At 32.0% G+C, this 72,089-nt stretch overlaps 5 protein-coding genes, 1 long non-coding RNA gene and 1 pseudogene across 8 annotated transcripts; 2 read left to right on the forward strand and 5 right to left on the reverse strand.

Annotated features, from left to right (window-relative positions):
• The first annotated feature begins 5,100 nt into the window (after positions 1-5,100).
• On the forward strand, positions 5,101-8,199 carry LOC131174489 (18.1 kDa class I heat shock protein-like; annotated as a pseudogene).
• Positions 8,200-10,577: 2,378 nt separating this feature from the next.
• LOC110645467 (cleavage stimulating factor 64) lies at positions 10,578-20,528 on the reverse strand. Its single transcript, XM_021798655.2, has 10 exons — positions 20,011-20,528; positions 19,722-19,800; positions 18,390-18,564; positions 16,232-16,265; positions 15,894-16,138; positions 15,723-15,800; positions 15,261-15,296; positions 14,656-15,174; positions 13,107-13,442; positions 10,578-11,148 (listed from the first exon to the last, which is right to left on the reverse strand). Exons 1-10 carry the CDS (start codon positions 20,042-20,044, stop codon positions 11,005-11,007), a joined length of 1,680 nt encoding a protein of 559 aa, XP_021654347.2. The 5' UTR covers positions 20,045-20,528; the 3' UTR covers positions 10,578-11,004.
• Positions 20,529-21,813: 1,285 nt separating this feature from the next.
• On the reverse strand, positions 21,814-26,357 carry LOC110645465 (NAC domain-containing protein 17). Its single transcript, XM_021798651.2, has 5 exons — positions 25,759-26,357; positions 24,541-24,818; positions 24,149-24,457; positions 22,915-23,506; positions 21,814-22,633 (listed from the first exon to the last, which is right to left on the reverse strand). The coding sequence occupies exons 1-5, from the start codon at positions 25,952-25,954 to the stop codon at positions 22,254-22,256; spliced, it is 1,755 nt and encodes a 584-aa protein (XP_021654343.1). The 5' UTR covers positions 25,955-26,357; the 3' UTR covers positions 21,814-22,253.
• A 910-nt stretch (positions 26,358-27,267) lies between these two features.
• LOC110645466 (NAC domain-containing protein 17) lies at positions 27,268-31,633 on the reverse strand. The gene is made up of 5 exons (XM_058137810.1): positions 31,080-31,633; positions 29,869-30,146; positions 29,489-29,791; positions 28,311-28,902; positions 27,268-28,022 (listed from the first exon to the last, which is right to left on the reverse strand). The coding sequence occupies exons 1-5, from the start codon at positions 31,279-31,281 to the stop codon at positions 27,640-27,642; spliced, it is 1,758 nt and encodes a 585-aa protein (XP_057993793.1). The 5' UTR covers positions 31,282-31,633; the 3' UTR covers positions 27,268-27,639.
• Positions 31,634-35,358: 3,725 nt separating this feature from the next.
• LOC110645471 (uncharacterized) lies at positions 35,359-44,987 on the reverse strand. 3 transcript variants are annotated; one of them, XR_009144751.1, is made up of 6 exons: positions 44,741-44,987; positions 44,537-44,638; positions 38,322-38,533; positions 37,244-37,559; positions 36,188-37,166; positions 35,359-35,623 (listed from the first exon to the last, which is right to left on the reverse strand). It is a non-coding gene; the product is annotated as an uncharacterized LOC110645471 (long non-coding RNA). The 3 variants fall into 3 exon arrangements; XR_002493001.2 differs by lacking the exon at positions 35,359-35,623 and having other exon boundaries at positions 36,030-37,166; positions 37,244-37,505; XR_009144750.1 differs by lacking the exon at positions 35,359-35,623 and having other exon boundaries at positions 36,030-37,166.
• Positions 44,988-59,361: 14,374 nt separating this feature from the next.
• LOC110645469 (very-long-chain aldehyde decarbonylase GL1-9) lies at positions 59,362-66,711 on the forward strand. Its single transcript, XM_021798659.2, has 3 exons — positions 59,362-59,570; positions 59,922-60,284; positions 65,871-66,711. The coding sequence occupies exons 2-3, from the start codon at positions 60,054-60,056 to the stop codon at positions 66,411-66,413; spliced, it is 774 nt and encodes a 257-aa protein (XP_021654351.2). The 5' UTR covers positions 59,362-59,570; positions 59,922-60,053; the 3' UTR covers positions 66,414-66,711.
• A 729-nt stretch (positions 66,712-67,440) lies between these two features.
• On the reverse strand, positions 67,441-69,410 carry LOC110645468 (pentatricopeptide repeat-containing protein At1g34160). Its single transcript, XM_021798658.2, has one exon. It carries the CDS (start codon positions 69,192-69,194, stop codon positions 67,476-67,478), a length of 1,719 nt encoding a protein of 572 aa, XP_021654350.2. The 5' UTR covers positions 69,195-69,410; the 3' UTR covers positions 67,441-67,475.
• Positions 69,411-72,089: the final 2,679 nt, after the last annotated feature.

The raw sequence follows: 72,089 nt of genomic DNA on the forward strand, positions 1-72,089 counted from the left end.
AAATAAATGGGAGCTCAGCTCCCTCATCCAATCCATCAAACATGCGTATCATTATACGTTTATAGGTCCAACATGATAATAATATTACAGACCATAATCAAATAAATACTTCTAACACATGCGGAAATTCTAGGAGTAAATAAAATTACACAAATATCGATAATCAACCTGCGAAGGAGAAAAGCAGGTTAACCAAAATAAAATCCTCCTGTAGCCTAAAAAAAATATTGAACAGGAGTGAGCATTTGACTCAGAGAGTAAAATATCAATTTTAACCATAATCTCTATAACTATCTAAAACTAATGCACCCTGTAGAGTGAAATGCAACATCAACATCATTTTAACATCATAACATCAAAAAGGTAATTTGGAGCACTCACGCACCCTGTAGCATCAATCATAACATATGGGAGCTGATCCCCTATACAGCTCTCTTAAATCCAACCTGGTGCCAGCGAAGAACTCAAGCCGGATTTTCGCTTAATAAACCAAATCGAGGGTCCCAGCGAAGAACTCAAGCCGTGACTACCCCTCGAAGGATCGGGTCCCAGCGAATTACTCAAGCCGTGACTACCCCGTCCTATCCATAGTCCACACCACATCACACGCACGCCAACGCACGCACACTGCTCCAAATTACCACAACAACATCCATGGCACATCAACAGTTATGAATGCAACATAAATCGTGCCTAGAGTTTAACTACATAAATATATGCATATAAGTGATGCATGGGCATGCTTGAACATATAATAATATCGAAATTACAATTAAAATTAATATTCTACTCACAGACTTGACGACAATCACTGTGGCGGCTGGACGGAGGAAGAAGGCTGTCCTGGCTCACCTGACAATTATATTACAATTATTTAATACAAATGACCCAATACAAATCAAGAAAAGACCCAATACGTCCTAAGTCGTGCCGAAAATCCGACAGAGTCTCCCCTATACATAGGACCTACCCAACCTGCAAAAGGGCTCAAAATACACTTCTATACTCACAATCCATATATCCACAACTCAATCACATCACACAGCCCCTCCTGGGCCCATCAAATCAATCATCCATCACAATATGTAAAATTTCAATTTAGTCCCTATAATTGACCATTTTTGCAAAAACTGCCCAAATAAGCTCTAAAAATTATAAAACTCTGCCCCGCGGTCCTTAGAAATATTACTAAGCTATTGCAAAAAGAATCGTAATTTTCTAAGCTACCACGAATATTTTATGGATTTTCAATCCTATTTAAGCACTAGAAAATTACGAAAAAGCAAGGTTCGGGTTTACCTTTGCCGATTCCGACTTCGGGAACGCGCTCGGGATGCCTGACAATGGTGGGGTAGCCAAAACCTCGATCCAATTCGGAGACTTTTCCGATGGTCTGTTCATGCCTGAAATTCACGATCCAGGACAATCGTCAATTTCCGCGAATTGAGGATACCTACACGAAGCCCAATAATAATATATATAAAAAATCAGGGGTGTTACAGTTCTATTGGGTGAATATGCATTTCAATTATATATATTTATTAAGGTCTTTAATTTTATAATTATACAATAAACAAGCTTATAAGCTTCACAGCATTTTTATCAAACTTATAATTTAATTAAACTGGCTGCTGATTTTGATCAACTACTTTCTAACACTAGTTCATGACTTGTTAACAAGCTGAAGCTGGTAATTAATTAAGCTATTGAATTCATCAATTATTTAGATTCCGTTTATTTCGTAGAAAATAATTTTTATAAAAATTATATTTTTTCTAAAAATGATTCTTTTTTAAAAATAGAAATAATTAAAAAAAAAATCAAATATTTAAAAATTTTTAAAATATAATTATTGTATATATAATAAATTTATTGTCTTTTTCATTAATTTATGTTTATATTTTATATTTATTAATTAATTATCTTATAGAATGAATTGACAAAGTTGTCCTTACATATATTATTTAACATTTAACATATAATATATTTATTCAATTTAATATTTTAAATTATACATATTCTCAGATATATATAACCATATATTAAAATAAAATAAAAGATCAATTAATTATAAATAATAAAAGAATACTAAAATTAGAAAATTGTTTTCTTTTAAATTAATACATTTTTAATTAGATCATAATTTGCAGTATGATATATAATATACTGATTTTAGAATTTGGTTTGCATTTTAACTAAAAAATTATTATAAAATAAATCCATAGTGCATTTTACGTACTATTTAGTCCTACAAAACTATTTTAGCAGTATTTATTATGGAAGTTTAATTTATCTCATTTTTATTTTTTTTTTTATCTAAATTAGTCTAAGAATTTCAATTTAATGTAAAAATTAAAATTTATGACCTAAATTTCTTGATTTAAATAAAAAAATAAAGAAATTTAATTTTTTAATTTCAAGAATAAATTTTTTAATTTAATCCCAAAAACTAAAAAGCTCAACTTAATTTTTTTATTTTTGAATTAAATTAAACTTAAATTAAAATTTCTCAACTAACTTAAATAAAAAATTAAAAATGAACTAAATTAAACTTCTCTTACACTTTGTAATTAAGCCTTAAACCAAACTATTTTTTTAATGTAATGGAGATCATATAAATATCTTTAATTAGAGTTTTTATCTTAAAATAATCTAATATGATTTTTTTAAAAAAGATGAAATATATTTTTATAATTGAATTTACTTTTTATTTTGTTTTACTATGTTTAATCATATATAAATGCGCATGTTTTTAATGATTAATGTAATTAAAAATGGATGCCCATGCGCTTTTGGAAATCTCATAATTGGGATGTTGTGGACCCTGATGATGCCGAATGGGTGCTAGGCAAAGTAAAGTTGGCATATGAGGCCGGAGGAATTATTAGGTGCACCCGATGCATATCATAATCATGTGAGACTCACCCCCTATATAATAAGAAGAATCCACTTTCTGTGAGAGAGGGAGCACTATTTTTTAGTGCTCCTAGTATATCTAATAATTAGCCATGAGCTCGTGGCTTATTACGCCCGTTACGAGCTAAAGCGCTCTCAGCAAAAATTTTCATCATTTATAAAGATCGAATGCTGTTTGATGGAATAGAGTCTTTCAACAACACTCGCACCAATCCATTGGTTCTGTGTAGGTTGTTTGGTACTGAGTATCGAAGGATATGTTTCTTTGGCCAGCGGAATTTCCAGTCTTTACCCACCAAGAAGTGGTCGACCCTTCAAGAATATAGGAGCTTTACGTCGTCTGACCTTCTCGTACCTCCATGGTTCTGTGCTTAATATGGTTCGCGAAGGAGCTCATGATTTGGCTTGCCTCTACTCAGGGTTGCCTTCTTTGAGGCTCTCATGTCTTGCATGGCCTTTGTTCTTTTCGATGTCTTTAGAGCCCAGCATTTTGGCAGCAGATGGTGACGATGGCGAAAGGTTAGAAGCTGCTCATTCCCTGCGTAAAATTTAAAGTAAATGTTTAAAAACCAAACGTTCAAGAATATAAAATATTAAAACAATCAATTTATAATTCTTCTTACATAAAATATAATTAAATTTTCACTTGCATATGTGTATCTTTTTAGTATAGATTTTTCTTTTCATTATATATTCAGAGTTTTTAAAATTAAAGATTTTTTTTTTAATAGGAATTAGGGGAACAAGGATTTAGACTTGAATTTGCCTAATGAGTTATATATATATATATATATATATATATATATATATATATTACTAAAAACACTCTTCATTATTTATATTATTTATAATTATTTTTTTAATTTAAATTAATTTTAAACTTCATATAAACTTAAAATTTTTAATATTATTTTTGCTTAAATTCTATTTAATTATTTTTTAATATTTGCTAAAATTTAATGTAAAAAAATAGTTAAACATAACAAAAAATAAAAGACTGCTCAATGCGTAAAAGAATAATACAAATTAAGTTAAATTTTATATATTTACATTAGTTTTTTATTTTGTTGCATGAGAGAAAATCAAAATATATGAAATTAAAATTACTAAATAAGAAATATTTTTCTCTCATTTATATATACATAAAAAGAGAAAAATTTGTCAAGCAAAAATTCTATAAAATTAATTTTAAAAAATTAATCAAGAAAATATAAAATTAAAATTAAAATAAAAAATTTTCATTTGGTTGAATTTGATTTTAATTTTTCCATTTTTATTATTGAGTTATTTTAATTCGATTTGAATTCGAATTAAACCATTGCATATCCTTTTGGTTAATGCATTGTAATTACGTGTCAGTAAATAATAACTACGTGGCACCATCTAGTGAACCCGTCACCAGAGTATCCTACGTGCCTGCGAAGAACACGGGAAATTGACCGTACAAGGGTAATTTAAAAAATAATATACTGAAATGGGTTAGAAAGTTGGGTATTTACCGGAACGGGGTGAAAAAATACAAAAACATTGATAAAAATAGCGTCCCAACAGAAAAACGCTATTTTAAATAGCGTCCCAAAGAAAACGCTATTCAAAATAGCGTCCTAATACCAAAACGCTATTCAAAATAGCGTTTTGAGGTGAGGACGCTATTTTGAATAACGCTATTTTGAATAGCGTCCCCACGAGCAGCACCACCCCACTGGTGTCCCAGCGAGCAGGACGCTACTATAAGTAGCGTCCCAGTCCCCTCCGCCATGCAGAGACGGAGATATGGGGGGTGGGAACATAGGACGCTAATAAAAATAGCGTCCCGCTTCACTGGAGATTCGGCTGCAGACGCCAGGAACAAAGATGCTAATTATATTAGCGCCCGGAGCTACAAGACGCTAATATAATTAGCATCCGGAGCACAGGACGCTAATAAAACTAGCGTCCCGCGGTGACAGATGGGACGTTGCAGGTCGCGTGCAATGGGATGCTAATATGAATAGCGTCCGGAGTTCAGACGCTATTTTGAACAGCGTCTGAAGTTCGGGCGCTATTTTGAATAGCGTCCAAGGCGCTGACCACTGACACTCACCCCTTCTTCGTAATTTTTGGATTTGTTACCCATTTCATTATTTTTTGTTTCCTATTCACCCTATTACGGTCATTCACCCGAAGAACACTGACGTTCGCATGCTCAAACAAACAGAGCTAAAGCTCGAGATTTTTTCTATGGCCAACTATAAAGGAAAGCAAAGCAATCTTCTTCAGTAGACAAATCCACTCTTTTGGCTTCTAGTAGAGTAAAAAGCAGAAGAAAGATGTCACTGGGGCCGTGGTTCGGTTGGAGGCGTGGAGGGTACTCGTCGTCCACCGATACGTGGTGGTGGATGGGGTTGGATCGACCACCGTGGACAACGGGGTGGCGACATCGAGGAAACCAGTTCCTTGACTCATGTTAATGTTGACTGGCGTGAGACTGATAATGCTCATATCTTTCGTGCTGATCTTCCCGGTTAGCCAACCCCTTCATCTCCCTTGTTATATCTATATAATTTCATATTCGGTGCATTCTGTATAATCTTTCAGAGGATTTCAACACTCTAATCTCATAACTTTTTATATTAAATCAGCATAGTCCTGCGATTACAGTAGCATCGAAACATTTGCTCATTGTTTGAAGACATAAAATCTTGTTCATGAGAGAAAAAGAAGCGGTTAGTTGTTGTGATACAACATGTGAAATGGTGCGTTTGTCAAGTAAAATGAATGTACAACAGTTGTTGAAGAGTTGTTATGGGTGTCGGGTATTCTGTTAGTTCAGTGGCAAGTTGCAAGGGTAGTTGTTATAGAAGAGTTGTTTTGAGGCTGTTAGATATGATCAGATAAAAAGTTATAACTAACTATATACAGATTCATTCTTGATTCTTAATAAAAACTGACTGATTGTTGAGTTTCATTCTTCGTATTTTGTTCTTCCTATTTTCTGTCACAACATTGGTATCAGAGCGGTGATCCACGGCCATAGCAGGGGTAAGCTGAGCATAGGCAAGAGGCAAGATTACAAGAGATGTTGGCAGGCCAAGAAGCCAAGTTTCAGGGAATAATGGATGAATTGAAGTCTTTAATCGCTGGGTTGAATTGTCAGGATGTGGAGACAGCGGAAAGAAGGCATTGGGATGAACAAGTGCCAATTGCAAATAATACTGCAAGTGCTAATTCTTGGAATAGTTTTGCTAAATTGGAATTTCCCCATTTTGGTGGAGAGGGTTTGGAGGGTTGGTTATTAAGAGCAGAATATTTCTTTGAAGTGGGTAGGATTGAGTATGAGAAGAGAGTTAAGGTTGTTGCTTTACATCTAGAAGGGCGAGCTATTAAATGGCACCAAGAGTTTGTGAAAGGTAACAAAGTGAATGTGAATTGGGATGAATATTTTAGTGCATTGGAGGCTAGCTTTGGGAATTATGTTGAAGAGGATAAACAGATTCAAGATACAGATGATGAAGAAGATATTGATGTTAAAGAGAATCAAAAGAAGTTTGAGACAGTTATAGAACAAGACCAACAAGGAATAAAAGAGTTTAATCAACAGATAAATGTAAGATTTCAAAGATTTGATAACACAGTTCCAGAAAAATGTTTTTGCCATTGATGCCATTGAAGAAGAGGTTCAACAAGTGTGCTGCCATTTTTTGGAACCTTTCAAATGGAAAGAAGGTAGTGCAGATGTTGTAGGGCTGTCATGTCATTCACTGAAATCTTGGATAAGTGCAAGATTATGGAAGATGAAGCTTTTCAAGAAGGCAATGACATTACAGATACTCTACTTCTTGCAATTGAGAAAAATCTTTCAAGAACGCAAATTATTGTTGCTATTAAGGACAAAAGATTGGGTCCTGTAATTAAAGAAAAGATCTTCCTACATGAATTAGCTTCTCAATTCATTTTTCATGGTGCAGACACATGGTTCCTTTTTAGCTTGGAATTGGACAAGTATTATTTGGGAAGGATTCAGTGTAAAATGAAGAAACAGAAGGACAAGGGGGTGGGTTTAACTGGTAAGGGACAAGGACATTTGAGAAGAATTCGATGTAAAATGAATATTGCAGGAGATTGTTGTTGGTCTTCTAATGGGAGCTTGCTTTTGCTGTCATTTAAGTTGGTGTTAGTTGCTTTTGCTTTTGTTGGTGTTCAAGCTTTTTTTTTTTTTTTTTGGATAAGAGGATTGTTAAAAGAAAAAATAATAAGGCAGCAAAGTTGATTCAACGGAGAGCTTCTCCAGCAGATTGAACTTGGGTCTTTGCTCATGAAATTCAAACTAGATTTCCATCGAGGGTTGGGTATTGTTGTGATACAATATGTGAAATGGTGTGTTTGTCAAGTAAAACGAATGTCCAACAGTTGTTGAAGAGTTGTTATGGGTGTCGGGTATTCTGTTAGTTCACTGGCAAGTTGCAAGGGTAGTTTGTTATAGAAGAGTTGTTTTGAGGTTGTTAGATATGATCAGATATAAAGTTGTAACTAACTATATACAGATTCATTCTTGATTCTTAATGAAAACTGACTGATTGTTGAGTTTCATTCTCCGTATTCTGTTCTTCCTATTTTCTGTCACAACATTAGTATAGGTTATGCAGTAGGGCTATGTGCGCTATTGTCGCCTGGGTTCGAACTAGCGAGTACTATACTGTCTAACCTGGATAGGTTGTTTAATGGACGTAGAGGTGAGGAAAGAGGAGGTGAAGGTGCAGGTGGAAGATGAAAACATCCTGCAAATAAGTGGAGAGAAAGGTGAAGGAACAGGAAGAGAAGAACGACAAATGGCACCGGGTAGAGAGTCGGCGAGGCAGCTTCTTCAGGCAGTTCAGGATCCCAGATAATGCAAACGCAGATGAGATCAAGTGCCGCCTTGAAGATGGAGTGTTGACGGTGACTGTGCCTAAGAAACAGGGTGAGCAAATCCAGCGGAATGCTAGGCACATCGATGTGGCTTAGATTTTCTTGAAATTCTTGTCAAGACCTGTCCATTATTGTCAGTTCTAGGCAAGTTCTGTGCATACATAAATAAGGGTCGCTGTTGTATTTTACTCACTCTGGCTAATATCGAAAAAAGTGATTAAAGTTTCTGTATCGAATATGGGATTATTATATATGCAAAGGTGAGTGTTGTGTATTCTTCTTGTAGGGATTGGGGAGTTAAAAGGGCTGCGAGTTTGTGACAATAAACGTATGGGACATTGTAAAGATTGGGTCTTCGTTATTTATTTATTTTACTTTTTATACATATATTTTTATTAATTTTAGTTATTTATAATTTTATAATAAATTAAAAAAATTCATAATAGGTTTCCTTTCATGTTTAAATTTAAATATGGAATTAAATAGCTTATATAATTGGTTGCATAGTGTTTATATCATATTTAATAGCTCATATTAGATTCAGAGAGAATATTAGGGTTATTAGTGTTAATAAGATATTATTATTCAATATAATAGTTATTAATTTAGATTTTTTTTTTTGAATACTTTGATTAATTATATAAATAATTAATTATTAATCGTTAATATTTAACTGTTTTTATATAATAATAACAAAATATTTTAAAATGATTAGGAAATATTTAAAAATGAGTAAGGATGAGAGTTTTACTAAAAATTTATTGTTAAGCACGTCCTTCACTGTTAATAGGAATTTTTAGGATGAAGACTTTTATATATTTAATTAAATCTAATAATGATAATGCTATCAATTCTTAATTAAACTTATCTCAATAATTATCATTATAAAAATTTCAACAAGTTATAAATTTCTCATTGTGTTTTTAACAATAATTAAATAAGATATCATGTGTCATAAGAAATAATAAAAAATATACAACTATTAAGCTTAAAAAATTTTGCTTTAATTAATTAGTCGGATCAGCCAGTTTACACCAAATCAATGAAGATTAAAACATGTCACATTGACTCACTTTCCTGCTCAATCAGATTATAAACCTAAATCGATTTATGATTCAGATCACCGATTCCGATCAACTTATCCAATTTGAATTATTAAGAATTAGGTATTTCACTAATTGCTACTAAATTTCTTTCATATCAAAAAGATGTTGACAAAAACTCCTGTGTATCTAACTATTTTTCTTTTAGAGAAAAGTTAAAAAAAAATGTAGTTATAATAATGTCTCTTCTAATTTGTCATATGGCTTCTAATTATCTTATAATTTGATGAATTAAGTCGTCTATAATGAAGATGACTGAAAAAGACATATGAGCTAATATACAAAGTTTAGAATTTAAATAAAATGCAGCATGCTGAAGTCCCATAAGATTTTCTTTAGAGACCAATTAATTGTTCATTTAAATTTTTTTTTTTTTAAGAAAAAGTTGTTGATGTAATTGATATGACAAAAAAAAATTGATATATGAATATATTTTACAAAAATTACTGAAATGTAGGCAGCTAAGATCCCATATAAAGATTGGTTTAATTAAAAAGTTTGAACTTTTCACACTTTGGTAATTTAGTTTAAATCTTAACAAAATAGTCAAATTTTTAAAAATATTAAATTTTTATCCAATTTTTGTCAATTAAATTCTGAATTTCATTTTATTTTTATTATAATAGGGATGAGGTTTATTGGTAGTGAGAAAAGAGAACACATAACTAAAGCTATCCAAATTAACTAAGGTTAATATAAGGTAATCAATTATATAATGCAATCAAAATTATAATGTAATATAATATTATTGTCATTATATTTCTCTATTTTGTTACAAAATAAAAATATTAATATAATGTAATGATAATTTTTATTTTTATTTTTATTTATAATATTAATAATAAGTAGTAATAATTGCAATGATCGACAATGGTAGCTAGGTGGTGGCAACCGCGGTACTTAGATGGTAGTTGTGGTGGTGGCAAAATGAAGTAGTAGTGATGATAGTAGCTAGGTAGTGATAGAAATGACAATAACTAAATGATGATAACGGTTATCAAATGATAGTAATAAGATGATGATAGTGATAGAATAAAAATAATGGTAGTAATAATAGTAGTGACTTAGTAGTGATACTGTGATAGTATTGATTATAAATAAACAAATCAAAACAAGTAATTATGATTACATCCACTTTTATATATAATAATCATTATATTATTTTAAGTATAATTAATTACGTTACGTAATTATCATTCAAATTTCTTTTTATTAACAAACATATTTATTAACAAACATAATTAAATATGTAATATAATTATGATTCCATTAATAAATATCAAATTGTAATGACAAAGTTGGATAAATAAAGTAATATTATATATATATATATATATATATATATATATATATATATATATATATATATATAAAGTTATATCAAGTTTTCAAAATTTAGAAAATTTTAGATAAATTTTTTATAAAATTTGAAAATCTAATCAATTATGTTAAGATCCAAGTGTTTGAATTAGATTGAAAAACACAAAAAGATTTAGCCATCTTTGCCACTAGGCCATAAGTTATCAAGCACTCTTGTTTACTTTTGGTCCCTGGTTGAAGATGCCTTTTTTTTTTTTTTTTTCCCCCTGTTTTTAACCCATTTAATACTAAATCAAAGGGGAATCAAAGGATTATTCATATAATGATAAACGTTAAATCACAAAACAGAAGTAAACAAACCCAAATGAAGGGTGATTATATTAAACAAAGTAGCATCTATAGTCACGCTCATTAGTGAAATACTGTCAAATAAGTGAAGCAAGGACAAGTTGGCAAAGCCAGAAGGGAGAAAATGTTCAAGGTTACGAAAAAATTTGAACTGTTATAACTAAAAAATAAAGGCTACAAAAAATTTGTTTTCCTTTTCTAATAAATTATTGTTTCGCATATGCTAATCACAGGCAAATCAATGTTACATGGATGGTACAATGCTTGTGCATTTCACATCCAGAACAGGACGTTACGTGAACTACCATTTTACACGCTAGGAGAATTAGATCAATCAATAGCAGGCATTTTTCTTTCAACTAGGAAGGATCCTGCAATGACAAACAACATAGGCATCAGAGAGTTCCTGTCTCACCTCCTGCCATGCCTGCTACGATGGCTGTATCTGATCTTGCCGAAGTGCTTGTTGGAGCTGAATAACTTGTTGACGCTGTTCTAGTGGCAATGAATTCAACTGCTCTGGTGTGAGGTTCAGCACTTGCTGCAGTAATGCAGACTCCACATCTGGTGGAAGCTGCAATTGAGCGAGGGAAACAATTTTAGTCAAAAGCATTTTTAGATTAAACGTTATTTTGGATCAACCATATCAATATATATCGTAGAAAGCATAAAAAAGACAGCGCAAGTATAATGATTATCACTCCTCCAGATTGAGATGCATACAATGCTTGTAGACAGGCAAGATACTAACAATTGTAACATCTTAACACAGTACAGCAGAAATCCTCTCATTCTGTGGAGATGTAGCACTCGTCATTCTCCATTTGCACTCCACTTACTCCACTTACAATTAGTCAGGAACTCAGGATAAGCACGATTTCATCTCCAAAGCACCAAAACATTTCATATTAATTAGCTGACCACAAGACAAATTTTTCAGAACCCAAACACCTAGCATGGCAGACACTCTAATAAGAACGTAATGCATAAAAATCTTCCACTGTTACTCTTTTTCTAGAAGAAACATTAAATCTGCTCATGATATCAATATTTTAGATATGAGGACAGTCTTTAGGAGTTGAACCCATGTAATTGCACTTATTTCAATTATGATAGCTATAGTAATTAACTGTGCAGCAAAAAGCTTTTACATCTGACTACTTTTAGGACATGTTTGCCATTGCTATTGCACATAGCTACCAAATGTGTATGAAAAGAATTTGAACACTTAGAAAAGTTTACCAATGCAATTCAACAGTGATTTGCAAAAGCTTCAAACTTTAACTTTTTCCAAAATTAGCTTTTGACGTGTGAAAATCAATTGTAAAATTCTATTGTCTACTACTAAAGACAATTCATTCTAACATTTATTTAAAAGTAGCCATTAGCAATAACATGCTCTCAAGATCTTAATATCTGAAGAGTCTATTTCACTAAAATCCAAGTAATCAATGTTAAACACTCCAGATTGAATACTCCTATCATGATCCCACTACATCACTTCTCTATGCCTAAACTAAGTAAATATACTGAGAGAGAGAGAGAGAGAGAGAGAGAGAGAGAGAAACCGAAACATTCATTGCTGTTACCATCTCTCTCCTGTAAATTCCAAGTCCCAACACAAAAGTCTCCCATGTGACTGCCAAATAAAAGATATAATGCATAAATGCAGATGAAGAATATCTATTTGAGGATGGCAATACTGTATGCAGTGGTTGCATGGGGAAATGATGGTATTGGTGGAGTTAGTATTGTCAAGAGGAACACAGGGTATTGGCTAGGAAGATCCTTAAGAATCTTCCATCAGGAATCAATTAAGAGCTGCACTTGTTGTAACCCTCCTGCACTATTCTTTTCCTTCACTACCATTACTTCTTTTTTCTTTCAATATACACTTCACTCTATTGCGAGACTTATTAGAAACAAATAAATCATTCTTTTATGGCTTAAATTTATTTGGAAATTTTAATCCAATTTATCTGCATAAACGGTGATTTTTTCCCCTTTTAGTGTCTGAGAAATCTCTTTGCCTCGAATTTTTATTTTACCAACATGGTGAGGGCAGCAAAGGGCAAAAATCATTCTCAGTCTAAATCATGTTTTTATCCGATTAGCTAGGTTGATGTTGCAACAGGTAGGTTCTCTCTCTCTCTCTCTCTCTCTCTCTCTCACACACACACACATTTTTCAAAGATTGTCTCATCTGAATAGAAAATCCAACAAACTAGTCCCAAGTTGATGTCTTTATGACTGCAATTTATAAAATTTAAAGAACTGGCAACAAAAATGCCTTAAGACTTCAAGGCTTTTGACACCAGCACACTGAAAAACTTCCAATCAACATTTTAGAATCAGAAATAAAAGACTTCAGAACATATGCATATGCTCTACAGAGAAATTCACGATGCCCATCATATTCACCAGAATAGTGCATCATGGTACCTTAGAAAAAGACCATTTGCTATTTGGGAATTGGGAGGACCCAAATGTCAATGCATACTGAAAAGCAAAAGTAAATGATAGTGATATTACCTGAGGAACTTGTTTTTCAGAATTTTGCAACTCTTCTGGCTTAGGAAGTGGATCTGCAGGCACTGAACTGACTGGAAATGCTTGGGATGGTCCTGATACAGTGGCATTAGACACACCCAAAGGCCCTGATGAGCTAGACATGCTCCTTCCATCATTCAATTTTAGCAGCTTCGAAGGGTGAGTAATTGGTTCTTTAGAATCATTAACCACATTTGTTTGCATGTTCAAATATGCATTGCTTCTGCGGACCAGAGCTGTAGCATCTGGAGCATGCATAGATCTACCAATACCATTTCCAATTGCATCTGAAATGCCTGATGATATTGGGGGGCCAGGCTGTTATCATAAAGTACATTAGATATCGATAGAAATAACTGTAACCAAAATTTAAAATATGTGTGTTCTTATGTATAATACAAAAGAAAATTCAAGAGAGGGGAGATAATTTTCCATATGAAGAAATTCTAATAAAGGCAAATGAGTAATTTCCATCGTTTTCACCTCACTTTCTTCAGAGAGATTGATTTATGGTGTAAAATTTCTCTATATTTTCTATCCATCCACTTCCTGTTCATTATCCTAAACAAAGTACAAACCTTTCCCCCTTTATTTTCCTTTGTTCCTTCCTTCCATCCATTCCCCCCTCCCAAACATAGTGCAAATGTTTCACTACACATGAACATAACAAATATACAAGAGAGAATTGCCTTGGCTTTTTTTTTTTTTTTTTGTGATCGCAAGATGAGATGCGAGAAGAAGTTAATAGAAAGCTAGAGCTTTGGAGAAGCACTCTAGAGTCAAAGGGCTTTAAGTTAAGTAAAACGAAGATAGAATACATACGTTGCAAGTTCAGTGAAGTATCTCGGTTCAGTCTTTCAAGTAGATGGGGGATGTGAGGAGGATGTTAGTCATAAGATTAAATCCGGATTGTTGAAGTGAAGACGTGCTACGGGAGTTTTATGTGATCGCAAGATTCCCAATAAGTTGAAAGGAAAATTTTACCGTACAGCCATACGACCGGTTAGTCATGTGAAGCGTAGACATACGGAGGCTCCAGTTAGACAAGTAGAGCACATTAGGTTAGAGGATAGAAAGAAAAGAAGGGGTAGACCTAAACTGACTTAGAGGAGAGTAATACAACATGACCTAGAAACATTACACATTTCTGAGGATTTAACCCAAAATCGTTTAAAGTGGAGAAAGAGAATCCATATAGCTGATCCCAAATTTTTGGGATAAAGGCTTAGCTGAGCTGAGTTGAGTTGAGTTTGTGAAATAGAAAATGATTATTTCTCAATTTGAGAATATTTCTACATATGAAGCAAAATAAATTGGAATGAGCAATTGTTAGGCATTCAGTATAACTCATGTACCTGCTTCTTTCTTTTATCCTTTTCCTAATCCAAGGTTGGGATGCAACCAGGAGTACTTTCATCATACAAAACCAGACTCTAACAGAGAGAAGGGGGGAGTTACGTCCTACCAACACATTCACATCTGATCCTTCTTTCAATAATGGATAATAAGAGGTGCTAGCAAATTTTCGTACCTGGAATGCAGCATCTGATGGGGAAGGATGAGATACAACAGATGATTGTATTGATGCATTTGGAAGGACCATCTGAGAGGTATGCCTAAAACTTGCAGTTCCAACCCGTTGTCCTGAGTGTTTTAGCAATGAGGGTGGTATTTGCTTGTTCAAAGATGATGAATTCGCCATCTGAATTTGTGGTCTAATAGAGGAATGTACAGGTGGAAGTGGTGGAACTCCAGGCTGGCCTGGTAATGAGACTTGTTGAGGAACATTGCTACTGGCATGTTGTGGAATCTGAGTTCGAGGCTGCATGGGTTGTGAGGATGCAGAAAATTGGTTTTGAAGCAAAGAATTCTGTGGCACAGCAGAGAATTGGCCTTCTTGAATTTTGGACACCAAGCCAGCGTGCGACCTCTGTGCAAGGGGAGGCAACCCAGGAAGAGTTTGAATTGATGACTGCTTAACCTGCTGAGTATCTTGTAAGGAATGGAGTGCAGGTTGACCTGGAGGTTGCCGAATATTTGGCATCTGCAACTGCACAATCCATAAGCATTTCTTAGGAGGCATACTTGCTAAGAAGCAATAACAAAATTAAATTATTCTGAGTTATCGAAACAAACCACTTGTGGCGTCACCATTCCCAGCATTATCTGTGCCTGTAAAAATGTTAGACAAAGATTCATCATACCAGGCAGTATATAATCATCACAATCAAATTACAAAAGCAATAAATAATATCCAAATCAAATTATAAGCATATCAGGTTATTGATACATAATTGCATACACAAATAAACTCAACACAGAGAATATGGGGACAAATGACTCTGTGCAAAGGTCAAGATTTTTTTTTTTTTTTGAAAAAAAATAAATTTACAGCAATTCAAACTGCAGTCTTCTATTACGATAAAATATAGCACAGAGAAAACCCCTTAATTCCAATAAAAAAAAATGTGCCAGAATAAACAGCTTTAAGGACTAGGCAAACTATAATGTACTTTAGTTAATACACAGTTCTGTAAAGAAATATGTATAATGATAGGAACTCTAAGCATATAAGAACAGACAATAATGAATGAATACCTGAAAAAGAGCTTTTGGCAACTGTGGTCTTGCAAGCAATAACTGGCGAGCTTGCTCCTTGTTTTGTGTGGCCATTACCTTAGAAGAAAAGAAATGAAAAACATATCACCATTCACCAATTGATGCAATCAAGGAAAATAGATCAATTGTGAGTTTTATTTAAATGCATACCTTCAGCTCCAACATGATATCAGTCAATTGACTCCTAGACATTTTGGCCAAATGAAGAGTTAAGGGATCACTCGCTAATGCTGACTGACTCTGTAAACCATTTTGATTTGACTGCATGCCAGTCTGAGCACCACCTAAAGTTCCTGCCATGACAGTTGCAGCAGTTATAGCTATATGGAGACCAATTGGTTGATGCTGAGCAGATTCCCCAAGGATTGCTGGGCCCCCTACTTGTTTCTGAGGGTCTGTGATGTATAAATTGGACAAGTTACTTGATTTATTTACGTGAAAAGATAACTCAGAATAAGAAATTTGGAAAGAAATAAAAAGAGACTAACCAACACTTGCAGCTAGTCCAGGTCCCCCACGACCCTGCAAGATAAGTAAATGTAATCCTTATCCTTAGTATTTTAATCTTACAATGAAATCTGGCATTTGAAACAACCACAAGGACTCAAAGCTGAAAAACAATGATATGGCACAAGAGATAAAGCATATCCAGGAATTGTAGTAATTATGTAGCATATATACAAGTGTCACCAAATAAAGGGGGGAAATACTAATTTCATCAATTCTGCTTGCTCAATCTGCCTTTAAGCCAGCATTTAACATCAACCTGCCTCCAGCATAACTCCAGACAAATCTACACTAACCTTAAGATCACTGACAGAGCTAGCAACCTATACTTATTTACATATCAACAATCAAAGTATCAAGCATTTGAGTGATCTGCCGTATTGTGGCATAATTACTTCATATTTATTTGTTGTTGAAATTAATTCCAGATGATCATGATGCATCTGTAGCCTCCACTGGTGCATCAGTTCAGGACCATGATGGCACCACACTCTAATCCCAAATTTCATATTTTCTTCCACAAAGTACATTAACATTTGATAGAAGAAGGGACATGTTACTTCATATTCATTTGTTGCAATGAATTCCTAATAATCTATGAAATTAGTAGCACACCTTCTTATCATCATTCATTATTAAGTCAAGTCACTGGAGCCAGTAAGGACAATGTGGGATAGCATGTATAAAAAATGATAAAAAAATCGTAGCTCTGACTTGATCAGAAATTTCAGAAGTCCAAACATAAAGACAGAAAAATTTGGCCTATATACAGCGAATGAAACATTTGAATTTTGAAGAATAAATCAATCCTCAAAAAGTATGTAAATTAAAGCAAACGGTTGTGCATGGTACATGTGTAATTGTGTATTCCACTAGAACAAACTAGGTCATATTACCCTAATTTAGTCACCTTATTGGTACGCAAGTGTGTGCATGTAACCAGCATAAGCTGGTCATCCACTGAATGGAATCATTAATAAATTCTTCAATAACTAACTCTGGTTTTCCATTAAAGGTTAAAAAGCTCATTTAGCAAAGTCAGAATTTATACTTCAGCCATGTGATGTACACCTGCAAGACAATTCGTAATCTATCATAATATAAATCTAAACAATCCATCTCATTAGACTCCACCTGTATCTCATTCATATCCTTCATCATCTGCTAGCAATCTTGCACACATTTATTGCATAAAATGTTGTGAATACATTAATTTAAACTTGCACAAGCCTCTAACTCATTACTGTTAACGTTTCTAAGATAGCAGAATTTCAAAAACTTGTCTAGCATAATTTCTTGTTTTGATTACAGTAAGTTTACTTCCAGATCATATAAAAGGGGAAGTAAGTGAATTGTGAAAACAACCAAATTAACCTATGTTACAAAAAAATTCAAATTTAATATGTGAACACGTATCTCAACCAAGCACAAAAGCAAGCAATCATTACCAAGATAATTGGGGCTTTGTTGGGACCACATCACAACCCTCAATCTGTATTTCAGTATACACTGGCCCACTTCTAAAATAATTCTTTCAGCAGATCAAGATAATATCTTTCATGAAAGTACTACAAGCAACAAATGCATAGAAATGCTGTATCCTCAAAAGAATAAAGACCACAAATAATTACTACTTAGCTAACAGCAGAAACACAATTTCCAGAAAGTCAAAAAAAAGAGCCATGCTAAGTGACAGCATACTTTTTATCGTTCCACACAGGCCAAGGACTAAGATAAACTAATGGATTTATAAACAACATGGTTAACTTAGGCAAATAGATCTACTAACATTCAACCAAGTCTCTTCTCACAAAGGTAGTATGGTAATTGCTATTGTTTGTGTCTGCAAACAACTCAGGTAGTGCAATGGGTCATAGCATTAATTGATGTCTATGTTGTGAGCCAGTAACTTAGCAAGTATAATTCAACTTTCAATATTAGAATAATCAGGTAAAAGTATCTCAATGACTTCAAGAAAATTGAAAACCTCATTAACTAGGCCTTAAAATTACTAGCTGAGGTTGGCTTAGTTGATCCTCCTGAGATAATTCCAAGTAGAGGTCAACGGCTAAACCCTAGACCCTTCCACTGAGAACCACCAAAAGGAAAAAAGAATAGGCCTTAAAAATATAACTTTACCTGCTCTCGATTTCTGTCAGCATTTTTGTCATTTTCAGCAAAATCAACCCGTAACTGCCTGCCATTGATCTCATAACCCTGGAGATTACGACGAGCGCTTAGAGCTGTCTCTTCATCCTTATATTCACAGAACCCATAACCTTTTGGTTTCCCAGTTTCTCTATCAATGACTAGCCTGAAATAAAAAGGCATATAAATAACTATTTAAAAAAATTATTGCCATGGGAAGAAAAAATAAATTAAAAGTACAAAACAGGTCAGTTCTCTCAAAGGCAAACCACCCATTCTACTGGATAATTAAAAAACCAAAGATTTTGTTGAATTATCATATGTATCTTATAAGCCTTGCATAAGACTATTTAAAAACTAGCAATGCTTTAAATAATTAACATTAGGCTGCTCCCCAGCTATCCCTCTTTGCTGTATTGAATTGTGAGTTTGTAACTTTATTTCTTGATCTTACGTAGATATTAGAGAGTCTCATCTGAAAAGGCAGTTCCATCATTGCTAGCACACATTCACCAATTCAACAATTTTATTATAGTAAAGCACTGTCTGCGCCTACTGGTTCAATAATAGCTAATCAACCCCATACTCATTTCCCCAGTAACTTTACTAGCACAGCAAAATCTTGGTTTTGGCCAAGCCTAATGGTGGACAAATAAACACTGCCAAGTAGCTTCATTTGCTGCTAAAATACATGGTAGTCACCAAAACTTTCACATTAAGCACCTACCAGGGACTTTAGCCAACCCCACTGCAAGAAAACCCCTGTCCCAGAAATATTGCTCACAGGCATTCATAAGCATGCTGCTGCTTGAGTATAATCAGTGAATGAATATACTCTATTGCATGCCGACATAATATTCACATCCTATGCATTTTTTTCTAACTTAACAATAGTTACTTACTCGTCCTAGTTTAACAATTAATGCTAATTCAGAAACAGCATATTTGTATTCCATAGTTTTCCTCTCAATATGATTTCCTTTCTCTCCCCTTCATCTTCTTCTTAATTACTTGTACAAAACAAAATGTCCACCAAAGTAGAACCAGCATAATAAATAATTTCATAAGAGAATTCCTATTGAGTTTGCATGTTTGGTGAAAAAAATACAGCTAACTTTAAGTTGCCTAACAATTGAATTGCATGATAAAGTACAAACCACCAAAAAAGATAAAAACTTTTCAAATATCTGCCATTGTTCATTCACAGGACAAAAACGCAAAAATTGAATTTGATTTTCAGCGGCCAAATCTAGGGCAAGCAGGCAACTTGGAAATAATAGCTATGTTATTTGATATTGTAGATTGAAAATAAAAATCCCTGACCTGAAAGACACTACAGGTCCAACCTCTCTGCAGATATCAATGAGCTGTTCCTCAGTAGCATCATACGGTATATTCCCAACTGTCACAAAATACAAAACCAAAAATCAAAATCTCAAGTTTCAGCTATAGTTCTCAAAAACACAGTATTTTAACCCAAAAAAAATGAAAAAAAAAACTTTGAATCTCTGAAATCAATTCGGAATTCAATTCGCAGCTACAATATTTTCGATTCGAAGCAAATAATTCAAAGCAGAAGAAGCGTAAGAGAGCTAAAGAGAATAAAAAGTACCAAAAACGCAGCGATGCTGAGAAGAGGAAGCCATGAATTCTAACAAGAGAAGAACAACAAGGTGAAGCACAGCTTCAACTTCTTCCTTCTCCACATAACTATTCTTATAGTAATCAAAACGGTGCCGTATTAATGGATTTCTTTCTAATGTACACAAGTTTGTGTGCGCACATCCTGACTATGAATTGGAGATTTTGATTTTCCTACAGCGAATGCAAGAGAAAAGAAACGAATGGAATCAATCTCTGCGTGTGTTGTGCTATGAATTGAAGGCAGAGGCAGAGTGGGAGATTCTTTGTTCGATCCCGAATGAATGAATGTTGAAGGAGAATGCAAAGGCAGCTTCGCTTTGCTATGGTTGAAGTTTTACCTAGAATGGAAATTTGTGATTCAAAAAGTTCACTTGTGTGAGTATTATTTCAATTTTTCCCCAGTGTTTGACCGTTCATATGCAAAGAAATTAACAAAGGGGAAAAATTATTGAGATTTTTTTTTTTTTGATGTAATAAATCTCAAATCGCCTATGAACTTTTGGGCAAGGTTCAATTAAACTCAAAAATGTTTTTTTATTCAATCATTTATGAGCTAAAATCACACCTATCAAACAAAAATTATAAGAAGCCAAGTAATTTTTATAATTTATCCTGAAATTAGTTTTATATTTTATTTATATCTTACAACTTTAATTTGTTGTTGAAAAAATCTTAAATTTTAATTTTATTTAAAATTTTAATTTATAATATTAAAATTTTAAATTAAAAAATAACTCGAAATTACAGTATGATATTTATAAATATAATTTTAATATTTTTTTAGAGAAATTAAATTTTTCTCTTTTTTCAAAAACTATATTAGCACGATGACATTTATATATTTTTGTGGTAAGTTTAAAAGTCCTTGATATTTTTTAGGAAAAGAATTAAAAGATAATTTTATTATATTTTTGACTTGTAAACTCAGGTTATAAAGGTTTTTTTGTAAAGTTTAAAAATTTTTTAATAATAAATTATAAGATAAAAGTGAAATACAATAAATTATAAAAATAATCTCCATAAGCCTAATTTGACTTTATTTGTTAGCTAAAAACTTATCACTCATCTAAGACTAACAAGTGCGAGTCCCACTCTTGTAAAAAAAAAAAAAGCGCAAATATATTAAATAATTTCTTTTAATTTATCTCACGTACTTATCGTTAGCCTTAAAAAAATTTACAATCAAACAAGTACTCCATGTTTTAATTTCACCTAAATAAATTCTATATATTTAAATTTTAGATTAATTTTATCCAATTTCTATCATTTCTATAATTCCCAGTTTCTTTCTTCTTTCTTATAGCAGAGCGGAGATTTTTTTCAACCCACCAAAACTTACACTTGAAACGAGAGAGGCTTCATACCTCTCATTACCTCGTTTTAATTTATTTTAAGAAAATCTCCATATACTTCAAAATACAAAACTAATTAACAACTCTAGAAGTCTTCAATTTTGTAGAAAACAATCAACCTATGTTGCAAAGGTAGATTTCAAAAAAATTCAATAAATGGATCTAGTTGTTCAACACAAAAATCTTTAAATTAGATGGCATAAGTTTACTTAACTTCACAACGTTCTTGATCCTTTGTAAAATTCTATTTGACTAATTTATAATGTTGCAAATGGCAGAAACAATTATAAGAGGCAAAGGAAAAATGCAACATACTTGGGTTCATATTTCAAAAAGAAAAAGTTTTCAAGTTCATAATTTTAAAATTATGATATTAAAAAAAATTCTTAAACTGAAACGGAACATATCAATAGAATTCGTTAAAGCCATCAGTCGAAAATTTTAATTATGATATAATCATGAAGAAACCACCAGAACTCTTTAACACCCTCCCTTTTTCATACGTACACAACCAAGAGACACTAGAACCTGAGCTCAATCTATTTAAAACATAGATCCACCCAACGCCAGCCCAGGCGAACCGTAGCTAGCAAGGACTACTGTACAGAAGAACCTTCCAATAAGTAATGGAATATCAGGTCAGACATAATATATAAGAGAAATACTGAGCCTCCTATTGCTATCTGAAGCACTCCCTCCCCCACCACCCCTCCCCCTATCGGCTAAAACTTCGCCTTTACATTTCAAAATTTATGTTTGCAAATTGGAATCCTTGAAACTAAACAATGGATTTAGCTTCTATTCTCAAGTCCCCTACACATGTGCTCCATAAGAACAAAAAGTTCCCATATACATAGTTTCAGAAGAAGATAGCTCTCCCCAACACTCTAGCTCCAACCAAAAACCACAAGATGGCACATAATGCTCCAAGAATAGATAAGAAAAGAATACCCCTACTAGTTCCAACTTTAGTTGAATTTGCAGTTTGATTACTACCAACAAGATTATCAGTATTGATATTGTTATTTTTGATATTCAGTCTGATCCTGCTGAAGCTAGACATTCGCTCAAAAGCCTTATTCACCAAAGGAGTCTCGGCAGCTGATGCAGGAGTAGTAGGTATTGACTCCAAAAATTCCCACAAAGCAGAGGAGAACCAACCAGTAGCACCACCATCCTCTCCACCACTTTGATTCTCATTAGCTCCAGTAGGAGCATTGGAAGATTCATATGCGACACCTGAACGTGACCAAAATGGCCAAAGATTTAGACTACATTAATTCTAATAGTTGATTTCAATATAATACAAAGGAAATACTTGTACTAGAAGAGCTCTTGAATTTGGCTCAAAGTCCCACTTCACGTAGGCTTTATGCCTTGAGGAACATCCAGATCAAGAGCTCTGAATGGAAGGGCTACCATGACAGCAACTTCGTCCAAAACAGAGACAACTCAGTGAAATAGTACACCAAGTGAAAAATAAGAACAAAGTTGACGCTGAAATTCTGACTAATTTATACCTGGAGTTGGTTGAGAAAGAGTCCCATGAATTGTTTCTGAAGTAGCATGGGCATTGCTTCTCTGATCATCCACCCATAGCTGAGCTGCACCAAATGCTTGTGGCTGCAAGTAATCCACATCATTTACTGCTGAATGTGGCTGCAATTGGTAGTCCACCTGATTTGCCATTGAATGGAACTGCAACGGGTAACCAACTCCGTTTACATGTGAAACTGTGTCTTGAGCAACAGGCCCAATTTCACTCAAAAACAGGTCAGCATCATGGTACAGATCAAGCTCGCTAAGTCCAAAATTGTCAAACCCCAAGTTCTCTGCAGCCTTCTCAGTGTTCAAGGAAGTAGGTTCTGGACCAATGAGATCATCCATTTCCAGGAAATCATCTTCACAAAGTTGCAGTGCCCCAGCAGAGCTATGCGGACCAGATGCGACTTTGGGTACCTCAAGTGACTGAAATGCAGCGGTAGCTGACCCGTTGACGTCCAAGCTTTCCTGCTGGACACTTGTAGGCGAAAGAGAGATTGGCTCAGGAAAGATAACTTCTCTCAAGGATGGATCTACCAATGTACTTTGGGTCTCATCTTCACCAGCAACCTATGAGATTTTATATAAATCAATAAAACATATATTACAAAAGAAAAAAATGTAAAATAAATGAGACAGTAATAGTATAATGTTACTTTGTTAATTCGCTATTGAAGCAATTTCATCTCACCAACTAGTATTTTTATTCAGGTACAAAATCAATTCAGCCTTTTTTGCCAAGCTTAGATGACAAATATACATACATACATATATATATATATATATATATATATATATATATATATATATATATATATATATAAAATTAGTTGCAGCAGGTCTTGCAGGGCAGTTACTTGCCATGTCAACATCAGATGCACATGTTATGTGGTCACAACCAAAAGGAAGAACAGAGGAAAAGAAGAAATAGAAGAAAGGGGAGAAGGAGAAAAAGAAGAAGCAAAGAAGAGAAGAGAGAGAGAGAGAGAGAGAGAGAGAGAGAGAGAGAGAGGGAGAGAGAGAGAATTTGCTGTTGCTTAATCTTGAATGATTAAATTAAAACACAAATCTATATTGAAACTAGAATCTCACTCATGTAACTAACTGGCACAGGCATAACATCACACTGACTAAATACACAACAAGAATGTTTAAATTAGTTCAGGGATAAAATAAAGTAAATCAATACAAGAAAAACAATATGCAACTGACCTGTACTAGCCCACTAGTATAATCATAATCACTAATTTGGGCCTGGTAAAGTGGATGTTCATCAGCAATTTGTTTCATGAAGTCCTCAAGATCAAAATCATTTAATGGTTGCTCCATCTGAGCAACAGTCTTTATGGTATCAACAGATGGAATGACTGCATTAGGCTGCTTAACAGGAGTATCAGAGTTATTCACAACAGCATAATCATCGTCAGCCCAGTCTTCTTCCTTAAATGGTGCTCCATACTGCTCACCATTCTTAGGACCAGATCCACTTTTCTTGTAAACCTTGTAGAGTGCATAATAATCCTGCCATGTAATCCAGTTTTAATTAGCATGAATATGCAGTCGATATTAATAAGCAAAACACAGTAAGACATTCAGCTGTGTACCTGGACATTTTGGCATCTTTTGAGTTCCTCTTCATCCAAAGTGTATTCATGCATCACCCAGTCAGTTCTCTCACCATTAGGAGCCCGGCCTCTATAGAAAACTAGGGTCTTCTTCACTCCAGCATTCCTTGAATTGTAAGTGATATTCCGGTCTTTTCCTGTAGCCTTCCAATACCCTTGTCTGGTCGCCCTATTTGACCTTGCTCCATTAGGATACTTCCTATCCCTTGGACTGAAGAAGAACCATTGCCTATCCCCTGTCTTCCATATGGATTGCCCTGAAAATATTGTTCATTTGTTAGTGACATGTAATTACTAGAAACATTTGAAAATCAAAATTATTTTCACAATTCTTACATGAAGAAAACAAAATCGGTTGTATCATCAAAACCAATCATCACATTGAAAACACAAAACCAACTAATAGAACAAATTTCTTCACAGACCCAAAACCAGTAGGCAAAGCAAAACTGCTTTATCAACATCATTCATTCAACCCAAATATTAAGTCAATGTTAGTAGTTAGTACAATGCATACCAAAGTCATCACAAACGGAAAAATACATCAACATTGCAGCAGCATCACTTAAATATTCAATACAACACCCAAAAAAAAATATTTTTATGTCAAAACCAGAACCCAAGGCTTACTAAACCCTTCAATGATATGAAAAAATAAAGCAAACCCACCCAAATCCCAAATGAACAGATAGCACAATTCAACACGTTATTGCTCTAGAATCTCTATAAAATGACACAGACATTCACGTAAACCCACCAAAGATATAAAAGAATAAAGCAAACCCACCAAAAACCCAAATGAACGCATAGCACAATTCAACTATGTTATTGCACTAGAATCTCTAGAAAATAAAGCAAAAAAAAATTTCCCCCCCCCCCCCCCCCCCAACAGAATTAACCATGGAGAGCTCAATATCCAATCAAATTAAAAAAAAAAAAAATTGGAGAATCACATCTAACCATTAAAGTCAACGCACTTAATTCCCTATCACTCTTACCCTAAGTGGGGAGAAAATCATTTTTGGATAGAACATAACCTAAGATCTATTACTATCTGATCAAATCAATACCAAACCAAACAAGAAAACGAAACAAACCACGATGAAAAGGCTATATAATTCAAACAGGAAAAAACCAAGTCAACGAACACCAAAAAAGGGCAAAAATCAAATTTGCGAAACAGATTATAGTATATACCAGGTAATTCTTCAGGATCCCACTTGTAGACATCAACCTCGCGGATGACATCGACCCGTAGCCGTCTCCTACAGATTTTCCTCTTCAAGTAATAAAGAACAAGCTCCTCATCCGTTGGGTGGAATCTAAACCCTGGTGGCCACACCTTATCATTCCCTTCGTCACGACGCAAACAGGAAGCCGCCGTCACCGTCATCGATGATCACTCACTGCTGTCAGAGTTAACAAACCCAAATCTTAAAAATGGGAAAAAGAAAACCCAAAAAGCAAAAAAACCAGAAAGACCCAATTCGTTTTTCGATCAAGAAAAGAGATAACTACATGATTCGATTTGATATTGTGGGGTTTCTAGCGAGATTGAGATAATGAAAAGGAAAAAAAAAATTAAGAGGAAACTTTTCTTTTCTTTTTCCTTTTGGCGGTGATTGTTGGTCAAGCAACAAAACACAGAAGACTGAAAAGAGGATAAAATAGAGGAGTGTTTGTGATTGGCTTCGGCCTACGGTGGAAATAGTGAGACTTTTCCAAAGCAGCCACATGGGCTGATGGCGAAGGTTCTCAGAAGTTTGTTCGTGGTGTTGGTTAGGCTTAGGCCTATATTCGTGAAATATGAAATTGAGTTTTTTTATTTTATTGAGTTTAAATTGTTAAAAATATAATTATGTATAAATTATTTATTAAATAAATATCTTATTATTTCATTTTTAAATTTTTATTTTTTTATTATATAAAAAATTATAAATTTCATGACGATGTATAAACATATAAATAAACTTTTTTAAGATAAATTTGTTAAACGTTAGTATTAAATTTATATTATTTTTCTTCTTTAATTTTTTAAAATTATTTTCAAATAATAAATTGATGAAAACTTAAAAATTATTTAACAATTTTTAACCATTTTTTTTGTTTCAAAATCCAAAAATAAATAAATAAATAAATATATTTATTTATTTAAATTTCTATGATAATTAAATATGATAAAAAAAATAATGGATATTGAGCACATTTTTAAAATTTTTGTTTAAGTTTTGTTAATTATATATCTTTATTTTAAAATTGATAAATATATTGAAATTATTTTCAATTTGTGACATTAAATTTAATATTAAAATTTAATTAATAAAAAAATACATCTCTTATAAATTTTTTTTCAATTTTTTATTATTTTCAATTAATTTTTTACTTTTATTAATTTAATCTTTAAATTTTTATATTAATTTTAATTTTAGTAATTAATTTAATCGGATAATCTAATTAACAAAAAATAATTAAAAAATTTGCGTATACCATCAACGTCAAATTAAAAATCAAATAAAATTAGCTTAAGTATCTAGCACATTAATTTTATTTTAAAATCATAATCTTACTCGTTTTATTAATTTAAATTTTCATTTTATATAATCAAAAAATTCGCTACAGGTCATAATATATAAATTATTACAAAAGCATCTTTATTTTAACTTAGTGGAAGGTATCATATGAAGAAAATTCGCTAGTCAGTCACCATTCAAGAAAATTTTAATCATAATATAACCACAAGGACAACAAAATCCTAACACCCCACCCTTTTTATATATGTACACAACCCAGAGACACTAGAACCTGAACTGAATCAATAGCGAACGTGGACAATTGTACAAAGAACACACAAATAAGCAGCTACGCATCAAGATTGACATACAATATAAAGGAAATATGTAGCCTCCTGTTGCTATCTGGAGCACTTACCCCTCCCTAATGACAAAAACTTCGTCTTTGCATTTCAAAATTTACGTTTGAATATTGGAATCCTTGAAACTAAATAATGGATTAGCTTCTATTCTCAATTTCCCCAACACCAGTGCCCCAGACAAACAAAAACTTCCCATATATATAATTTCAGGAGAAGATAGCTCTCCCCAGCATTCTAGCTCCGGCCAAAACCCACATGATGGCACATAATGCTCCAAGAATAGATAAGATAAGAAAACCCCTACTAGTTCCACTAGCTTTCCTTGAATTTGCAGCACGATCACTACCAACAAGATTATCAGTATTGATATTATTGTTTTTGACGGTCAGTCTCATTCTGCTGAAGCTAGACATTCGCTCGAAAGCCTTACTAACCAAAGGATTCTCGGAAGCTGATGCAGGATTAGTAGGTATTGACTCCACAAATGTCCACAAAGCAGAGGAGAACCAACCAGTAGTACCATCATCCTCTCCACCACTTTGATTTTCATTAGCTCCGGTAGGATTATTGGAAGATTCATATGTGACACCTGAACATGACCAAAATGGCCAAAGATTTAGACTACATTAATTCTAATAGTCGATTTCAATATTATATAAAGGAAATACTTGTGCTAGAAGAGCTCTTGAATTTGGCTCAAAGTCCCACTTTCACATAGGCTTTATGCCTTGAGGACCATCCATCTGATCAAGAGCTCTGAATGGAAGGGCTACCATGACAGCAACTTCGTCCAAAACAGAGACAACTCAGTGAAAGAGTACACCAAGTGAAAAATGGGAACAAATTCATTGATGCTGAAATTGTATCTCATTCATACCTGGAGTTGGTTGAGAAAGAGTCCCATGAATTGTTTCTCTAGTATGGACATCGCTTCTCTGATCATCCACCCATAGCTGAGCTGCACCAAATGCTAGTGGCTGCAAGTAATCCACATTATTTACTGCTGAATGTGGCTGTAATTGGCAGTCCACCTGATTTGCCATTGAATGGGACTGCAAGTGGAAACCAACTTCGTTTACATTTGAAACTGTGTCCTGACCAACAGGCCCAATTTCACTCCAAAAGAGGGCAGCATCATGGTACAGATCAAGCTCGCTCAGTCCATCAAAATTATCAAGCCCCAAGTTCTCTGCAGTTTTCTCGGTGTTCAATGAAGTAGGTTCTGGACCAATGAGATCATCAATTTCCAGGAAATCATCTTCACAAAGTTGCTGTGCCCCTTCAGAGCTATGAGGACCAGATGCAACTTCGGGCACCTCAAGCAACTGAAATGTCGAGGTAGCTGACCCGTTGAAGTCCAAGCTTTCCTGCTGGACACTTGTAGGTGACAGAGAGATTGGCTCAGGAAAGATAACTTCTCTGAAGGATGGATCCACCAATGTACTTTGCGTCTCATCTTCACCAGCAACCTATGAGATTTTATATAAATCAATAAAACATACATTAAAAAAGCAAAAAAGAAAAATAATGTAAAATAAATGAGGAGACAGTAATAGTATAATGTTACTTTGTTCATGCACTATTGAAGCAGTATTATCTTACCAACAAGTATTTTCATTCAGGTACATAATCACTTTAGCCATTTTTGCCAAGCTTAGATGACAAATATATAAATACACTATTTAGACAAAAACAAATTAGTTGCAGCAGGACTTGTAGGGCAGTTACTTGCAATGATAACAGAAGATGCACATGTTATGTGGTCACAACCAAAAGGAAGAACAAAGGAAAGGGAGAAGGAGAAAAAGAAGAAATAGAGAATAGAAGATCGAGAAAGAAAGAGAGAGAGAGAATTTAGGAACAGAGAATTTGCCTTGATTAATCTTGAATGATTGAATTACAACTCAAATTCAATATTGATACTAGCATCTCACTCATGTAACCAACTGACACAGGCATAACATCACACTGACTAAATATACAACAAGTATGTTTTAAATTAGTTCAGGGATAAAATAAAGTAAATCCATACAAGAGAAACAATATGCAACTGACCTGTAGTAGTCCACTAGTATAATCATAATCACTGATTTGGGGCTGGTGGAGTGGATTTTCATCAGCAATTTGTTTCATCAAGTCCTCAAGATCATTTAATGGTTGCTCCACTTGAGCAACAGCCTTTATGGTATCAACTGGTGCAATGACAACAATAGGCTGCTTAACAGGAGTATCAGAGTTATTCACAACCGCATATTCATCATCAGCCCAGTCTTCTTCCTTAAATGGTGCTCCATACTGCTCACCATTCTTAGGACCAGGTCCACTTTTCTTGTAAACCTTGTAGAGTGCATAATAATCCTGCTATGTAATCCAGTTTTAGTTAGCACAAATATGCAGTCAATAAGCAAAAAACATCAAGAAATTCAGCTGTGTACCTGGACATTTTGGCATCTTTTGAGTTCCTCTTCATCCAAAGTATATTCATGCATCACCCAGTCAGTTCTCTCACCATTAGGAGCCCGGCCTCCATAAAAAACTAGGGTCTTCTTCACTCCAACATTCCTAGAGTTGCAAGAGATGTTTCGGTCCTTACCTGTAGCTTTCCAATACCCTTGTCTAGTTGCCCTATTTGACCTTGCTCCATTAGGATACTTCCTATCCCTTGGACTGAAGAAGAACCATTGCCTATCTCCTGTCTTCAATATGGATTGTCCTGAAAGTATTGTTCATCTGTTAGTGAAATATAATAACTAGAAACATTTGAAAATCGTAATTAATTTCATAATTCTTACATTACGAAAACAAAATCCAATAGATCATCAAAATCAATCATCACATTGAATACACAAAACCAACTACTAGAGGAAATTTCTACACATACCAGCAGGCAAAGCAAAACTGCTTTATCAACATCATTCATTCAACCCACATATTTAGTCAATGCTAGTAGTTAGCACAATGCATACCGAAGTCATCACAAACCAAAAATACATCAACATTGCAGCAGCATCACTTAAAAATTGAATACAGCACCCAAAAAAAACATTTTTTATGTCAAAGCCAGAACCCAAGGCCTCCTAAACCCTTCAATGATATTATCAAATAAAGCAAACCCACCAAAACCCCAAATGAACAGATAGCACAATTCAACACGTTATCGCATTAGAATCTTTAGAAAATGGCACACAGACAAATTCATGTGAACCCATCAACGATATAAAATAAATAAATAAATAAAGCAAACCCACCAAAAACCCGAATGAACGGATTGCACAATTCAACTAAGAGCCATGTTATTGCACTAGAATTTCTAGAAAATAGAGCAAAGACACATTTTTCACCCCCCAGAACTAACCACGAGGAGCTCAATATCCAATCAAATAGAAAAAAATGGAGAATCATATCTAACCATTAAAGTCAACGCACTTAATTCCCGATCATTCATAACCCAAATGGGGAAAAACCCATTTTTGGGTAAAACACAACCTAAGATCTTACCGTCTGATCTAATCAATACCAAACCCAACAAGGAAACGAAACAAACCACAATGAAAAGGCTATATAACTCGAACAGGAAAAAACCAAGTCGACGCACACCAAAAAAAAGGCAAAAATAAATATTTGCGAAACAGATTATAGTATATACCAGGTAATTCCTCGGGATCCCACTTGTAGACATCAACCTCACGGATGACATCGAGCCGTAGCCGTCTCCTACAGATTTTCCTCTTCAAGTAATAAAGAACAAGCTCCTCATCCGTTGGGTGGAATCTAAACCCTGGTGGCCACACCTTATCATCCCCTTCATCAGGACCCAAACAGGAAGCCGCCATCGCCGTCACCGTCATCGATTATAACTCACTAGTGTCCGAGTTAAACAAAACCAAATATTAAAGAACGGGAAAAGAAAACCAAGAAAAAAACAGAGACCCAATTCGTTTTTCGATCAAGAAATGATATAATTACATGATTCGATTTGATTTTGTGGGGTTTTGAGCGATACTGAAATGATAAGAGAGGAAAAAAAAAATAAAGAGGAAACAATTTTTTCTTTTGTTTCCTTTTTTACGGTGGATTGTTGATCAAGCAAGAAACACAGAAGACAAATAAAATAAAGCAGAGTCTGTGACGGGCTTTGGCCTATGGTGATAATAGTCAGACTCTTACAAGGCAGCTGATGGGCGGATAGCGAAGGTTCTCAGAAGTTTGTGGTTTTCTATTTATTTTTTTTAACGAAAAATAATATTTGATTGATAAAGCATAGGATTACAAAGCTCAAGCTCACTTATAGAAGCCTATCTATAAGTCACGACGCCTAGGCCCATAAATCACTGAGCCCAAATCTTAGGAAAATTGAACCCTAACATTGACCGGGTAAAAGACTCGAACCCACATTATTTGCAACCAAAAAGAAGAGGTGATGCCTAACGCCACGAGAAATTATATTGTATAGTTGATTTCATTTCAGTATTTAATATGAGATGATAAATTATTTATAAAAAAATAATTAAATATAAAATAATAGTTATATTTGAAAAAAAAAAAGCTTTTAACATATAATCAAAGTTGAATTTAGTGAGATCTAAAATAATTTAATTGTTATTTTATAATTGATTTGTAATTTTATATATGCTTATCTAATTGTTACTCTATAATTGATTTATGATTTCATATATATTTATTGGTTCGATTTTATATTATAAAAATTTTGATTATTTCGATTCGATTTAATTTTGAAGAAAAAAATCGATTAAATCGAACCGAACTAAATAGTAATTTTATATATTCAAATCGAATTGAATCGTACCGAATCGATTTTTGAATTGATTTATTTTTATGGAAAATTTATGAATTATATGTAATTATATATATATATAAATTATTTAATTTCATTGATTAATATTTATTAAGTTCAAATCAAAGTCAAAATTAGATCAATTAACTTAAAAATTAAGTCTAAATTTAAAAATCAAAACCAATCAGTTTGAACCGAACTGAACCGAAATAGAACGATTCAATTTGATTCAATTTTTCATCTATTTCGATTCAGTTTGGTTTCTACAATATATAATTTAATTTTTATAATTTAATTCAATTCGATTCGATTCAATTTGAACCAAATACTCACCCTATCTAAATCTCCCCACATCAGTCAACCAATAAGTATGGGCGAGATAGGCAATGAAACTGTCAACTTGGCGAGATTGAAAGCAAAGGGATTGCTGAAGAATTGGAAAAATCATGGTGGCAGATCTCATTCTTTTAAGATATGTTTGATATTACTGTTAAAATTATTATTAAGAAAATTATTATTTTAAATATATTAATTAGATAATATTAAAAAATAATTTAAATTAAATTTAATAAATTTTTAATTATAATAATATTATAATAATAAAATAATCTTTTTAAATTATTTTTTTAACAATATTTAAAATAATATTTTTATTCACAATTTGGATTCAAATTCACTGCCATACCGGCATCCGGTCATATAGCCGATATGGATTGGTGACCTTACCTACGTTACATCAGTATCCTCTCAACCATTGAGTTGCCGACAAGCATAAACAAGCTCCTAGAAATAGATTTATCGACCTTCAAACAAGCAGATTCGTGAAAGCTCCTCACCATGAACCACGAAATCTGCCAAAGCAACAACAGACACCACTCCAAAACTACGCACAACACAAAATCAAAGAGGAATGAAGAGGATACCACCTTCGATTTGGGGAAGGGAGGAGCCTTCCCTACCCAAAAAGCCAGGGGATGGCAATAGATTGGCTACTGAAACTAGGGACCAAGCAGGGAGAAGAAAGAAATCTTTCTCACTGAAAGACAGGCTCTCACGAGTTTTTTTATTTTATTTTATTGAGCTTAAATTTTATATTTTTATTGTTAAAAATATAATTATGCATAAAATATTTATTAAATAAATATCTTATTATTTTATTTTTAAATTTATATATTTTTATTATATATGAAATTATAAACTTTATGATGATATGTAAACATATAAATAAACCCTTTTAAGATTAATTTGTTAAACTTTAATATTACATTTATATTATTTTTATTGTTTAATTTTTAAATTTTTTTAAAATAAAAAATTAATGGAAACAAAAAAATTATTTTATCATTTTTTAATAATTTTTATTTTTCAAAATCCTAAAACTATAAAAATAAATATATTTTATTTATTTAAATTTCTTTGATAATTAAATGTGATAAAAAAATAATGGATATTGAGCACATTATTAATTTTTTTATTTAATTTTAGTTAATTATGTATCTTTCTTTTAAAATTAATAAATATGTTGAAATTATTTTAAATTTGTGATATTAAACTTAATATTAAATTTTGATTAATAAAAAAATACATCTTTTATAATTTTTTTTTTCACTTTTTTATTATTTTCAATCCCTTTTCTTATGTTTGACTGTTCATATGTAAAGAAATTAACAAGGGGGAAAATTATTGAGTTTTCTTCATGTAACAAAGCTCAAATCCCCCATAATTAAAGTTTAAATGAGTTTTTTTACTCAATTAAGCTCACCTATCAAACATTAATACAATAGATTTTTCTTTAATTTTAATAGGCAAAATCCTTTAAAAAAAAATTCAAATCTTCATGAGCTTTTTGGATTTTCATTAAATTTTTTAATTTTATTAATTTAATCCTTAGACTTTTAAATTAATTTCAATTTTTACAATTAATTTTATTAAATAATTTAATTGATAAAAATAAATTAAATATTTATTTATATTATCAATATTAGTCAATTTTTTAACTTTTTATCAATTATATGCAATGCAAGAAAGTCTAATAGCCCTCTTGCAAAATTTATGTCTGAGATAACCGGCTTAGAGGAAATTATTAGAAGCTCCTGAGACAAGTTTAATTAAATTGGCCGAGATATGCCGAGAGACTGAGACTAAGACTATGGCTGGGGGTTAGGGTAAAATGTTTAATTTAGTCTCTATATTTATTGAAAAAATTTAATTTAATTTATTTTTAATTTTTTATTTAATTTAATTTAAAAATTTCAATTTAATCCTAAAAATTAAAACGATAGCATAGATTTCTTGAAGTTTAATTTCTCAATATTAAGATTAAATTTTTTAATTTTTTTAATTTAAATTCAAAAATTAAAAAATTTAATTTCTTAATTTTTTTTATTTTTAAATTAAATTAAACTTAAATTAAATAAAAAAATTAAAAATAGGCTAAATTCAACTTTTCTAATATACTGAGTTATATAAAACTTTAAGCCAAATTTTTAATAGCATTTCGTGTGGGGATATCTAATGTTCGTACATTTTAAAAAATTTGTTATTGTTGTTTAAAAAATTATAATATCAGTAAAGAAATAAATATAAATGAAATTATAAAGACTCTTTTGTTTAAAAATTTTTAAATATTAATAAATAATTATTTCTTTTTTATTATTAAATATGCATGCAATGAAATGTAATGAAATGAGAGAGTAACAATGTCCATAATTATTTAAGCGATTCCTTAAATTAGAGACATTCTAATTATATTATATCAATACTTTAATTTTTTTATTTTTGAGATATTTTATTTTTAGTTATTAAATATAATACAATAATCTAATTAATCAGAAAAAAATTTATTTTATTAAAGTAAAATAAATGAGGAGACAGTAATAGTATAATGCTACTTTGTTAATGCACTATTGAAGCAATTTTATCTCTCCAACTTGTGAGTTTTATTCAGCAACAAAATCAGTTTAGCCATTTTAGCCAAGCTTAGATGACAAAAATATATATAATATTTAAAAAAATTTTGAACTTTTAACACTTATAATCTATTATTTTGTATATTTTTATTTAATTTTAATAATTTTAGAAGTTTAATAGATAAACAGGTTATTTTAATAATTAAAATAGAAAATAAAAATAAAATTTAATAACGAATTTCATTCTTAGAAAAATAATTAAAATAACTAAAAAGTTTATTTTAAAGAAGTAAGTTAGAGATTAAAAAAATTTAATAATAAAACAATATTCAATTGTAATACAGCTGACACATGACAGCAGTTGATCTTCTTCTCCGCTCCTTATTCTTCTCCTTGCTCTATCTATCCTCCTTGAATCTTTGCCATCTTTCTATGTAATTTTTGCTGATTTATGATTTGCTCATTTTCATGACCCAGATCGTGTACCTAGCGATTTGGGATGCAAACGTCCCGCAAATTAGATCGCAGAATTTAGGGGGTTGTAGTGAATCTAGTAACTAAGATCTTGCATGGCAGCTACTTGCCATGTCAACATAAGATGCATATGTTATCCGGTCGCAACCAAATGGAAAAATAGATGAAGAGGAGGAAGAAATAGAAGAAAGGGAAGAAGGAGAAAAAGAAGAAGCAGACAAGAGAAGATTGAGAGAGAGAGAGAGAGAGAGAGAGAGAGAGAGAATTTGTCACTGATTAATCGTGAATGATTGAATTACAACTCAAATTCTATATTTATATGAAAAAGAAGCAGACAATAGAAGATTGAGAGGGGGGAGAGAGAGAGAGAGAGAGAGAGAGAGAGAGAGAGAATTTGTCACTGATTAATCGTGAATGATTGAATTACAACTCAAATTCTATATTTATACTAGCATCTCACTCATGTAACTGACACAGGCATAACAACACACAGACTAAATATACAGTAGGTATGTTTTAAATTAGTTCAAGAATAAAATAAAGGAAATCAATAAAAGAAAAAAATATGCAACTGACCTGTTGTAGCCCATTAGTATAATCATAATCACTGATTTGGGGTTGGTGAAATGGATTTTCATCAACAATTTGTTTATTTAACTCCTCAAGATCAATTAATGGTTGCTCAACCTGAGCAACAACCTTTATGGTATCAATAGGTGGAATGATTGCATTAGGCTGCTTAAAAAGAGTGTTAAGAGTTATTCACAACTGCACATTCATCATCAGCCCAGTCTTCTTCCTCAAATGGCACTACCTAAAAACAAACTAAAAGTATATGGCATCACCCTTCTCTCTTCCATGTCTTCCTAATTCACAACTGCTTATTCATCATCAGCCCAGTCCTCTTCCTTAAATGGCAAGACCCTAAAAACAAACTAAAAGTACATGCCACCACCCTTCTCTCTTTCATGTCTCCTCTCCTCATCAACTCCTCTACCCCCTGACCATCACCGACTGAGACTCAGACCACTTTGCGATGCTGGTGAAGCAACTAATCAATCCAGCAAGTTCAGACATGAAATAAGATGGGATTAACGGTGGCTTTAAGCAGCTTCACGATGGGTTCTACGGGGAGGATTAACAAACGCCAATAGCAAGCTAAAAGCCATCTCCGGCCGTCGGAAATGCGATTCCATCTTTTGATTTTTTTGGACACGGCCTTGAAACGTGTCATGGGCGCTTCATACCATTTCCGTCTTGTAAACGTTTCCAAAACGGGGAAGTGCTAGTGATTGGAGTTTTTGTAATTCATAGTGGATTTTCATTAACAATTTATATATTGAACTCCTGAAGATCAATTAATGGTTGCTCCACCTGAGCAACAGCCTTTATGGTAACAACAGATGGAATGACTGCATTAGGCTGCTTATCAAGAGTGTTAGTTATTCACAACTGCATATTCATCATCAACCCAGTCTTCTTCCTTAAATCGTGCTCCATACAGCTCACCATTCTTTGGACCAGGTCCACTTTTCTTGTAAAGTGCACAATAATCCTGCCATGTAATCCAGTTTTAATTAGCATGAATATGTAGTTAATAAGCAAAACACATTGAGACATTCAGCTGTGTACCTGAACATTTTGGCATCTTTTGAGTTCCTCTTCATCCAAAGTGTACTCATGTATCACCCAGTCAGTTCTCTCACCATTAGGAGCTCAGCCTATATAGAAAACTAAGGTCTTCTTCACTCCAACATTCCTTGAATTGTAAGTGATATTTCGATTCTTTCCTGTAGCTTTCCAATACCCATGTCTGGTCGCCCTATTTGACCTTTGCCCTATTAGGATACTTCCTATCCCTTGGACAGAAGAAGAACTATTGTCTATCTCTTGTCTTCAATATGGATTGCCCAGAAAATACAATTCATTTTTTAGTGACATATGATTACTAGAAACAATTGAACATGAAAATTATTTCCATAATTCTTACATGAAAACAAAATCCGTTGTAACATCAAAACCAATCATCACATTGAATGCACAAAACCAATTAATAAAGCAAATCTCTGCACATACCCAAAACCAGCAGGCTAAGCGAAACTGTTTTATTAACATTATTCATTCAACCCAAATACTAAGTCAATGTTAGTAGTTAGTACAACACATACCCAGGTCATCACAAACCAAAAATACATTAACAATACAGCAACATCACTTAAATATTCAATACAACAACCAAACAAACATTTTTATGATAAAACTAGAATCCAGGGTGCCTGAACCCATCAATGATATGAACAAATAAAGTAAATCCACCAAAAACCCAAATGAATGGATAGCACAATTCAACTAAGAGCTATGTTATTGCACTAGAGTCTTTGTGAAATAAAGCAAAAACATGGCTTTTTTCCCTACAGAAATGACCACAAAGAGCTTAATATCCAATCAAATAAAAAAAATGATAATCATATCTAGCAATTGAAGTCAACACAATTAATTACTAATTATTCATGCTCCATGTGGGGGAAAAACAATTTTGGTTGAGAACATAAATCAATTACTATCTGGTCAAATCAATACCATACCAAACAAGAAAACGAAACAAACCAGAATGAAAAGGCTACATAACTCAAACAGGGAAAAAACCAAATCAACTTACACCATAAAAAGGGAAAAATCAATATTAGCCAAAAACATTAAAGTACTATACCAGGTAATTCCTCAGGATCCCTCTAGTAGACATCAACCGCACGGATGATATCTTTCAGTAGCCATTTCTCGCAGATTTTCCTCTTCAAGTATAAAAGAACCAGCTCCTCATCCCTTGGGTGGAATCTAAACCCTGGTGTGCACACTTCGTCATACTCTTTGTCAAGACCCAAACAGGAAGCCTCAGTCATTGTCATCGATGATCACTCACTACTGTCCAAGTTAAACAATCCCAAATCTTAAAATGCACGAAAAGGAAACAAATTTAATAGTAATTTTTTTTTTTTTTTTGCAAAAGGCCTTAGCCCTTAAATTTTATCTTCAAATAGTTTTTATTTACAAAATATTATGCAATTAGCAAAAAATAAATATATTTTTTAATAAAAAATGTCAAAATTTTAATTTATTAAACTTTATTTTGAAATGAAATGTACAATATTCAATTATATTATTCACTATATTTTATAAAAAAATTGATAAAAAATAATTAAATATTTATTTTATATATTTTTAATTATGCATTAAATATGAATATTAGTAATCAACTATTAATCAATTAAAATATATATTTAATTTATTCATATTATATGAATTTCTTTTATATATACTTTAGCTCATCGACTATAATTAGATAATCGTTAAATGTAAAAATCTCATTAAAGATTTTCAAGTTATTTCTTTAGTAAATAATTAAATAATTACTAAACTTTAATATATTATAATCAAATTTTGACTCTTATATATCAAATCTTATATAGACTAGGGGGAATTTTTCAATAGAAACATTGAATAAAATTCAGTAGGGATATTAAGAAAAAAAAAAAAAATATATATATATATATATATATATATATATATATATATATTATAAAAAGAATTCCAACAGAAACTATTAATATTAAAAAAAAAGTTTCAGTGGGGTCAATTGACCCCATTAGTGGAGCTATAACTCCACTCTTACCAACAGTCATGGAAATCCTTAAAGTATTTCAGGGTCTAATTAAATCTTTCAACTTTTTAAACAAGTTCTTCAAATTTTAATAATAGATCATGTAAGCCTTTTTACTGTTTTGAAGACAAATAAGCCCTTTAATTTTTAAAAATGGATAAAAAATATTAAACTATAATTTGTCTATGATATAAATCCAGCTAAGGCTATGTATAAAAATTTTCTAATGCATAAGGTCCTCATCAGCAATCATATGTATTTGATTTGCAAGATCCTGGTAAATATATGTTGAAATTTATAAATTGTTATTTGCCAAATGATTCAATAAGTTTATCTATGAGTTAATCATCTTTGTCATAGTTTCTATAGAAAAATTTCTTGAACCATGTGGTAAAGAACAGCCTATTAATCTACTCCAGGATACATCGAATATCCATCGTGAGGTTGCAAATCAAATCAGATATGAATGATTGCTGATGAGAACTTTCTGCACTAGAATATCTTCGTGTACGGCCTATAGTTCTGTCTTTTCTATCTATTTTTAAAATTAAAGAGCTTATTTTATCTATTTTTAAAATTTAAAACACTTATTTGATTTTTTTTTAAGTTAAAGGAATTAATTAGACCTCAAAATATTTTAAAGACTTATATAACTATTTGACATAATTTTAAGAGCCTAAACAAACCTTTTGTTTTTTTCTTTTTGTTATAGATCGTTGGTTAAGCAAAAGACACAGAAGACTAAATAGAAGATAAATTAGAGGAGTGTTTGTGTGGGCTTGGGCCTATGGTAATTGTGAGACTTTTGTAAGGCTGCTGATGGGATACCAAAGGTTCTCATAAGTTTGTAGTTACATATTTATTTTTAAAATTTCTAAAAATGTAATAGATGAGATATTTGTTGAAATTTTAAAATAAAATGAAATTATTTTTTTTAAAATATTAGGTTCCATTAACTTATAAGTGTAGTGTTGATAAGCACCAAAATGAATAATTGTTTCACAACTTAGTTTTTTTAGTTTATAAATTCAAAAAAATTCCTAAATAAATAGGTCAATTTATTTTATTAGTCTGATCAGTTTATAAATTAAAACAAATAACTTTTTAATTAAGCCTAATATATTCATGAAATAATAAATTGGATTCTTTTATTTTATTTTATTTATTTTATAGTGTTTATAATTTGTATATTTATCAATTACATTGCTAAAAATTTAATTATGTATTAACCATTTACTAAATAAATATTTCTTATCTTTATATTTTATTTTAGTGTTTTAAACTTTATTATATATGAAAATTATAGATTTTATCATGATACATAAACATATAAATAAACTTTTTAAGACTAGTTTTTTTTTTTTCATGCATTGCATATTGTCTAGATTTCTTATATGTACTCATAATTCAAATTTTTTTTATATGCAATTTTATAAAATTTTCACACAAATTAATAAACCTTAAAATTAATAGAAAGGTTCTTTTAAAGTAGGTATAATAATATAACAAAAGTAAGAAAACTAAATTAATGATCTAAATTAAAATTATGAAAACATTTAAAATATACTTTCATTATATTCTAGTTGTTTGTATTTAAGCAAATAAAATGTATTTAAATTTATTAATAATATCTTTTATTTTATCTAAACATGATTCAAAATATCCGTCTTATTATGTATAATACTTTCTACTCCTAAGTTTTTTTTTTATTATTATTATTTACATTTTTATAAAAAAATTTAAATTAATCCAAATAATAAAAAATTTAAAGTTTTTCAACTTTTTGCTATTACAGCCATTTCTTTAACTTTTGGGAATCTTACTTTGATTAAATAATTGCTGATTTTAGTCAACAATGAAAATTGAATAGATTGATGGTAAAATTTATGATATGTCAATTAGCTTAAAGAATGATCAATAGTTAAAAATACATTATATTAGCTGATTTAAATCAATTTTTACTATAAGTTAAAAAAAAAATTCAAATCAAGCAAAAATTGCCCCCAAAAAAATGAACTGACAAAAAAACCCTTAACATAATTAGCAATCACTGTTACTTAATTATTTATTCAAATAAATGATTCAATTTTACTCTTTACACTAATTTATTAAAATTAATGTATAAATTTTCAACTATATTCAACTAAAACAACTTTAGTCATAATAAGTAACAATTTTATAGCCGATTTTCTTTATAATATCTTTAAAAATGTGCTAGACTTACTATATATTCTGTCTCATTTATATATTTATATTTCTCTCCTTATTCCTCAGTAATATAAGCTATAAAATTCTAAATATAATGAAATGCACATTACGAAATGAAATACTTACTAAGACTCAAATATACATCTATCTTTCTGTAATTACATTGCCTTTTACTACTGTCTCTTTTATATTTGCCACCTTATTCAATAGTAATATGAGCTATAAATTCCAAATATAATGAAATGTTCATTATGAAATGAAATACTTATTATGACTCAAATCTATATCTATGTATCTATCTGTAATGAATATATATTCCAGTTGAATCTGGCTTGTAATATGAGCTAAATGCACATTATCAAATGAAATACTTATTAGAATTCTATAGCTCATATTACACGCCAGATTCAACAGTAATATATATATATATATATATATATATATATATATATATATTACAGATAGATATACAGATATACAGATATACAGATATAGACTTCAGTCATAATAAACATTTTATTTCATAATGAGCATTCATTATATTTAGAATTTATAGCTCTTATTCCTGCTGAATAACGTGAGAAATATAAAAGAGACAATAATAAAAGGCAATATAATTACAGAAAGATAAATGTATATTTGAGTTATAGTAAGCATTTCATTTAATAATATGCATTTCATTATATTTAGAATTTTATAGCTCATATTGCTATCGATTAAGGTGAGAAATATGTTAATTGCAGGTAAGTAGATAAATATTAGAGTCAAAATAAGTATTTCATTTTATAATGTGCATTTTATTATATTTAGAATTCTATAGCTCAAATTCAATCAAGACACAACCTATCATAGCCTGCACAAATATTTCATACTAACTTCTTCTCCATACCAATATCAATCAAAACATCCAATTTGGGTTCTAAGTTAGTCCTGAGTCATTGTAATTTAATAGAAAAGAAAGCACAAGTTACCTTATAGTTTTATAGGTAGATCAATTCAATTGTAAAAAAACTAATCAATCAAGATGTAGCATCACATAAGTAATTATTAAGCCTATCATTGTAAAATAGACCATCAATTATTGCCTAAAGAGTCTAATTAGCTAATAGGTATCCCCTTAACCAACTTGAGTCCTAAAGAGTCTATTTAGCTAATAGGGATCCCCTTAACCAACTTAAGTCCCACCATTAACAATAATCAACAAACAGTTAAAAATTCTTATTAATTTAATTTATTAAGAGAAAAGAGAATTATTAGTAATAAAAATGAAACTCAATAATTAAAATGATAAATTAAATTAATAGGGATCTCAATTTAATTTATCCCAAATTATTGGTCCATCAATTAAAATACATATTAATTTTGTTTTATTGAAAAAAAAGAGGAAATCATTTGTAATAAAATAAAATAATTTGATTGATTGATTAAATTGATAAATTAAATTAATAAGAATCTTAATTTAACCTATCTCGAGGTAGTGGCCTAATTCAATGTAGACTATCCATTATTGTCTAGAGAGTCTAATTGATTAATGAGTGGCCCCTTTAACCAACTCGAGTCTCATCATTAACAATAATCAATGAACAATTAAAATCTATATTAATTTGGTTTAAAAAGGGAAAGAAAAATGAGTCTATTAGTAATCAAAACCCAATAATTAAATTGATAAATTAAATCAAAATTGACAAAATTAAATTACTAGGGCTTTCAATTGAATCTATCCCAAATTAGTGGCCTAATTTAAGATAGACCATCAATTAAAATCCATGTTAATTTAATTAATTGAAAGAAAAGGAAATTAACAAAATAAAACTTAACAATTAAATTGACAAATTAAATCTAAATTAGTAAATTAATAGAGATCTCAATTCAATCTATCCCAAATTAGTGGCCTAATTTAAGATAGATTATAAATTAAAACCAATATTAATTTATTTTATATAAAAATTATTTTAATTCTAGGTAGCCTAAGGGAACCCTCTTTTACAATATTGATTAAATAAGGAGCATTCTACCCAAAAGCCAAGAATAAACTGCTTGACATTATTGAATCCAGTGAAAGATTGGGGAATAAGGTAACCTCACCACTTATAAAAATGGAATGCAATATAACTCAGCCATCAAGGCAATACCAAAACCGTGCAACAAAACACATTTTAACAAAATGATTTGCAAAGAATAACACAAAAGTAGATTCAAGTATTGACCATGACAAACCTTGTAGGAAATTGGTAGAAGAAAGTGAGGGGTTGTAGGGTATTAACGAATCTGAATTACCTACACATTATCACCATTACTCAAATAGATTCTCTCAACAATAGCAATATACACATTTTCCGAAGCAATTTTCTCAAGGATCAATAATATATTATTACTTGCAGCATCCATTTTATCAGTATTAGATACTAAGGCAAATAAAAGATTAACAAGGAAACATGAGTATCAAGAGAAGAAAAGGACAATCATGCTACTGCGTAATCTCCAAATAGTGAGCGGATATGATGATATATCCAAATTTCTACAAACACACATACATTCTCATATTCTTATTTTATATCTACAGACCTAAAACTTTTCTCTACCCAAAACTCACACCAAGATAACTGATTCCCCATATGATAGCCAAAAGACCAGATCTTGAATGTTATAATCACATAATTACACTCAACAAAAACTTATGCACAAACAGAAACCAAACAGAACTGGAAATATGGATCCTGATACAGCTTATACTTTCACAACATATTGTAAATCCCATTCTTGTACTAAGATTTGCTGTATGGATTTTTAAATAGCTTAGGACTGATTCCATGAATCGAACCCACTACAAGTCTCTCCATAATGGAGATTGAACACAGCCTTCATGAATCTTATCTTTAACTTACGCAGGTATATCAAAACAAGACTGACTAATATAAATTAAGCATCAAGTATACTTTAAAACTGAAGACCATCCATTTCACAGAACAAAACAGCAAACGCAAAAGGAAAATTAATTTATGAAGGGATCTAAAAACAAGATTAAAAAAAAAAAAAAAAGGCAAACTGATTTTACATACCTAGAAAGCATGCGCATTGTTGAAGAAGGAAAACATCATTTATAAAATATCAATCCACATCCAAATAACCAAACATCAAGAATCAATAGAGATTTAAACAAACTGCAATTTTAAAACAGCAAATCATCAAGCCAAATTTAAAAATTTAGATCACCAGCAGCAATTAATCAAGAGAATAAAATGATTAGGTAAATCATATCTCACCCACAGCAGTCGAAAGTCATACGTGCATGAACTGCCGTCAAAATCAAGAGAGACGGGCTTGATCGAATCGGGTCCTTCCTGAAAACCGACGAGAAGAAAGCTGGCCGCTTTGAGAAACTGTGGAGACATATAAACAAAGGGATTGAAGGAATGGGTACATTGAAGCCAAGTATTGGGAGCAAGGCTAGGAGTGTTGCTACGTAAAAACGAGTTTTGAGGTTCTAAATAAAACGCAAAAAAGAATATTGACTGGATTGTAGAAAGGAAGGAAAGGGGGTAGTTGGTAATCTGGGCTCAAGAGGAAACAAACAGAGAACAACATGGCCATTTTTTTTTTTTTTTAATGAAAGGCCCCTTTCTCTTTTCTATTGAAGAATTGCGATCTAAAAAGAAATGCCCCCTAAACAGTAAATGTTAGGTATTTATAGGATTGTAAAACCCTAAAATAATATAAAGGGTTAGGATTTAAAATGTTAAATGAAGGGTTGAGATTAAAAGAATTAATTTTGTTTTTATTTATTTATTATTTTTTAATTCAATGATCCAAAATTAGAAAAGAAATGATTAAGTTTTTATATTAAATTAAAAATTATTTTATTTTATTTAGTTTGATCTAAGGGTTAGAATTTCTCCTTATAGAATGGATTAAAGGTTGAGATTACATCGTATAAAATTATCTTTATTTATTTGACAAACTCTTAATTTAATGATCCTAAATTAATTCATAAAATATTTAAGATTTAAGATTTATTCTTATAATTCATAAAATATTTAAGATTTATTCTTATAATTCATAAAATATTTAAGATTTAAGATTTCTCCTTATCAAGGGTTAGAATTTCTCCTTATAATATTTAAGATTAACTATGACAAATTTGTGTTATTACCTTTTGATCATAAGGTTTAAATTTTTCCTCATAAAAATTGAGGATGAGAATTAAGAGGTACAAATTACTTTAACCAACTTATTGGAAATTAACCCTTAAATAAATTAATGGTGAAAATTAAAACTTTTTTTTAATTAATTTTTATCCTATTAAAAATTAAAGTTAAGTAAAGTATAGGAAATTAAAGTTAAAATTAAAAATAAAATTAAAAATGAAATTAAAATTAAAGTAAAGACCGAAAACAATAATTCCATTAATAAATTTGTATTTTTTTTTATTTTTTTAAAATTTTATTTTTTATTATTATCTTTAAATTTTTAAAGGTTTTGAAATTTATATATATATATATAAAAACATTTCATTTCATAATGTGCCCTAACTTTTTCCTTCTACTACTATTACTTTCTTCATTAGTTGCTTTTCCTACCCTTCAATAACAATCAGTCATCAAACACTCACTTCAATGACAATCCTTCATGTAACGAAGCATACAAAGATAAATTCATGAGCAACGTGAAATTTTTTACTTAGTTCCATTGGTCTAATCTGAATAACTTTTAGTTCATTTAAATTGCACTCAGCTTAGAATAACTCGGTTCTAAATTAATTATAAAATTGAGAGTAAATTCAATAATAAATAAGTCTTAATCCAAAAAAATTAATCTAGAAAAAGGAGCCTCTAGGTCATTAGTAACTGAATGATCAAACATATGAAGTAATTCATAATTCTTGTCACTAGTAATTGGCACCCAACTTAGAAAGGGAAAATACTTACGATAGCGTTGAACCCACCACTCAACACCTAAAAGAGAAAACAACTGAACTTAACATCAAAATAAAAATAGATGTTATGGAAAGTCAATCATTATTGTTATGGAAAGTCAATCATTATATTATTTCTGTGTATATTCTGTATTATGTATTCCTATTTAGGATTTCTTATTTAGGATTTCTTCCTAATTAGTATAACACAATTATATGAATCAATTGTATATAAATACCCATGTACAGATTAATTGAAATCAATGAGAATCATCTCTTTCTACATGGTATCAGAGCAGGTCATCTATCTAGGGTGACTATTTGTTCTCACCACCCAGCTCAGGAGAGACCTTGGCCGCCGACCGGCCGTTTCGACTCCGATCAACATCGCCAGCGTCGCCTCAATCCCCTCATTCCACCACTGTGTGCTGTTGCCTGATCCAGTACACCATTAAAGGACTTCTGAGGTTTGGCTCTCAGATCCTATTTCGGTATTTACTTGATTTGTGATTTTGGATTATTTTGTTACTGTAAGCACTTTGGATTAGTGTTTCGGTTAGTTTTCTTTGTCTCAACAAATGACAGACAATAAGAATATTATTTCTGATGTGATTCCGATGATGACTAAGATCACGGAACACAAACTTAATGGTTCGAATTACCTGGAGTGGAGTAAGACTGTTAGGGTCTATTTGCGTAGCATTGATAAGGATGATCACCTTACTAAAGATCCACCTACTGATGATACACAACAAACTTGGCTAAGGGAGGATGCTCGGTTGTTTTTGCAGCTTCGGAACTCGATTCACAGTGAGGTAATTAGTTTAATTAATCACTGTGAATTTGTTAAGGAATTGATGGATTACTTAGATTTTCTGTATTCTGGTAAAGGGAATATCTCCCGTATTTATGATGTTTGTAAGGCATTCTACCGTGCTGAAAAAGAGAATAAGTCTCTCACGGCTTATTTTATGGATTTTAAACGGGTATATGAGGAACTTAATGTATTGTTGCCTTTTAGTTCTGATGTGAAAGTTCAAAGAGCCCAACGAGCAATCGTCATTATGAGTTTTCTTGGTGCCTTCCTTCGTAATATGAGATCGCTAAATCTCGATTCTTTCCAGATTCGAGATTTCCTCTTTGCATGAAACATTCACACGGGTCCTTCGCATGCAGAGTACCCAATCTTCACAAACACAAGAGTGCTCTTATTAGCCGTAATCCAAATGGACAACAGGGTAATAGAAGAGGAAGTAGAGGAGGAATTACAGCAATGTAAGTAATCAGCGTAATGGAGAGGCTAGTTCTAATCAGGACTCAAGAGGAGTCATTTGTTATTATTGTCATGAGCCTGGCCATACAAAATATAATTATCCACAACTTCAGAGAAAAAATTAGCGATCACAGATGGCAAATATGGCAGCAGAGGATTCTACAGTATCTTCCTTTGAGAAAACTGTTTTGATATCTGCAGAGGATTTTGCACAGTTTTCCCAGTATCAGGCATCTCTAAAGCCTACCAGTTCCCCTATCACTGCGATCGCTGAGTCAGGTAAATCCACTACATGCCTTGTGTCTTCCTCATCCAAATGGGTTATTGATTCTGGTGCAACAGATCACATGACAGGTAATTCTAGTCTTCTATCTGCTTTTCAGTCTAATACCACTTCCTCTACTGTTACTTTAGCTGATGGTTCTACTTCTTGTGTCATGGGTTCTGGAACTGCGAATCCGACTTCGTCAATTTCTTTGTCATCTGTTTTGTGTCTATCAAATTTCTCTTTTAATCTACTTTCTGTTAGTAAACTTACTCGTACCTTAAATTGTTCTATTTCCTTTTTCCGATCGGTGTTTGTTTGTGATCTTACGACGAAGCAGATTATTGGTAGAGGACGTGAGTCAGGTGGTCTCTACATTCTGGAAAATCATGTACCGCGGTCGCTTGTTTGCTCCAGTACCTTAACACCTCTTGAAGCTCATTGTAGATTGGGTCATCCTTCTTTGTCTACCATGAAGAAGTTGTGTCCTCAGTTTCAGTCTTTATCAGTACTAGAATGTGAGTCGTGTCAGTTTGCAAAACATCATCGTTTGCCTTCTGTGTCTAGAGTTAATAAACGGGCTTCATCCCCTTTTGAGTTAGTTCATTCTGATGTTTGGGGTCCTTGTTCTGTTACTTCTAAAACTGGATTTCGTTATTTTGTTACTTTTGTTGATGATTACTCGTGTTACCTGGTTATATTTAATGAAGAATCGTTCTGAGTTGTTTTCTATCTTTTGTGCCTTTTGTAATGAAATCAAAACTCAATTTAATATTTCTGTGCGCATATTAAGAAGTGACAATGCCAAAGAATACTTTTCAGCACAATTTCAGTCTTATATGACACAAAATGGCATTCTTCATCAGTCTTCCTGTGTGGATACCCCATCCCAAAATGGCGTGGCCGAAAGAAAAAATCGGCATCTTCTTGAGGTAACTCGTGCTCTTCTTTTTCAGATGAAAGTTCCTAAACACTTTTGGGCGGATGCAGTTTCTACGGCATGTTTTTTGATCAATCGTATGCCGTCTTCTGTCCTTAATGGGGATATTCCTTATACTGCTTTGTTCCCTACAAAATCTTTGTTTCCTGTTGAACCCCGTATTTTTGGTTGTACTTGTTTTGTACGTGATGTTCGTCCGCAGGTTACTAAATTGGATCCAAAGTCTCTCAAATGTGTCTTCCTTGGGTACTCCCGGATCCAAAAAGGGTACCGCTGTTTCTCTCCTACTCTTAATCGTTATCTTGTTTCTGCAGATGTTACATTTTTTGAGTCCACTCCATTTTTTTCTCAATCATCTGTGTATGAGAGTCAGGGGGAGGAGGATGATATCTTAATATATACTGTCCAACCAATGTCTAGTCCTCTCTCACAGCCTGTTTCTTCTGTCTCTAGACCTACTCGGCCTCCCGTTGTTCATGTTTATTCCAGGAGATTGGAGATTCCTGACTCAGATCCTCCACCAGCTACTTCGTTGGGAGATCCTGTACCTCATACTGATCATGATTCTGATCTAGACTTACCCATTGCTCTTCGTAAAGGTAAACGTTCATGTACTTACCCTATCTCTTCTTTTGTTTCTTATAATCAATTGTCTTCTTGTTCTCGGTGTTTTATTACTTCTTTAGACTCTGTTCCTATCCCTAATACTGTTGGTGAGGCACTGTCTCATCCCGGGCCGTGTCTTTGCTATGAAAGAGGAAATGGAGGCTTTAGATGCTAATAGTACATGGGAACTATTGCCTTTGCCCACTGGTAAGAAAGCTATTGGTTGCAAATGGGTATTTACAGTAAAGGTAAATCCTGATGGTTCTGTGGCTAGGTTAAAAGCACGCCTTGTAGCAAAAGGATATGCTCAGACATATGGGGTTGATTACTCTGACACTTTTTCGCCTGTAGCTAAACATACTGTCGCTTGTTTATCTCTTTAGCGACTAAATATGATTGGCCCTGCACCTATTGGATATCAAGAATGCTTTCCTTCATGGTGATCTTCAGGAGGAGGTGTATATGGAGCAACCACCTGGGTTTGTTGCTCAGGGGGAGTTGGGTAAAGTTTGTAGGCTTCGGAAGTCTCTTTATGGCTTGAAACAAAGTCCTAGGGCCTGGTTTGGGAGATTCAGTGAAGCAGTACAGGAATTTGGTATGCAAAAGAGTAAGTGTGATCACTCAGTATTTTATAAGCAACTGAGGTCGGTCTAATTCTCCCAGTAGTCTATGTGGATGACATTATCATCACCGGGAGTGACTCTGCAGTATTTCATCTCTTAAAACCTTCCTCCAAACAAAGTTTCAGAACATAGACTTGGGATTATTAAAGTATTTTTTGGGTATTGAAGTTATGATAAGTAAGAAAGGTATTTTCTTGTCTCAAAGAAAATATGTCCTTGATCTATTGACAGAGACAGGAAAATTAGGTGTTAAGCCTTGTAGTGCACCAATGACTCCAAATTTACAAATGTTAGCAGGGGATAGTGAGTTGTTTGAAGATCCAGAGAGATACAGGAGATTGGTAGGAAAATTGAACTACCTTACTGTCACTCGTCCTGACATTGCTTATGCCGTTAGTGTGGTAAGTCAGTTTATGTCTTCCCCAATTGTTGCTCATTGGGAAGCCTTGGGACAAATCTTGTGCTATCTCAAGGAGCTCCAGGAAGAGGTTTGTTATATGGTAATCATTGGAATTAGAATGTTGAATGTTTTTCGATGCCGATCTGGCTGGATCTAAGGTTGATAGGAGGTCAACTCATTGGATATTGCGTTTTGTTGGAGGAAATTTGGTGTCTTGGAAAAGCAAGAAGCAGAGTGTAGTTTCTCGATCTAGTGCTGAATCCGAATACAGAGCCATGGCACAATCAGTATGTGAGGTAATGTGGATATTTCAATTACTAGATGAGACAGGTTTTAAGACCCCCCTGCCTGCGAAATTGTGGTGTGATAATCAAGCTGCTCTTCATATTGCTTCTAATCCGGTATTTCATGAGCGGACCAAACATATTGAGATTGATTGTCACTTTGTTCGTGAAAAGATTCAACAACAGATCATCTCAACAGGACATATCAAAACTGGAGAGCAGTTAGGAGATATTTTCACAAAAGCTCTGAATGGAGCTAGGATTGACTATATTTGTAACAAGTTGGGCATGATTAACATCTATGCTCCAACTTGAGGGGGAGTGTTATGGAAAGTCAATCATTATTGTTATGGAAAGTCAATCATTATATTATTTCTGTGTATATTCTGTATTCTGTATTCCTATTTAGGATTTCTTATTTAGGATTTCTTCCTAATTAGTATAACACAATTATAGGAATCAATTGTATATAAATACCCATGTACAGATTAATTGAAATCAATGAGAATCATCTCTTTCTACAATAGAAAAGAGAAGAAAGAGGCAAGAAAGGAACATTGAAGAAATAATTTAACAATATGATGGGATAAAGAAACTTCTAAATATCCATATATGAAGTACTTAAAGTGCAACAAAGGAGAATAAAGACTATACCAACTATTCTTGTGAAAAAATGAGCTACATATATTATCATTAGACCCTCAATTGGTTCATTAATTGTAGAAAGAATAAGATTATCACGATTCGAACTCGCGGGTCGGATCGGCACTAGGACTTGGGTCAGCATAAGGCCCCTGAAATCCGTAGTAAGTCCAATTATGTTTCAACCCAAACATAAATCCATATTTGGCCCAATTTCAAGAAAATAACCGGACAGAGTCCAGCCATAATATGGACCATCCAACGAGAATTTTTGGCTTACCCAACCTGTAAACACAAAAATTCAATCCATTAGAGAGCTCAGCTCACCCTCACAATCATCTACAAATCACAATATGATCAAATGGGAGCCTAGCTCCCTTAAACTAAGCCGTATACCCAGTCCATTCAACATCATATGCATCATAAGAAGTTTACAAATTTTCAAAAGAAAAGAGACATAATCTTTTACAGTCCAAATCAAATTAAATAACTCCTACATATGTGGAGTTTTAAAACTTCCTTTGATTATATAAATTATACAAAATGAACATAAGAGGACCTGTGAGGAATGGAACAGGTCATTTACAACAAGACTCTTCTGTATCCTGGAAAATTAGTGAACAAGAGTGAGCGTTTAACTCAGAGAGTAAATATTTATTTTACCTATAATTTCTATAACTATCTAATTCTAATACATCATTAGAAATGAAAATGCATCGTCTTCGTACAAGTCATGCAAACAAGTCAGGTCACATCAAAGATAATCTGGAGTACTCACGCACCCAAGTTATATTTATACTCATGCATACATATATGGGGAGTTAATCCCCTATCCAACTCTCTTAATCCAAGGCTTGTCAGCGAGATTAACTCGAGCTGGACTTTCGCTTAATAATCTATATCCGGGGGCCAGCGAGGTCAACTCAAAGCCGTGCTTACCCCGATTTATCTATAATAAGAATCGGGTCCCATCGAGTCAAACTCCAGCCACGTCTACCCGTCCTACTCATATTCATATGTTTCACATATACACCAACTCACACACACATTTCCAGATTAACATAGCGACCAAAGTAATATCATCAAGTATAAATGCAAAGCAAGGCATGCCTAATATTTAACTATATAAATATAAGTAATAGTGATACATGAGCATGCTAGAAATATAATAATATTAAAATCATAAATAAAATAAATATCTACTCACGGATTAGTCGACAGGACTGCAGCTAGTCCGGCTGAAAGGAGAATACGACCAGTACCGATCACCTAAACATATACACTGACTTCTATCAAAAGGCTGACAAAACTAAATAATTGATTTCAACCATAAAATCAAAATAGTTTCTAAGATCTTGCTGAAATTTCGGCTGAATTTTCCTTGCATCTAGGACCTACCTAACCTGTACAATAGTTCAAATAACACTTATAGAATCACACATCTCAACCCATATCTCATCAATATCATATGGCTCCTCTTGAACCATCCAAACCAAACAATAGTTACAAACTTGAAAAAGTACATTTTAGCCCTTAAAACGGATATTCTGCAAAATTACTCAAATAAGCTATAAAAATTCTAAAATTTTGTCCCGCAGTCTTCAACAATATTATAAAGCTATTGCAAAAAGAATTATAATTTTCTAATAACCCTCAAATATTTTATGAATTTTTATTCTAAACCCGACATTAAATAACTGAAGAAACTTTGGGTTCGGGTTTACCTATATCAATTCTAATGCTTGAAATACATCCGAGGCATCTGCAAATAGTGGGGTAGCTTATAACTTTGACTTGGTTCTGAAATGGTTCCAGCAGCTTATCTGCTCGGCTCGAAATTGCAGCTTCAGGCGACGATCGAATTTTCACGAAATGAAAGTACCTACGCGAAGTCCACAATACCAGGGTTAGAATAAAATATTTGCATATAAAATAATCATTTAAAAATTAGGGATGTTAGTATTTGTTAAAAAACTAAATCAAAAGAAACGAAAAATTAAGTTATTAGTACAATGTCTAAAAGTCACAGAAATGAATATCTAAGCTATTTAACACAATTAAAATTAAAAAAAATTAAAGTCAAGAAAAGGATTAAAAGAAAAGTAGGTTTAATAAGAGGAAGACAAATGAAATAAAATTCATACAGTAGAATACCGAAAATCACTCTGACCCAAACTTGAATCCGAATTCAATTAATATTCTTAAAATCTGAACTCATCGAAAATTTAATTAAAATTTATTCTCAATATCCAAACCATTTCAAATTCAATTATTATTATCCAAAAAATGCATGAATCCGTTTAATTTTATATATTTTAATTAAAAATATGAATAAAAATTATTTTTATTAACAATTTACATTTTAAAATTTTAATAATTCCATAAAATATTTCAATTTTATTTTATATAAAATAAAAAAATAAAAAATTATAAATATTATATATTTTATATTTAATTAAATATTTATATAAATGGATTCAGTTAATGAATACTCAATATATAAAACCCAAACCCGTGATAGGTATCAAATTTCAAACCCGAACCCGTCCAAACCCCGACTATATACTATCCAAACCCATTCTATTAAGATTCGGTCAGATCGAGTTCCTGTGACCCATTGTCATCCTTATTCCCATGAACAGCACTTAACTACAGCAGAAAGCAGCTTCAGCAATCTATCAAATATAACCTGTTATGCTTCTAAACTTTGGAGGAAGAAAAAATAAGTCCAAAATAAATGAATAGAATTTAAAATGCATTTATAATCAACTTTATAGAAATTCACAATGCAAATTACAATTAGCTCTAGAAGTACACGTGAGTATTGCACTTCACCTAACTCCATCTGTGTTAAGAGTTTGAGTGTCACCTACCAGAGTAAAAGACCTACTGTAGTTTAACAAAAAGAGAACATGCCAGAGGAATTTTGAAAAGGGCTTGCCTTCTATTCATAGTTTTTGAGTTCCAAGATCATGTTTTTGAGCACTAAGAAAAAGGTAAAGGAATTTGCAAGGGAAGGGAGAAGAAGAAAAACAATAGGAAAGCAAAGGAAACGACCACAAAAGACAAAAGCAAAAATCAAAGGACAAAGGCAAGAATCGACTATAGAGGGAGACGTTAACGTTTAAAACGGCATTCTTTTTTGGAGAAAAACGACATCATTTTGATTATTTGGCATGGTTTAAGGGAATAAAAAAGGAAAAAGGTATACGTGAAGGGAGAAGCGTGGACACCATGGCAAAGGTAGGAGGCAATAACAAACTAAAACTTCATTTTCATGGGAATTACAAACTTGCCTTCAATTGCTACTGTTCCTCGTATAGTGGAAATTTATCATTGAAAATAATGTATTTTGATGTATGTATAGTTATCGTATTAATCAAAATATAAATAAGTAATGCCATTCAATTTTTATTAATGTTTTTTTTTAATTTAAAAATTTATCTATAAATGAGCTCCACTTAAAAAAAATAAAAGAAAATAAATAATAATAATAATAATAATAATAATAATAATAATAATAATAATAACACCCTTTTTAAAGCTGCTCATCAATTTTCAAAGTTTGTGTTAATTTCATATAGAAATAGTTATTTTGGCTGCGTTTTGTGTGAAATATTTATTATTTTACTTTAATGGTATAATTTAATACATATTTCTCTATATTTTATATTTTCATAATCATATTATAAAATTTTATTAATGATGAAAGTTTTAGTTAATTGTAATTTTATTTCAATTGTTAGTATATAAATTTTTTAATAGTAATCAATATAATTTTGTATTTGATTATGTATCATTTAATTTTAAAATTTGAAATAAGTTAATTGATAAATTATTTTATATTTTTTTTAAATTAGTTGTCATATACCAATAAAAAAAATAAATAAAGTAAAAATATATATGTATCACGTTAAATTATTATTATTATTATTATTATTATTATTATTATTATTATTATTATTATTATTATTAAAAGTCTTAAATTTTAAATATAAGAAATATTTAAAAAAATAAATTTTTAAATTTTATAAATAATTGTTTACTAAATAATTATTTAAATATATATCTTAACATAAATTTTTAAAAATAATTTACCCTTTATATTCTAGCTGAAATTTTAACTAATATTTTTATGACAATTTTTTTTAGTATAAGATAGGATTTTAGTAGTTGAAATTTAAAAATATTTAAATACAAAGTCGATTTTATTTAAAGTGTTAATATATAATTTTTTTAATAGTAATTGATATAATTTATATTTAATAATATATCATTTAATTATAATTTTTGAAATAAGTTGATTAATAGATTATTTTTTTAATTAGTTGATTTTATTTCATATACCAACAAAAAGGTAAACAAGATAGAAGAAAAAGTATATGATATGGCAATTTTAAAATTATTATTATTATTATTAAAATTCTTAAATTTTAAATACAAGAAATATTTTTAAAAATAAATGTTTTTTTTTTAAATTAGTTGTCATATACCAATAAAAAAAATAAATAAAGTAAAAATATATATGTATCACGTTAAATTATTATTATTATTATTATTATTATTATTATTATTATTATTATTATTATTAAAAGTCTTAAATTTTAAATATAAGAAACATTTAAAAAAATAAATTTTTAAATTTTATAAATAATTGTTTACTAAATAATTATTTAAATATATATCTTAACATAAATTTTTAAAAATAATTTACCCTTTATATTCTAGCTGAAATTTTAACTAAATATTTTTATGATAATTTTTTTTAGTATAAGATAGGATTTTAGTAGTTGAAATTTAAAAATATTTAAATACAAAGTCGATTTTATTTAAAGTGTTAATATATAATTTTTTTAATAGTAATTGATATAATTTATATTTAATAATATATCATTTAATTATAATTTTTGAAATAAGTTGATTAATAGATTATTTTTTTTAATTAGTTGATTTTATTTCATATACCAACAAAAAGGTAAACAAGATAGAAGAAAAAGTATATGATATGGCGATTTTAAAATTATTATTATTATTAAAATTCTTAAATTTTAAATACAAGAAATGTTTTTAAAAATAAATGTTTATAAATAATTATTTCGTGATATTTATATATATTAATATAATTTTTAAAAAATAACTCATCCTTTTTTAATCCAATGAAAAATTAAATTAAAAAATATTATTTTTATAATTACTTTTTTAGTATCAGATAATATTTTAATACTTGAAATTGAAAAATATTTAAATAGAAAAAAAAGATTTTATTTTAAGTGTTAGTATATAAATTTTTAGAATAGTAGTGGATATAATTTTGTAATGATAATACATCATTTAACTTTAAATTTTAAAATAAATTGATTCATAGATTATTTTATATTATCATTTAAATTAGTTATTATATACCAATAAAAAGTACAACTAAAATAGAAGAAAAAACACATATATCATATACTAATTTTTCTATTTAAATTATTATTAAAATTCTTAAATTTTAAATATAAGAAATATTTTTTAAAATAAATTTTTAAATTACATAAATAATTTTTAGTGAATATATATATATATATATATATATATATATATATATATATATATTAGATTTTAATATTTTATATAACTAATAATTAAAATAAGATACTTTTAAATGATTAGATAAATAAATCATCTAATTTTTTTTTTCAATAAAATTTTTTATATTTTAAATTTTAAATATTTTTTATAGCTAATAATTAAAAGAAAATAAGAAGTTAGTTAAAATCAAAGTTTAAATATTTTATATTATTTAAATTCTAAATATTTTATATTTTTAAATAAAATCAACTTAAATAGGTGATATTTTTTGCCAAGTAGCATATATATTAGTAGATATTAATGATAATTATATTAAAAAAATGACAAATGGCAAAATTAAAATTTTTTTTTTCTTAAATACATGACATATTCTGTAAGCTTATTTATATGCGTTAGCTTTAATATATATAGATATAGACTTTTGAATTGAATCATTAAAAATGAAATTTTATTTAATTGAAAAAGATTTTATTTTATTTTTAATTTTGAGATATTTAATCTATTTAATTTAGTTTGATTTTAAAAAAATAAAAACTATTATAATTAAAGTTTTTTATGAATTTATTGATTTATTGAATTTATTAATTTTGCATTAAAATACTTTGTAAAAGGAAAATCATTTTATTTGATAAAGTTAAATATTAAAAATATATTAATCTAATTATCAAAATTTAAAAATAAATAAATAAATAATAATAAATTTAAAAATCACAAATTAATTCACTTTTTTAGAAGAATTGGTTTATCAATAAATGTTCGTATGGTTGTAATTTCATTTAAAAAAAATCAAATTGTTATAATTTTTGTTTGTGTAATTAATACATTTATATCATAATGATTAATCATGAGAGATGACTAAATTTTATATTGATCATTAATTTATTACAACTCTTCTCTTTTATTCGAGTTTGAAACCGGTTACATTTTACTAAACCCATATGATTTAGTAAAAAAAATAGTTTGAAAGGAAAAAAAAAAAGCTTAAAATGTCAATAAAAATTTTAATAACTAACTAATCATAACTAATTTGGATAAACTTTTTTTTTGTCGATATAATTAAGAGATTAGATTAACTTTTACTTAATTAATATTTATATATTATTTTAAAAATTAATAATCACAATCTTTAAAAATTAAAAGTGATAGCTGCAAAAAATACCTTATATTTTTTAAATTTTTATAATTATATCCCATATTATAAAAATTACTAATTAAATTTTAAACTTCTTATTCATTACAAATTATATCATACCTTTAACAAAACTATTATCTCATTAACAGAAATGACACATCAGCTCACGTCATGCATATGATAGTATATGATTGATAAAAGATAAAAAAATATAGGGTCTAATTTACAATTTTAATTAGTACAGAGTATAATTATAAAAAATAAAAAAATTGGAAGTATTAATTTATTTTCAATTTATTCTAAAAATATTAAATTTTAAAATATAAATTATTAATTATAAAATATATTTTATGTAGATAATTTTTACAAGTACTTTATATATTACTATCTCTAGTATAATATTAAGACTAAAAAAATAAAATTTTGTTAAATATTTACTATAACATGTAAAATAATAATTAAATCTCAAAAACTAATTAAAATAGGTTATACGAATAATTTTTCACTATTTAATTATGTTTGAATTCGCTTATATATTAATATTCAAAAGTTAAAAATTTTTTAATACCACTTTATTTCATGTAATTTTAGGCATATCACTTTTTATTTTCATTTCTTAATTATATCATATTTTCGTGTTAAAATATTTTCAAGTCAATTAAATTAATTCAAATCAAATTATTAATTAATTTATAATTTTAAAAATAATTTAAAATTTCATATAAATTAAAATAAATATAAAAATTACAAAAAAAAAATTATGCTCATAAATTTTTACAATTAAATCAATATTAAAAAAATTATCAAATAAATTTTATACCACTAACACGTGGCATTATATGACATTAGACATTGTAATTAATATATTGTCTTTATGGCATCTGACATGCTAATTTCATTAGTAAAGTAACGATTTCATTAATGATGATATAGAATTAATAATATTTAAAAATTTTAATATTTAATTAACAATAATTACAAAAATTTGAAAAATTTAGAATTATTTATCGTTATCCCAAATTAAAAGCATTCAGGTTTACGACAGTTATAGCGGCAGCGTTGGTTTAATTAATCCGAACATTTTTTTTTTTAAATTTCTTGTTTTATCTTTTATTTATTTTTTTAAAAGAAAAAGACGAGTAAATGCCGGCTGACGAAAATATGAAGCACCAGTGCGCCAGTAACCAGAAAAAGGTGTACAGCTAAAAATAAAAAGAAAAAAATTTAAAAAAAAAGGAATGAAAATCAGAGGGACAGAGATTCAAATCCAATCATTTTCTGGTTTTCCAAACAAAAAATTAAAATAAAGCTACGTACAGCGTAGGCCTAGTGAGGTCAAGGTGAACTGTAGGGGCTTAAGCATCAACGTTGCTGTTAACCTGTTACCACCAAAGTAGATCTGATCTCCGTTCACGATCTCTCTCTCTCTCTCTCTCTCTCTCTTTGTAAGTCTCTATCCCTTCCTTTCACTTTTTGAATTTTGAACTGTTTCTATCATGTTTGGTTGCCCAGAAAATGGAGGAAAATGAAATGCAAAGGTTTCTAGGCTTTTTGTTTTTTGATTTTCATGTCAAATTTAAAGTTGTATGTCTTTTTAAATTTTAAACGAAAGTAATGTTAAGCTAATTTTATGATTTCTTGAAATTATGGTAATGTGGTACTTTAACATTTGAATTTTTTTTTAAATTAATAAAAGAAATGTAAAATTAAAGTTTTTATTTTCCTATTCCTTTTGCTTATTTTTCTGGCATTGGTGCATCTTTAAAGTTTCTAATTCTGATTTCCCATGTCATCAGGTTATGTGGAATGCTCATTTACTAGTAGATCTTTGAACTTTAATGCGGCTTCAAAGGTGGAGACTTTTGAAGCAGTAATCGAAGTTTTAGAATCAAAATAAGTGATAAAGCACCTTGTAAATTGAATCAGCTATGGTGTTTTGGGAAGTTTATGTGAGTGATGAAGCAATGGGCACTTTTGCCCCAATTGTGGTTTATTGGTTGTATGCTGGGTTTTATCAGCTGTTGCCGCCGTTGGACAAATACCGGTTGCATACTAGAAAGGAGGAAGAAGAGAAGAACTTGGTGCCACTTCCAAAGGTGTTCAAGGGTGTTTTGCTTCAACAGCTAGTTCAGGCGATAGTTGCTCATGCTCTCTTTTGGGTTAGTAATTGAACCTGATAGAGTAATTTATATTTGCTGTCTATGTTATATGTTATGAAATGATGACCTTTGCTAGTATAAACAGTGAAGTGGCTTAATAGATCTTAAAATCTATTATCTATATAAAGAAATACAAGCTGCAGAAAAGATGATGTTGAAGTAGAGGGAGGAAACGAGGATGGATTGATGCACAAAGGAGTGATGTTTTCTTAATTTCTTAAGTGTCAATTAAACATTTTTTTCTATTATGCATGAGTTAGCAATAGTTTAGTCTCTTGCTTTGAGATGCTGGCAATTAGAGAGTGGCTTTTTTATGGGACAATGTTGCAGGTTAGAAACATAGCCAAACTGTACCATCTAGGAACTTTCTTTGTGCAATAAGAATGGCTGATAATCTCTCTATGGAGTATCAATGACTTTTGGTCAAAGGGGAGGTCTTTTTCCCCCGTTTATAATAGCAAAGAGAGTCACAAACAATAGGAGATGAGTATTAACTAATAACTAACCTAATAAGAAAATGGCAAGGACCATAGATACATCATTGTTGAGGTATGTTTTGGCATAAAGCTTTTAAGGTACAACTAAAAAGAGGTTGAAAAGAATGGGTTTGAGGTGAATCTGAACATGGATTTGGATTACTGACCTGTGTCTGTATATGAATTTGCTGCTGGTGAGACAATGGAATTCTGAAACACATTATTTCTATCCATTGCAATGGCTGATAAGGGTTTTGATTTTGTTTAAAGATGCATGCTTATGTTTGAGTCCTGGGATTTCCATTCTTAATGGGAAGAACTATTTTATTTTGTGAAATAGTTATGAAATATTCCAGTTGTTAGAAGAACTCAATGCTTAGATGAGGGATTGCTTTGCAATGTCAATGTGGATGGTAGAATTTTATTTCATTAGAGAGCTCATATTGATTATTAATAGTCAGCATTTTTTTTTTTGCTTAGAAATTTTTGTTTACCAAGAAAAAGAAAACTTGAGTGGCTGCTGTTGAGATTCTCATGAGAATAGGAGTATGGAAATTGGCAACTTAACATGCAGATGTAAAACTTTTAGTGACTTCTGAAGTAGTCCTGTTGAAATTTGTGTAAGTGCTCATATTATATGATTACGTTTAGCTTGGATATGTGAGACATTCCTTTGAAGTTTTACATTTTTGGGACAATCTTCTCTATGGTTTCTTCATGAAGCCAGTAAATGGAAATTTTGATTTCAGCCTATCATTTGTTGGGCACTTCTCCATATAAAAATTATATGTTATACACTCAAGAAAACCACACTTGTGTTCATTTCTATCATTTTTTGTTTTTGTTTGCTTTGGACTCTTGTAAGATATCCTCCCAAAGAATAAATGGATAATTATGCCAGCATTCAATTTACCGTTTCAAATTTCAACACCAATGGCATCCTTAATTTTCTTCTTGATGACTTTAACCTTCACCCACAAAATCTCATGTGATCCAATGGGTTCCTTTGCATTCCTTGCAGCTTTAAAAGGTCTGAACCATGGTAAAGTTATCATGAAACTATTGGCCCCTTTGCAGCACTATTTTAAATACTTCACCTTTTTCTCTTGGTAGTTTTCTTGCTTTCTCAAAAGAACTTATTTTATTCTATCATTCTTCCTTCTGATGCTATTCTAACCTTCCGTTTCCTCTCTTTTTTCTTGTTTCACAGTTTGTCTTCCTTAACACTCACATTCAGCTAGTAGCATATTGATAGTATCTCATCCGCTTGCCACTAAATATCATAGAGCATGACCCCCTTTTAGCTTTTCTGATAATTTGAAGATGATAAACAGAATACAACATAGGTAGTTTGTGTAGGGTGTAGTGCATGATTGTCATTTTCCACTGTTGGTATGTGCACATTCTGGAAATTTACTTTGGCCATTTTCTTTTAGAGAAAAGGAAAAGTTGGGGTTTGGGGGAACTTTCAAGTCCTTTTGTAGTCTTCCCCCTTGCCTACCTTCTGTTTGCTCTCTTTTTGCATGTGGCATCATGAATGCACCTCTAACTATTTCTATCCGCACACCCTTACACCCTGGATATTCAATTCAATGTTACCAAAGTGGAAACCTTTCTCTGTCATTAGCTGCCATATTTTTTTTCAGAAGGAATACAAAGCTAGTGAACTTATATATAACTTACTGTTCTTTTTATGGCTTGGGAAGTTGTGCATAGCCGAGCTTAATGATAAACCACTCTTAGATATGGCAAATTCTGATCCAACCTAATAAGTCAGATTAGAACCCATCCAAAGAATAGAGTGAAACACAGTTCATTTTAAATCTAGAATGAAATAAATAAATAAATAAGTTGCACTTAAGCCAAACATTTAAAAATCATGAAATACTAAATTTAATTTTAAAATTGTTAAAAATGTCGTAATTAACCTCAATTATCTGAAATGGATACCCAAAGCTCAACTTGTTGGGTAACCTGAACCCGCCTAAAACATGAAGTGACTCGAACCTGAAATGACCTTACTGAACCTGCCCGGCCTAGTGGCCACCACCTTTATTTTGGATGATTTAATGCAAAGCATACCGAATGAAGAGAATGTTTTCATTGGTGGAGATTTGAATGGACATGTAGGAAGTGATAGGCAAGGTTATGAGAATGTTCATGGAGGTTTTGGTTTTGGCAGTCGAAATGAGGAGGGAAAAAGCATCATGGATTTTGCTATGGCATACGACCTAATACTAGCAAATACCTACTTTATAAAAAGAGAGTCACATTTAGTGACTTTCAAAAGTGGGCAACATAGAAGCCAAATCGACTTCCTCTTAACCAGGAAGACAAATAGAGCTCTATGCAAGGATTGCAAGGTCATTCCAGGAGAAGCTTTAACAAGTCAACATAGGTTGGTGGTCTTGGATGTCAAGTTTAGGAACAATTCAAGTAAGGTCAGAAGAAATAGTGTAGCTCGAACAAAGTGGTGGGAGTTCAAAGGAGTAAAGCAAGTGAAGTTCAAAAATGAGCTTCTTGAGTCCGAAGTATGGAAGCTAGATATGGAGGCCAATGATATGTGGATACAGATGGCATCAAAGATTAGAGAAGTAGCTAGAAAAGTACTTGGGAGTCTAAAGGACATGGACCACCCTCAAAAGAGAGATGGTGGTGGAATGAGGAAGTACAAAAGGCGAAGAGAAAAAGGGAATGGTATAAGAAATTACCTAAATGTGATAATAATGAGGCATATGAAACAAGATAGCAAAGAAAGAGGCAAAAAGGCGATTAGCCAAGCAAGAGCACAGCCTTTGAAAAGTTATATGAGAAACTTGGAACTAAAGAAGGGGAGAAAGATATTTATAGATTAGCAAGGAGTAGAGAAAGGAAATGTCAAGATCTCAATCAAGTTAGGTGCATTAAGGATAAAGAAGGAAAAGTGTTGGTGAAAGATGAGGACATTAAAGAAAGATGGAGAAATTATTTTAATGATCTCTTTAATAATAGTCAAAATGGAAATAGCGTGAATATAGATTATAGAACAATAGAAAAGAATGTAAATTATACTAGAAGGATTAGATCTTTAGAAGTAAAGGAAGCACTTAAGAGAATGAAAGTAAGTAAAGCTGTGGACCCGATGAAATACCAATTGAAGTGTGGAAGTATTTGGGAGATATGGGAGTGGCATGGTTAACTAAATTATTTAATAAGATTCTAAACTCAAAGAAAATGCGATGAATGGAGGAAGAGTATTTTAGTACCTATTTTTAAAAATAAGGGAGACATACAGAGTTGTTCAAACTATAGGGGAATTAAACTCATGAGCCATACTATGAAGTTGTGGGAGAGAGGTGTGGAGCATCGACTCCGTCATGATACGTCTATCTCTCTCAATCAATTTGGTTTCATGCTCAACTATGGAAGCGATCTTTCTCATTAGAAGCTTGATGGAGAAATATAGAGATGGGAAGAAAGATCTACACATGGTTTTTATTGATTTGGAGAAGGCTTATGATAGTGTTCCAAGAGAGGTCTTATGGAATGCGTTAGAACAAAAGAGGGTATCTATTAGGTATATACAAGTATTGAAAGATATGTATGAAGGAGCAACTACTATTGTGCGGGAGGGGACACAAGAGATTTTCCGATCTCAATTGGATTACACCAAGGATCAGCCATAAGCCCTTACCTTTTACATTAGTTTTAGATGAACTGAAACATATACAAGAGAGTATTCCTTGGTGCATGATGTTTGCGGATGATATTGTTCTGATAGATGAGATACGAGAAGGAGTCAATAGGAAGCTAGAACTTTGGAGAAGTACTCTAGAGTCAAAGGGTTTTAAGTTAAGTAGAACGAAGACAGAATACATGCATTGCAAGTTCAGTGAAGGCCAAATTGGTGATAGGGAAGGAGTTAGTTTGAATGGAGTGGCACTGTCCCAAAGTAATCACTTTAAATATCTAGGCTCAGTCCTTCAAGTAGATGGGGGATGTGAGGAGGATGTTAGTCATAGGATTAAAGCCGGATGATTGAAGTGGAGACGTGCCACGGGAGTTTTATGTGATCGTAAGATTCCCAATAAATTAAAAGGAAAATTTTACCCATACGGCTATGCTATATGGTAGTGAGTGTTGGGCACTGAAAGAGTCCTACGCATCTAAGATAAGAGTTGCAGAGATGAGAATGTTAAGGTGGATGAGTGGCCATAGTAGACTAGATAAAGTCCGTAATGAAAGTATTAGAGAAAAGGTAGGAGTGGTGCTAATTGAAGATAAGTTGAGAGAAGGGAGATTGAGGTGGTTTGGTCATGTGAAGCGTAGACATACGGAGGCTCCAGTTAGACAAGTAGAGCACATTAGGCTAGAGGATAGAAAGAAAAAAAGGGGTAGACCTAAATTGACTTGGAGGAGAGTAGTACAGCATGACTTAGAAGCATTACACATTTCTGAGGATTTAACCCAAAATCGTTCAGAGTGGAAAAAGCGAATCCATATAGCCGACCCCAAATTTTTGGGATAAAGGCTTAGTTGAGTTGAGTTGAGTTGAGTTGTATGGGCAAGAAGAAATCTTACTGGCAAATATCTCTTCCATTGTTTGTGTTGGTATATTTTATGACTAAAATCCTATATTGTCACCTTGCATGTGAATGTGTCTTGTCTGAACTGCTTTCATGTACACTGTAGCCTTGTGTTAGCTGGTTAGGTAATTTTATTCCATGGGGTCTGATATTGAAATGAAATTCTCAGACTTTAAGTCGATTACCTGGACTGTTACATGACACGTAGATTGTACTTCTCTTGCATTTACTTTTTTGGTGGATTAGTTTCTAATGAGGAAATGCTAATTAGTTGGCTCCTTAAATGTCATCAAACAGTTCATGATGGAGAAACGTTGAGCCTGTTTGATCTTGAATAGTTTAAGTAGTTAATTTGTTTGTCTGACATGAAGTGTATCTGAAGTTACTGAGAGGTCGGTACGATATAGATGATAAGGATATCAATTACTTGATAGTGTTATTTGACTTGTGAAGATCTTGACTTAAGAGAGTTTTGAATACAGTTGCCTGTTGATGTTCTTTTATCAATCTATATAACTTTTCATTCTCCCGCTTTGTTGCTGTAGTTGACCTCAACAGCTGATGCATCTGGGATCACAATCCAACCTTCCATTACCATCCAAATTGTGCAGATCATAATTGCTATGTTTGTCATGGACACATGGCAATATTTTGTGCACCGCTATATGCATCAGAACAAATTCCTCTACCGCCACATCCACTCTCAACATCATAGGCTAGTTGTCCCTTATGCTATTGGGGCCCTTTATAATCACCCGCTGGAGGGTCTCTTGCTTGATACTGTAGGTGGGGCCATCTCTTTCCTAGTTTCAGGAATGACTGCACGGACAGGAGTGATTTTCTTCTGCTTTGCTGTGGTTAAAACTGTCGATGATCATTGTGGGCTTTGGTTACCCGGCAATATCTTTCACATTTTTTTCCGGAACAATACTGCCTATCATGACATCCATCATCAACTCCAAGGCACAAAGTACAACTTTTCTCAGCCATTCTTCTCTATATGGGATAAACTTCTAGGAACCCACATGCCTTACGATCTAGTAAAGCGAGCAGAAGGTGGTTTTGAGGCGAGGTTGGTGAAAGATTAATTCAAATATGATGACTTGCTATATCATTTGAAGCTATCACATAACAGAGGATTTTTTTTTTCTTTTTGTGGTTGAGATTACCATTCTTGGGCAGTTGAATTAGAATTGGTTGTTGACGCATTATGTTTTAGGATTCTAGCAGGAGAGTTCTTTTGGGTGTTCATCCCTCTTTTCTAGTTGATTGACAGTGCATTTGTTTAGTTGGTAATTGTAATTCTACCAACCTACCCAGTGAATTGTAATTGTGATGTTTTGTATCTAGCATATTGTTCTATATTATGTTGAGATTGGTATCGCTTGATAGGGCTGGAAGTTATTTATCGGGATATCTAATTTCAAATGGAACAGAAATTGGATTAACTGCTTGCCCATTGAAAAAGTACCCATTTGCTACATTCTTCTGTGGTTTCCACCTGAAACTTTCCACAAATGGATCTGCTGATTTCTCTATAATCAGAAAGAAAATTTCAGGAGATCTGTAATCTACTATAGTAGTTCTCTTTGAAAAAAATAATGAAATGACAAATCAAATAAACTTTATTGCTCTAATGAAGCGAGAGTTCTTTCTGACGAGAAAGCTGCAAAGACATTGTTTTTGACCAACCAGAAATGAATGCAAAAATTTGATGATTCCATTACAGGAAGCGTTCATTCTTAACCTTTTCATCTAATATTAATTGGTACCGGTGGTAGAAGTGGTCACCATTTTTTTTTTCTTCTCGCAAGGTTGCAAATAGAGTTTTCCTTCAATCTTCCCGCTTGCCATTGCAAACCTGTTAAATATTCTCAAGGATTGTTTATCTACTTTTGTATATCTCTCCTCCCCCAGGTGGCCCATCTCAATCCTAAGAATAAGAAAAATCAGGTCCTATGCTGACAGCTATTCTCCTGTCAGAGGACATATCTTACGAGCATTGAGGGTCTAATCAAGGCTGCCAATCCACCCAGATGGCTTAAATTTTATGCTTCCTGCTATCATATTTCCCGTTGCTTGTTTAAATACCAAAAGTTTTCCCTTTCAAAAAACAATTTTAAAAAATATATTAAAAAAATAAATAAATTTCACCAATAATCTCTGCAAGAACAAGAACCTTGTTTGAACCTGTGAAATCTTAATCGATCCCTCACAATAATTTCTCGATCATATATCTTTGATATGAGCTTGATCATCGCATGACAATCCCCACATATCCTAAGGTTCTTAATCACATGAATTGGCGTCCCAGTGCTAGTGCTAATCAGAACAAAAGCAACAGCCAGCTTCTCACTGTGATGATACAATGCGTTCTCCTTCTCTTCCTCTCCTATATCATGCAGTACAAAACTGGTCTCAGCCAAATACCCATATTCCTTAATCCTGAACCTAATCTCATCCAACTTAGCATAAATTTCTCTCCAACTTTCATGACTCTTATCACCATTGCAAAATTTGTGAATCACACCCTTTTCTTCAACATAGCTAAATCCAGGCACCTTCTTTACATCCCTACTCTTCATGGCGTTCCTTACCCTCCCCACATCAGCCCACCTCTTCTGTGCTGCATAGACATTGGACAACAAAACAAAATCCCCATCAGTGTTAGACCCCATCTCCACCAGCTTCTGTGAAACAAGTTCTGCCATTTCTACATTAGCATAAGTCCTGCAAGCACCAAGCAAAGTCTGCCAAAGTACCAAATCAGGCACCATTGGCATAGAATTTATAACATCATAAGCCTCCTGAAGCCGCCCAGCTCGGCCCAACAAATCAACCACACTCCCATAGTGCTTAACATTAGGTGTAACTCCACTCTTCTCCATTGAATTAAACAACCCATAGCCTTCTTCCACTAAACCCGCATGGTTACAAGCGCATAGCAGTGCAAGATAAGATACAGCATCGGGGTCAACCTCAGCCTGACCCATTTGCTCAAATAGCTCAAGAGCTTTACACCCATCACCATGCATTGCAAATGCCATGATCATTGTATTCCAAGTAACAAGACTCTTCTTACAACTCATACTCTCAAAAACCAAGTATGCCTTATCCGCAAAGCCACATTTGGCATACATGTCGATAACTGCATTACAAACTTGCACATTCATATCTAACCTTTCCTCTCTAATGTATGCGCGAATCTTTTCACCTTCTTTAAAAGCTCCCAATTGCGAGCATGCGGAGAGAGCGCCAAGAACTGTAATTTCGTTAGGCTTAAACCCCACAATTTCCATTCTCTTAAACAAAGCCAAAGCTTCAGTAGGCTTACTTCCTTGAGCAAAGCCAGAAATCAATGCATTCCACGAAGCAATATCTCTCTTCACCATTTCATCAAACACCCTCTCTGCACTATCGAGATCGCCAACTTTTGCATACAAATCTACCAATGTAGTACCCAACAAAGCATCAGCCAAGAACCCTTTACGCACAATATGGGAATGCAACTGTATAGACTCAGAAAAAGCTAAAACGCGAGCACAGGCTTTTAAAACAAAAGAGCAGGTCAGGGCATCAACTCTGTAGGATCCACGAATCATGGTTTTGTACCAAAGAAAGGCATCTGTGGGGGCGGGGCTTCCGATGAGGCCACGGAGGATGGCGTTCCAGTCATTGGTGGAGGGGGTAAGGATCTGGCAGAAAGTATGAATGGCAAACGAGAGGCTGTCGAAAGACAGAGTATAGAGTTCGAGGAGCTTGGAGCGAGAAGGACAGATTCGAAACTGAAATTGGCCAGTGGTTATGAGGTGGGCTTGGAGTTGCTTGGCGTGGGAAAGAGAGGTGTATTTAGGTAGCAAGGAGGCCATTCCAGCACTCTGGGCTAAGCTAAGAAACCAGGTGAGGCATTTATATGGCCACCATTCTCTTTATGCTGACAGTGCAGATCATACAGACAACTGACACAGGAGAACCTGAATGAGCTAGAAAGACTGGAAGAGAGAGGAGGAATCTAAAAGCCTGCACAGACAGCTTCTTAACAGGAGGTAGATCAAACAATATTCAAATGCAGATGCCGCATAATATAAATTTAATTAAATGAAGAAAATATAAAATATTTATTTTTTTATGTGAAAATATTTAATATTATAAAAAGTAAAAACTACAAGTTTTACTTTTATTTTTGGATGGTAACGATATAAACACAATCATTGAAAACAAAATTTCAATAAGATAAATAATAATAATAATAATAATAATATATTTTTCTTATTTTTCATTTGAGGGAGGGAGAAATTAAATTGAAAAAAAATAATCTATCAAAAAAATCGAAAACTGAGGCTAATTTGTCAACGTGGGCTAAAATATAAAATAATTTTTAATAGCCTCTAATTAATATATTTAAGGTGGTGTTTGTCTCGGTGGCAGCTCAAACAGAAATGCCAAGTAGGGCACTTAATAGCTTTTTTTTTAGGCTTAAAATACCAGCGAAAGTGAGCTTTGCATTTTCCTATCTGACCTCAATTTCATTGTGCTTTATAACAGTTCATAGGATGTTGAAACATTTAATCTGATGTAATTAAAATGGAGCCTGAAGGGAAAATTTTCTTCCCTTCAACGACTGGAACAGATAAGATATCCTATGAAGTTGTTCTTGATCTTTTAGGCAAGGTTAATGTGGATGTAAGTTCTCTATTTATTGCATTTCCACCATAGTCTTTTGTAGGCATTGTTTACTGCATGCAAAGGATATGATTATGACATTTGCAAAAGAGTACGGCTAATTTTGGCCCAAGAAATATCTTCCACCTTGTGAAGAAGAAGGCAGAGAAGAAATGGGGGAGCAGATTGTTGAAACAGAAGGGATAACCTCCTGTGTTTTTGACTGTTGATTGGGATAAATGGGTTGATGAATAATTCTCATAAATGTATTCAGGTTCTCTTCTCTAATTATTTGAGGACTCGACACCATTTGATTGCAACTTTTTATTCTTAATTCATATTTCATCCAGGTCAATAATTCTTAATTAGCTCTACAAAAATAATAAATAAAGTTTAATTAATATGCAATTAGGTTGTTTTTTATGATCATTTAATTTGAGATCAAGTTTTAAAGTTTAAGTTACATTTTAATCTTCTATGTTCATTTAAGTCTTAATTGAGTTTCAATTTTGTTTCTTATGACCATGCAAGTCTTAGTTAAATTTTAAGTTTTAATTTCGTTTAAGAATTAAAGTTCAATTTTATAATCATCTAAATTTTAATGGAATTTCAATTAACCATCTGATCTCAATAAAGTTGTAATTCAAGAAAAGTGAAAAAGTTGAGCCGTTGCTTAACCAAGAAAATCGACCTTCAAAGAAAAAGATTAAACTTTATTATCATCGAAGTAATTACAATCATTCTGCAGACAGATCTCTACCAGCCCGAGCATAATTTACACTGGCGCCCCCTCCTCACTTTCACTCTTCACACTAGCACCCGGGGTGAGCTTCTCAAGCCAGGAGAAGTCATCATTAGGATATCGCTTCAGTAGCTCAGCAAGTAGGTCACCGTGGGCTTGCACGTAAGCTCCAACTTTTTTCTCTATAGCTTCATCCTCCTTTGCCTTAAGTTCAGCAGAGAACTTAGCCAAGTCAGTAGCATGGCTTACTTTGGCATCCTCTAGCTCTTTTTGCAGCCGAGCTACAAGCTCTTTGGAAGACTTCAACTGTTGCTCAAGTTCTTCAACTCAAACATTGGCAGCGGTCAACTGGCCTTTGTAGATGACGAGCTCGTGAACCGCCTTTGACATCTCCCATCTTAGGAAATTCACCTTCTCCTTCACCATGTGCTGGGTGGCAATGGCTTCCAAACTTAGGCTCATCGACTGGTTCAGGAGGTCATCAATGCTCTCTGGGACCATTCGAGTTCGGTCTTTTGCAAAGCATATTATAGCGGTGGTGACCCTGGCCAAGTCAATCTGGCCCTTGACGGTTCGATTCCTCTTTAGAGACCTCGCTAGCACATGGGCACCCATGGAGGTCGATTGTCCAGATGAGCTAGCTTGCCCAGACAAACCATCCTCAGAAGTAGCAGAGGTCGGTGGTTGAAGCGTAGGCTAATCGGGAGGGGGAGTTGACCTTACGCTGGCAGACTTGTTTTGGGCTTGAGCTGGAGAGCTTGTCTCTTCGACCCGAGCTCTCTTCTGGGTTTTCAGCTCTTCGGCCTTAGCAGAAGCAGCAGCTTCCTTTTTCTTCAGAACTCTTTAGGTGAGCTCCCTCTTTCGGCTTTGGTTCCTGTCATGTCTGCATACAAAAAAAAAATGAGTGAGTCCATATTTGATCAAATGACTAAGATAGGAATTTTACCCTTTCTGGGCTCGAGATCGTAAAGTTGTAAGGGAAAATCTTCGTTGGCCACCACATTCATTAACCACCATTTCAGTTCGGCTCCAACCACATCTGCATTCAGGCAACGACAAGTGTTCATCTAACTTTTCAACTCTATAATGACTACCTCCTCGTCCAGATTAAAAACAATCTTCCCCTGAGGTCTCTCAGCCAAGTAGTTCTAGCTTTGTGGGATGCCCTCAAAGCCACGAGGATCTCGACTTCGAAGGATAAAAAACTGATCTTTCCAGTTCTTCAAGGAGGAGGGGAGCTCGGTAAAAAGCCTACAGTTCTACTTTGCCTGGAAGAACCAATTCATCATTCTTCCGTCTTCCAAGGCGATGAAGCTCAACAAATACCTTCACCGTAGGCACTAAGCACTAAGCTTTAGTT

The sequence above is a fragment of the Hevea brasiliensis genome, chromosome 16 (assembly GCF_030052815.1).
Source record: "Hevea brasiliensis isolate MT/VB/25A 57/8 chromosome 16, ASM3005281v1, whole genome shotgun sequence".
NCBI lineage: Eukaryota > Viridiplantae > Streptophyta > Magnoliopsida > Malpighiales > Euphorbiaceae > Hevea > Hevea brasiliensis.

What these genes read in the sequence shown, in the direction of transcription:
- LOC110645467 (XM_021798655.2), bottom strand. Translation starts at nt 20,044, where the DNA reads ATGGCTTCCTCTTCTCAGCATCGCTGCGTTTTTG. An exon ending in GGACCTGTAGTGTCTTTCAG is followed by an intron (nt 18,565 to 19,721) that starts GTCAGGGATTTT and finishes TTTTTATTTCAG; the next exon opens with GCTAGTCATTGATAGAGAAA. An exon ending in TGCCAAAAGCTCTTTTTCAG is followed by an intron (nt 15,297 to 15,722) that starts GTATTCATTCAT and finishes ACATTTTTACAG; the next exon opens with GCACAGATAATGCTGGGAAT.
- LOC110645465 (XM_021798651.2), bottom strand. Translation starts at nt 25,954, where the DNA reads ATGACGGTGACGGCGGCTTCCTGTTTGCGTCGTGACGAAGGGAATGAT. An exon ending in AAAGATGCCAAAATGTCCAG is followed by an intron (nt 24,458 to 24,540) that starts GTACACAGCTGA and finishes ATTACATGGCAG; the next exon opens with GATTATTATGCACTCTACAA. An exon ending in ATACTAGTGGGCTAGTACAG is followed by an intron (nt 23,507 to 24,148) that starts GTCAGTTGCATA and finishes AAAATCTCATAG; the next exon opens with GTTGCTGGTGAAGATGAGAC.
- LOC110645466 (XM_058137810.1), bottom strand. Translation starts at nt 31,281, where the DNA reads ATGACGGTGACGGCGATGGCGGCTTCCTGTTTGGGTCCTGATGAAGGG. An exon ending in ATACTAGTGGACTACTACAG is followed by an intron (nt 28,903 to 29,488) that starts GTCAGTTGCATA and finishes AAAATCTCATAG; the next exon opens with GTTGCTGGTGAAGATGAGAC. An exon ending in TCTTTCTCAACCAACTCCAG is followed by an intron (nt 28,023 to 28,310) that starts GTATGAATGAGA and finishes GGTCATGTTCAG; the next exon opens with GTGTCACATATGAATCTTCC.
- LOC110645469 (XM_021798659.2), top strand. Translation starts at nt 60,054, where the DNA reads ATGGTGTTTTGGGAAGTTTATGTGAGTGATGAAGCAATGGGCACTTTT. An exon ending in TTGCTCATGCTCTCTTTTGG is followed by an intron (nt 60,285 to 65,870) that starts GTTAGTAATTGA and finishes TTGTTGCTGTAG; the next exon opens with TTGACCTCAACAGCTGATGC.
- LOC110645468 (XM_021798658.2), bottom strand. Translation starts at nt 69,194, where the DNA reads ATGGCCTCCTTGCTACCTAAATACACCTCTCTTTCCCACGCCAAGCAA.